At 42.4% G+C, this 60,948-nt stretch overlaps 1 protein-coding gene across 1 annotated transcript; it reads right to left on the reverse strand.

Moving 5' to 3' along the window:
- Positions 1-10,308: 10,308 nt before the first annotated feature.
- cdk9 (cyclin-dependent kinase 9 (CDC2-related kinase)) lies at positions 10,309-60,630 on the reverse strand. Its single transcript, XM_034192332.1, has 8 exons — positions 60,511-60,630; positions 60,294-60,407; positions 53,156-53,237; positions 37,409-37,499; positions 27,017-27,183; positions 16,300-16,471; positions 10,798-10,946; positions 10,309-10,720 (listed from the first exon to the last, which is right to left on the reverse strand). Exons 1-8 carry the CDS (start codon positions 60,564-60,566, stop codon positions 10,355-10,357), a joined length of 1,197 nt encoding a protein of 398 aa, XP_034048223.1. The 5' UTR covers positions 60,567-60,630; the 3' UTR covers positions 10,309-10,354.
- Positions 60,631-60,948: the final 318 nt, after the last annotated feature.

Genomic DNA, 60,948 nt, shown 5'->3' on the forward strand with positions numbered 1-60,948 from the left:
AGAAAGAAACAGTGCATCATGGGAACCCCCCAGCAGTCTACGTCTATAGCAGCATAACTAAAGGATGGTTCAGGGTCACCTGATCCAGCCCTAACTATAAGCTTTAGCAAAAAGGAAAGTTTTAAGCCTAATCTTAAAAGTAGAGAGGGTGTCTGTCTCCCTGATCTGAATTGGGAGCTGGTTCCACAGGAGAGGAGCCTGAAAGCTGAAGGCTCTGCCTCGATTCTACTCTTACAAACCCTAGGAACTACAAGTAAGCCTGCAGTCTGAGAGCGAAGCGCTCTATTGGGGTGATATGGTACTACGAGGTCCCTAAGATAAGATGGGACCTGATTATTCAAAACCTTATAAGTAAGAAGAAGAATTTTAAATTCTATTCTAGAATTAACAGGAAGCCAATGAAGAGAGGCCAATATGGGTGAGATATGCTCTCTCCTTCTAGTCCCCGTCAGCACTCTAGCTGCAGCATTTTGAATTAACTGAAGGCTTTTTAGGGAACTTTTAGGACAACCTGATAATAATGAATTACAATAGTCCAGCCTAGAGGAAATAAATGCATTAATTAGTTTTTCAGCATCACTCTGAGACAAGACCTTTCTGATTTTAGAGATATTGCGTAAATGCAAAAAAGCAGTCCTACATATTTGTTTAATATGCGCTTTGAATGACATATCCTGATCAAAAATGACTCCAAGATTTCTCACAGTATTACTAGAGGTCAGGGTAATGCCATCCAGAGTAAGGATCTGGTTAGACACCATGTTTCTAAGATTTGTGGGGCCAAGTACAATAACTTCAGTTTTATCTGAGTTTAAAAGCAGGAAATTAGAGGTCATCCATGTCTTTATGTCTGTAAGACAATCCTGCAGTTTAGCTAATTGGTGTGTGTCCTCTGGCTTCATGGATAGATAAAGCTGGGTATCATCTGCGTAACAATGAAAATTTAAGCAATACCGTCTAATAATACTACCTAAGGGAAGCATGTATAAAGTGAATAAAATTGGTCCTAGCACAGAACCTTGTGGAACTCCATAATTAACTTTAGTCTGTGAAGAAGATTCCCCATTTACATGAACAAATTGTAATCTATTAGACAAATATGATTCAAACCACCGCAGCGCAGTGCCTTTAATACCTATGGCATGCTCTAATCTCTGTAATAAAATTTTATGGTCAACAGTATCAAAAGCAGCACTGAGGTCTAACAGAACAAGCACAGAGATGAGTCCACTGTCCGAGGCCATAAGAAGATCATTTGTAACCTTCACTAATGCTGTTTCTGTACTATGATGAATTCTAAAACCTGACTGAAACTCTTCAAATAGACCATTCCTCTGCAGATGATCAGTTAGCTGTTTTACAACTACCCTTTCAAGAATTTTTGAGAGAAAAGGAAGGTTGGAGATTGGCCTATAATTAGCTAAGATAGCTGGGTCAAGTGATGGCTTTTTAAGTAATGGTTTAATTACTGCCACCTTAAAAGCCTGTGGTACATAGCCAACTAACAAAGATAGATTGATCATATTTAAGATCGAAGCATTAAATAATGGTAGGGCTTCCTTGAGCAGCCTGGTAGGAATGGGGTCTAATAAACATGTTGATGGTTTGGATGAAGTAACTAATGAAATAACTCAGACAGAACAATCGAGAGAGAAAGAGTCTAACCAAATACCGGCATCACTGAAAGCAGCCAAAGATACGATACGTCTTTGGGATGGTTATGAGTAATTTTTTCTCTAATAGTTAAAATTTTGTTAGCAAAGAAAGTCATGAACTCATTACTAGTTAAAGATAATGGAATACTCAGCTCAATAGAGCTCTGACTCTTTGTCAGCCTGGCTACAGTGCTGAAAAGAAATCTGGGGTTGTTCTTATTTTCTTCAATTAGTGATGAGTAGAAAGATGTCCTAGCTTTACGGAGGGCTTTTTTATAGAGCAACAGACTCTTTTTCCAGGCTAAGTGAAGATCTTCTAAATTAGTGAGACGCCATTTCCTCTCCAACTTACGGGTTATCTGCTTTAAGCTACGAGTTTGAGAGTTATACCATGGAGTCAGACACTTCTGATTTAAAGCTCTCTTTTTTCAGAGGAGCTACAGCATCCAAAGTTGTCTTCAATGAGGATGTAAAACTATTGACGAGATACTCTATCTCCCTTACAGAGTTTAGGTAGCTACTCTGCCTGTGTGTTATATGGCATTAGAGAAACATAAAGAAGGAATCATATCCTTAAACCTAGTTACAGCGCTTTCTGAAAGACTTCTAGTGTAATGAAACTTATTCCCTACTGCTGGGTCGTCCATCAGAGTAAATGTAAATGTTATTAAAAATGATCAGACAGACGGGAGTTTTCAGGGAATACTGTTAAGTCTTCTATTTCCATACCATAAGTCAGAACAAGATCTAAGATATGATTAAAGTGGTGGGTGGACTCATTTACTTTTTGAGCAAGCCAATAGAGTCTAATAATAGATTAAATGCAGTGTTGAGGGCTGTCATTCTCAGCATCTGTGTGGATGTTAAAATCGCCCACTATAATTATCTTATCTGAGCTAAGCACTAAGTCAGACAAAAGGTCTGAAAATTCACAGAGAAACTCACAGTAACGACCAGGTGGACGATAGATAATAACAAATAAAACTGGTTTTTGGGACTTCCAATTTGGATGGACAAGACTAAGAGACAAGCTTTCAAATGAATTAAAGCTCTGTCTGGGTTTTTGATTAATTAATAAGCTGGAATGGAAGATTGCTGCTAATCCTCCGCCCCGGCCTGTGCTACGAGCATTCTGACAGTTAGTGTGACTCGGGGTGTTGACTCATTTAAACTAACATATTCATCCTGCTGTAACCAGGTTTCTGTTAGGCAGAATAAATCAATATGTTGATCAATTATTATATCATTTACCAACAGGGACTTAGAAGAGAGAGACCTAATGTTTAATAGACCACATTTAACTGTTTTAGTCTGTGGTGCAGTTGAAGGTGCTATATTATTTTTTCTTTTTGAATTTTATGCTTAAATAGGTTTTTGCTGGTTATTGGTAGTCTGGGAGCAGGCACCGTCTCTACGGGGATGGGTAATGAGGGATGGCAGGGGGAGAGAAGCTGCAGAGAGGTGTGTAAGACTACAACTCTGCTTCCTGGTCCCAACCCTGGATAGTCACGGTTTGGAGGATTTAAGAAAATTAGCCAGATTTCTAGAAATGAGAGCTGCTCCATCCAAAGTGGGATGGATGCCGTCTCTCCTAACAAGACCAGGTTTTCCCCAGAAGCTTTGCCAATTATCTATGAAGCCCACCTCATTTTTTGGACACCACTCAGACAGCCAGCAATTCAAGGAGAACATGCGGCTAAACATGTCACTCCCGGTCTGATTGGGGAGGGGCCCAGAGAAAACAACAGAGTCCGATAGTGTTTTTGCAAAGTTACACACCGATTTAATGTTAATTTTAGTGACCTCCGATTGGCGTAACCGGGTGTCATTACTGCCGACGTGAATTACAATCTTACCAAATTTACGCTTAGCCTTAACCAGCAGTTTCAAATTTCCTTCAATGTCGCCTGCTCTGGCCCCCGGAAGACAATTGACTATGGTTGCTGGTGTCGCTAACTTCACATTTCTCAAAACAGAGTCGCCAATAACCAGAGTTTGATCCTCGGCGGGTGTGTCATCGAGTGGGGAAAAACGGTTAGAGATGTGAACGGGTTGACGGTGTACACGGGGCTTCTGTTTAGGGCTACGCTTCCTCCTCACAGTCACCCAGTCAGCCTGCTTTCCCGGCTGCTCGGGATCTGCCAGGGGGGAACTAACGGCGGCTAAGCTACCTTGGTCCGCACCGACTACAGGGGCCTGGCTAGCTGTAGAATTTTCCACGGTGCGGAGCCGAGTCTCCAATTCGCCCAGCCTGGCCTCCAAAGCTACGAATAAGCTACACTTATTACAAGTACCATTACTGCTAAAGGAGGCCGAGGAATAACTAAACATTTCACACCCAGAGCAGAAAAGTGCGGGAGAGACAGGAGAAGCCGCCATGCTAAATCGGCTAAGAGCTAGTAGCTACGCTAAGCTAGCGGATTCCTAAAAACACGCAAAGTGAATAATGTGTAAATAATTTAGAGGTGATTCAGCAGAATGAGTGCTTTAGTTAAGGCACGTAAAGATTACACTGGGAAACAAATCGTAATCTAGATAACTAGATCAATCTAACTGCGCAGATTAAACAGCTAACAGATACAGAAAAACACCGCTGTGCTCCGGAACAGGAAGTGATACAATACCGCAGTGAGAGCCAACCACCACCAATTAATGTAAACTGCTATTTGGTCACCAGTATAAATATATGGTAATTTAAAGAATAATGGGGGTTTCTGAAATTCGGGCAAATTTGGTGTCGCCCCCCAAATAGACCCCACCTCCTACGCCTATGGTGAGAGGTCTTCTGACCCACACACAGCCGACGCGTGTGAGTGGCACCTTGTAAATCCAAGTAATTTCTCTCTGTTTATCAGTATTTTGTTTCTGTCTGTTGCCAGCAGCTGCTATAATTGCAGCTCTAATAGTGTATCTTAAAGTTGCTGCAGTTAAAAAGCTCGCAGTTGGATCTCGGTGCTCTTAAATGGGTATCCCGTGTTTTTTAGGACTTTATTACAGCAAAACAGAAAAAAAGGAATACACTGACAACTCTCAGAATCTATAACAAAGAATCAGATGTAATAATGAAGCGATTATGAACCCCCAAAGAAAATACAATCTGCAGTACATCATTTCCTCAATGAGTCAGTGGATTGTATCTGTTATAATGTGACCCGAAGTTTTTACTTTGAAAATTAGTGTGTTTAAAGCGGGACACCTGGATATCCCAGCTAGGAATAATGGAATAGGACTGTGGTTTTATTTTGTGGGTTTTCGTCTCCTAACTGGGGCCATGATTAAGAGAGATGGCCGCGAGCTAGAGGTGAACATTTTCATTAATCAGGAACAAAAGTCGGAGGTTCAAAGATGATCGGATACCGTTGTAATTCCAACCATAAGCGATGACAACTAGCAATCTGGCGGCGTTATTCTCATGACCTGCCGGGAAGCGTCCGGTGCACCAGTTACACCGGGAAGACGGGGGGAGACGGAAGGGCACCATCAAGAGTGGATTAATTTGACTCAAAATGGGAAACCTCACCCAGCCCGGACACGGAAAGGATGAACAGATTGATCGCTCTTTTGCTCCCACCAGCTCCTGTCAGTGTTTATTCTCACTGTTCTTAGTTGGTGGTGCAATCTGTCTGGTTAATTCCAATAACGAAGGAGACCCCGACATTCTAACTAGTTACGCGGCCCTGTGTGGTTGGCATCAGCTTCTTAGAGGGACAAGTGGCGTTCAGCCACACAAGAGAGCAAAAACATGGGTAACTGTGACAGTAGTGAAGAAGAAAGTAGACATGCAAATTCCAGGCGTATTGTTTAAGCCTGCAGCATGCCAGTGCTTGGGTCCCGTGACCATTGACCAAGTACTGTAGCCTCTCCTAGGCATGCACACTTGTAACTGTGAGATGGCTTATTATATAATGACTTTATTCCAGACTTAAGAGTACATAGATATCCCACATATGTAACTGCCCACATATGTACATAGGTTCATATGTGGGCAGTTACAAACTTATACAGTGAAGTTTGTCTGTAACATCCGTAACCAGTGAGTCTTGACAGGGGAGGTGATGGTCTAGTGGTTAAGTGTTGGGCTTGAGGCCAGAGTATCCTCAGTTCAAACCCCAGCCTGACCAGAAAATCACTAAGGGCCCTTGGGCAAGGTCCTTAATCCCCAAGTTAATCCCAGTGTGTAGTGAGCACCTTGCGTGGCACCACCCTGACATCGGTGTGTGTCTGTGTGAATGGGTAAATGTGAGGCATAATTGTAAAGCGCTTTGTGCTTCTGATGGAGATGGAAATGCGCTATATAAATGCAGACCATTTGATCCTGGAACTATATTTTAAGATGGTGTTAAGAAAAGCACGTATGATGGGATTCAAAGACTTGTCTAAACACTACATGAACTGACAAACCAAATTCCTTATTGCAGCCTGACAACACTGTATGTCAAAGACTGTGCCGAGCAGTGCCGGCCCAACCCAATTTGGTGCCCTAGGAAAGATTTTTAACCCTCTTGAGTCCAGGGTATAATTGGCCGTTTTTGACTACTTTTTGTTTTACCTTTATAATTTACCTTTAAAAAGTGTTTACCTGGTCTTGTTTGGTGTCATTTTTTTCAGCACAACCTCACCTGTGACGTTACAGTTTTTCATTCATTCTGACCTACTGTATTAACACAGTGAACCTAAATCACACACAATAAAAATTCCAAGTAGGAAAAAGTTTTTTTGTGTGAAAACCACTAACTTGTTTAATGAACCATTTCATAACTTCAAATGTAAATATAAATTGTAAATTTCAAAAACATATGTACAAATTTAGCAAAAAAAAAACCCCTCCCCTTTCAGATTTTTTTGTGAGAGCATTTGCCCTCCCTCTGGGGCATCCTCATCTGTTCTCCCTGTATGTGCCACATGCCCTGAATTTCATGTTAGCCAGGTCCATGAATAGTTTAGGACTCGTGTAAAAATTGTCTATGTAAATGTGGTACCCAGTACCAAGCGAGGATGGCTGAATCAGGTTCATGACCATATCGTACAACAGCCCGTGCTCACTTGTGGTCACAGTTTTGCCAGTGTAAATAGTGAACTTGAATGTGTAGCCATTACTTGAAACAGCCAACATAAAAAGTTTCATGCCCCATTTTGTTGGCTTGGCCAGGCCTGACTCGAAACAGTTTGTCATGACCTACTGTTCCCTTTCTTTCATCATCTGGATCACTTAGGTGGATGTTCCAGAATATCGATCTAAATCTGTCTCTGAACATTACTTTTGCTGGAAAGGACACAGAAAAAAAATATGATTTTCTTTCCAGTAGTCATGGAGACTTGGCAGTGACATCAATGACATGTATATCGGAAGCCCATAAAATTTGTACAGATCTTCCACTTCAATGTCTGCCCAGTTGTATTTTTTCCTTAATGCCTTGTTTTTTGCAGCAATTTTATTGGTGTTGGTGCAAATTGTTCTAATTGTGTCAGAACAAAAAAAAGTCTTTTGGACTTTGGGTGGAAAGTGTATCAACCTGGATTCCTGGTGTTCTCCGAGGATGAAATCTGCTTACTGCTGGACCAGTGTCTGCATCCTCCTCCGTGTTCCAGCAGTCAGCGCTGGGGCGTCTCTGCTGCGCGTCCGAGCCGAGATCTGGATCTGGAAACAGAAACGCAAGCTCCGATCCTCTGGTCAGACCTCCGTGTACACGTTGGGGGATCCACCTGCTTTGGTTGCTCATCCAGAACAAAAGAGGGATTATCTCTTTCAGCACCAGAATCCTCATTGTCTGTTTCAGACTCTGATGATGCGCTGCACGCTCCATCTTCCTCCAGTTCAATAAACAACTCAAGCGCTTGCTCCACATTCATAAAATGCCTCATTTTTACAAAAAACACCAAACAACAACAAAACACTAACCACATACACTTTTCAACAGTAACAAAAAGAAAAGGCATGCACAACCAGACCCACGTGGCGTGGGTGGGCTGTGATCAAACACAGTGGGGTCAGTGACTTCTGATTGGTGGAAAATTTCAGGAGGCAACCAATGAGGAAGGAGGAGTCATATTTCTTCCCACCGCTGTTGCAGGAGAGAAGGAAATGATCCTTTTTGCTGCGTGTGTGTACATAAACGTGCAGCGAAAAACGACAATATTCATGAAAATGCATGTTGTAAAAAATACAAGTCAAGTTATACTAAGCCTAACAAAATTTAAAAAGTGCTATAAAGGTTGAAGTCTCTACGTTCAAAACACACTTTAAGGGAGCCTCAGAGTGCAGATTGTTACATCCGCTCAATTAGGTCATGTGACTTTTTATGCGAGGGCGCGTCATTCGACTCGAGGGTTAATAGTACCGCCCCCACAGTAAATTCCACATTTATATACACACTCGCAGAAACTAAATCAGTTTTTTTAATTTAATGTCACACAAGTCAATTAAAAACAGTTAAGAACACAGAACAAATTAGAAAGCTTTTTACAGTCTCACACTTGCCCCTTTCACCAGCCAATGATCTTGATGATCACTGTTTATCAAACTGACAGGGAGAAACACCGCTCAAAGCCTCTACAATCAACTATTCCCACCCCAACCAGTTTATTTTGGGTTGTAAGGTCAGTTTAGGCAAACATCACCCAAAATGCCTCAGGAGTCAGGAATTGGCAAACCATGGATGAAGGCACGTTAACACTGATGTAATACAGCGGAAAAAAAAGAATCATATTTTTACTGTACCTCAACTGGTCCCGTTTTTCCTCCCCTGGAGGAACAGTTTGGTCCATTTTGACATTGTTGACTTGTTATTCAAGTAATTAATTGCAACCTGGGCCTTTTTTTTTTTTTTTTTTTTTTAAGAAGGGCTCCGCTTGGGGGGGACGGACTATTTTCATCAAAATAGTTATTTAATAGGCTTTGCTATGTAGATAAATCAATATGGACTTACAGTAGTGTTCAGAATAAAGTCCCTCTGTTAAATAAAAGACGTGCAGAAGAGGTTACAATTTGCCAAAGAACACATCAACTGGCCTAAAGAGAAATGGAGGAATATTTTGTGGACTGATGAGAGTAAAATTGTTCTTTTTGGGTCCAAGGGCCGCAGACAGTTTGAGACAACTCCCCAAACTCTGCTTGGTCTTGTTGGATTTGTGAGAATCTACTGGTACCTTGTTTCCCATGTAACAATAAGAAATATACTCAAAACCTGGATTAATCTTTTTAGTCACATAGCACTACTATTATTCTGAACACTACTGTATTACTTCTATTTTGTCAACTGATTTTTAAATGAACCATAATAGAAATGGGTATTTTCACTTTCTTGTATCATTCATGAATTTTTAACATTTACAATTATATTATGTACTTACAATAAAATTACTAAAACACACTTAAATATATAATCTGCATGTGAACAAGGTACGTTCAAACATTTTGAAGCTGTGTAACAGTTCATTTAATTTTTCTGAGTTTCATCATCATGATAAATTTTCACATTTACACATTTCTTAATGTAGTTCAGGTTATAGTTGATTTTACTGTCCATTCATAACTAGAAGAGCAGAGTGCATTTTTTTTTCCCCTCTTTTCCTTGTGACAACCAGTCACAGCTCTTAGAAGACCAACCTGGCAACAGGGTCAACCCCACCTCCTCACAAAGTTTCTGTCTACTCCTTGCTCAGAGTTCCTCTCAGATACGTCCAGGATCACTCTTAAGCTAAGATTCCTTACCGAGAATTTTTAGGCTAAATTGTGAGGTCTCTGGGAGGACTGAGATGCTTCGTGAATACAGGCCCAGACTTTTAGTGCATCCCAACAGTACTCACTACCCTTGACTTTTTCCACTTTTTTTTTTTTTTTTTTAATAAGGCTGTATGTAACAAGTGTGGAAAAAGTACAGTGCTGTACTTTTGGATGCACTGTAAGGAGAAAAAAAAAAATCTACTTCATAAAGAGGAATTCTGTTTTTGAATACAAATTCCACAAATTAATTAACTTTATAACAATGTGACTCCTTTATTTTTATGTTTTCACTGTTAGCATGTTCAGAAACAAACTTAATCACTTAAAAACAAAGACATTAAAACAGATCAGAGTCTGCAAACTGACAGATGGCTACAGGTCACGTAGACAAAACAAGAACTCTGCATTTCAGTCACATGACTGAGTGAAGGACACCTGCAGGAGTCAGGAGCTTCAGAACAGCAACAAGCAGACAAGCAACCAAACTACATCTGAACCTTTGGGAATGTAAAACACTGCTTTAATGGTCGTCTCTCACTGTGGAACCCAGAATCATCTGCTGGTGTTTCTCCACTGCAGGGACGCGTTCACGATAGGGTCACAGTCAGGGAGACAGGAAAAACTGACGCCTCAGCAAATAAAGCAGACCAACATTCTTACTCACAGTATCTGAGCAAACCAAGTCATAATACGAGTTTTATCCTCGACACAGGGAACAAAAGAGTCGAGATATCACCTCACTCAGTCAACAGTCTCTGCAGAGGAAACATACCCTCGTTCCTGCAGGTGAAGGAGTTAATGGGTCCACAACACTGGTCTCCTTATTGTTTCTCAGTTCAAACAGAAAAAAACTTCTGGAGATCTGCAGGTGTTCTCCTGCAATCCTCAAAGGACAGCAGACTTGTAGCCTTCTTCACGAGGATGCCTAGAGGTCGGGTTCATCAGCTTGCTGTACAGGGCCACACCGGGCAGTTTCCTAAAATACCCGATCGAACTCCGTCTGGCCTGTGGTGGTTGGGTTTCTGTTCTGATTGGGCTGCTGTTGAGGCATGTGGCCTTTCCGCCTGGGCGGGGCCAGATATTCAAACATGGAGGTATTGTGTGCGGACAGCATACTCTTCAGGTCTGATGGCATGGGGTCGGACCAGAAGAAGTCGTGGTTTAGTGCGTCATCGCTGTCTATGCGCTGGGCTGGGTCTAGAACTAGGAGCTTGTCGATCAGGTCCAGAGCGTAGGGGTCTTTGACATAGGCTTTCAGACGATCTTTCACTTTCCTCTTTTGGCCTTTGGGCAGCTCCATTTTCTGGTAAAGCTCATACTTCTTATCCACACCAGGCCAAACCTCGACAAAGAAGAACCCGGGTCAACATTCAGGCAAGGCAGAAGGAATTACATCACCAAACTTGGATCTTTTCTTACCTCCACAGTGATGGAACCACAGAGCTGGCTGATCAGAGTCAGCTGGTGTTGCTCCGTGTTGCCCTGCATGATGGGACTCCTGGTCCACATCTCTGCCATGATGCAGCCAGCTCCCCACAGGTCAATGGGCGGACCATAGTCTCGTTCACCTGCCAATACAGAATCAGAGCAAAGTACAACCTCAAGCCAAAACTGCGCTACAGCAGGGGTCAGCCAAAAACCAGTCCAGTTACTACAGCAGATAAAATATTTAGAGCAGAATCCTGCAAATGATGATACAAGCATCAGATTTGGCACAAATACTCCTTAGACATCCCTCTTCGGGGGGGGGGGACGACGACGATCGGCCACTTGAACTTGCAATAAACAGCCAGGTAGAGAGAGGTCAATTAAAGAATTACATGGAGATCAAATTCAAACATGTTCCAACAGGGTTGGGTATTGGGAACTGATTCTTTTCAGGTATCGTTAAGAAATGATTCAATCCACAGACAGCCATTTTGCTTAACGATTCCCTTACTGGTCCTTCAGAGCGGCCGTTATTTTGGGGGTGTTTGTCGGGAAAATGATCATTTCTCTACGTTGACTACAAACTCTGCAAGGGTCTGTAATCAACCGTTTCTGCAGCACGGCTCTGCTTTGAAGCAATGAAACAGTACTCCCACCCGTTGCTTCATTGGTTACAAAGTATACAAATCTATTCTACATAGCCTCTAAGGAGAGAGAGACAAAGCATACAAAGAATGCAAAACCTGAACATGAAGGTACATAAAAGGGTGGTGGGGGCGGGGTGTAGTCTTGATTCTGGATGTGCTCCCCCAGAAATTTTTTAAAAGAGCAAGTTAAATTCTGCATATTCTAGTGAATTTTAATGGGTTTGAAGCCCTCTGAAACAAAGAAAACTCACTTCAAACTGTCAAGTAAAAATTCTTTGTTTTTGTCACCGGCTGCCTGGCCCCCTTTCCCCTCTGTTGGTTTGTTCTTTCCTGGTGTTTCCGGTGCTCCTCCGGGGCTGCCTGCCTCCCCTCCGTCTCATAGTCTCCCTGGTGCCTCCGCGGGTCTGGAGTTGGGCCGCGGTGCCCGGTGTGTGTGGCCCGCTCCCTGCACCGCGCCTCTCCTCCCGCCGGCCGCTCGGGGTTGGGCCTCACATGTCACACCCTTTTAATGTACTTCACCAGCACAATACATGCACGCACATCATACTGGGGTGTAAGTAGCACATTATAGGGATCACACAGTTCTGCAGCCAGGTGTTGGGTATGGATTGATCTCAATCCGCCACTCCTGCCCTGCCATTTTAATGCACACGCTATATTTCAACACAATTAGTAAACACACTCACTTTTCAGAGTTGGGGTCACAGGCGGTAGTGGGTTTGTAGAGCAGGCTGTGGTGCAGCAGTGTACCGCAGCCTCCCACGGCAGTCTGCCACCTGCTGTCTCCTGCCCTGCTTTTAATGCAACACTATCTTTGCTCACTTAGGGAGTTGTACACAACAAGGGAGTTAACTATAACAATTATGGTGGGGTTGGTAGGTAGGGTGAGTGTGGGATATGGGGTTGGGCCCTGGATGGCTGTGGGGGTCTGGGGCAGGTCTGCCTCGCCGGCTCTGCCGTGGTCTTGGGGCCCTGCTCTGGGACTCATGGGGCCTGGGGTCCTGCAGTTCGCTGGGGGGGGGCGCGGGAGTCTGGCACAGGGGGCGGATGGCAGCGGTTTCCGTGGGGTGGGGTGTTGCCTCGTTCTCGCTTAGGCAGTTCCCGACCTTGGGCTTGGTTCTGGGGTTGGGTGGGTCCCGCCTCTTTCCTAGGGGCCCCGCCCTCGAATGCCGGTGGTCCCTGCCTGCGCTCTGGGTTCAGTTGCGGTGGCACCTTTGCCACCGGTGTCGTGGGCGGGGTGGTGCGGTTCTGGGCCCATGAGTGCTTCCCTCGGGTGTGGGGTTCCGTCGGGGGTGGGGTGTGTGTGTCGTGGGTGCATTCTGGCACCGTCAGGCCGCTCCTTTGTTGGTCTGTCGTGCTGCCCCGGTGGCTCTGGTGGCTGCCCTTCCTGGTCCCTGTGCCCTTCCGCTTCCCTTTTTTGCCTGGTTCCTCCTGGGGCCCTGCGTACTGGGCCCTTTTCCGTTGTCGTTTGCAGTCGGCCGTATGGCTTCTGACGCGCCAGAGTGGTCCATGTCATATGGTAGGGTTCTGTCCTTTTATCTTGGCCCAGCACACCAGCCACAGTAGTGATCGGATATTGAGCTGTGATCTGGGTCTGTGTGTATGGCTGGTCATGTGTTCGTGGCCGACACCACAATTTGGTTTTGGGTGCTCTCAAGGGGATCAAGACTCTGGTGTCCTAGATTAGGGAATGAATGCTCACTAACTAGACAACAGACTGTCGCTGTCACTGCTTGTTCATGTGTGGTGGTTCGTTCCGGCATGTTTTATGTTGGGGACCCGTCTCCTCAATGTCTCACTTCACAGTTATTGCTTTCACCACTTGTCTTTCGTTTTTGTCTGTCTTCGTGTTGCTTTGGTGGTCGGTCCCTCCTGACAGAAGTTGTCAGTCGGCTTTGAGTAGGATCTTGTAGGGTGATTGAGAAGGGCGGATGGGGATCACACACTCACATTTAATCGGTAAAATGCTCTCACTCGTAAAACAAACTAGGGCTGCAACTAACGATTATTTTAGTAATCGATTAATCGGTTGATTATTTTTTTTCAATTAATCATTTTTTATTTTTTGTTTTTTACTTAAATGTGAGCTTTGCCATTGTTTATTGAAGTGAGTTATTATTAAAAGCCCTTTATCACAGAACATCAACCTTTGACCCTGTAACAAAGTTATGATGTCATATTCTCGTCAAAAACATACCTGAAGTAGTGTTTTGTTTTATTTTGCACATACATACATCACCGACACACCACAGACAGACTTCCATCAGGTTTCACCCGATTATGAGCATTTTTAGATGCCTACAGCAACTATCTCAACCACTGACAACATATTACAGCAAGAGTCCACAAAAGTATTTTAAAGGCCTGACTGAAGTGTAACATGTGATCTTTAATAAGTTATTTTCATGAAAAAGACACAAATGTGCAGTTTACTGCATTTTATTTTTTTTCTTGTGTAAAAACACAGCTTAGATGTGGTTTGACCGAAACAAATTGTCATTAAACTTAAATAAAACAGGGATGAAGTGGAGGTTTAAGAGTCACTAGGTGTTCACAGGAAACAGTTATTTCTATATTTATTTTCATTGTTAGTTGGTTTTATCTTTTCTGTTTTGTTTTATCAGATTCTTTTTGTCTGTTTCTCTAAAATTGTATTGTAGCATTATTAGTTATTACTTTTGTTGTTGTTGCTATTATTAATAATAGATAAATAAAATATTACAAATGGTAAATGGACTGCATTTATGTAGCGCTTTTCCATCTGAATCAGATGCTCAAACCGCTTTACAATTATGCCTCACATTCACCCCAATGTCAGGGTGCTGCCATATAAGGCGCTCACTACACACCAGGAGCAATAGGGGATTAAAGGCCTTGCCCAAGTGTCCTTAGTGATTTGAGGAGATTTGGGGATTTGAACCCATGACCTTCTGGACTCAAGCCCAAATGTATTACAATTTGTAATACATTTGACTCTTTTACGACAGCGTTTGTTGTTGTAAATTATTATACAGAAAAAAAAAATGCGGGAGTTCACCCAACCAGTCCACATGTGTTTTGTGGATCTGGAGAAGGCGTTCGACCGTGTCCCTTGGGGCACCCTGTGGGGGGGTGCTCCAGGAGTATGGGGTCCGGGGTCCTTTGCTAAGGGCTATCTGGTCCCTGTACGACCGCAGCAGGAGCTTGGTTCGCATTGCCGGTAGTAAGTCAAACCTTTTTCCAGTGCACGTTGGCCTCCGCCAGGGCTGCCCTTTGTCACCGGTTCTGTTCATTATTTTTATGGACAGAATTTCTAGGCGCAGCCAGGGTGTAGAGGGGGTTTGGGAACCACAGAATCACGTCTCTGCTGTTTGCAGACCATGTGGTTCTGTTGGCTTCATCAAATCAGGACCTTCAGTGTGCACTGGGGCGGTTTGCACCCGAATGTGAAGCGCCCAGGATGAAAATCAGCACCTCCAAATCCGAGGCCATGGTTCTCGGTGGAGTGCCCTTGCCTCAAGTGGAGGAGTTTAAGTATCTCGGGGTCTTGTTCATGAGTGAGGGACGGATGGAATGTGAGATCGATAGACGGATTGGTGCAACATCTGCAGTGATGCAGTCGCTGTATCGGACCGTCGTGGTGAAGAAAGCTGAATAGGGGGGCAAAGCTCTCGATTTACCGATCGATCTATGTTCCGATCCTCACCTATGGTCATGAGATTTGGCTCATGACCAAAAGAACGAGATCGCGAGTACAAGCGGCCGAGCGCTCCCTCAGAGAGGGTGAGGAGCTCGGTCACTCGGGAGGAGCTCGGAGTCGAGCCGCTGCTCCTTCATGTCGAAAGGGGTCAGTTGAGGTGGCTCGGGCATCTTTTCCGGATGCCCCATGGACGCCTCGCTGGAGAGGTGTTCCGGGCACGTCCCATTGGGAGGAGGCCCCGGGGAAGACCCAGGACATGCTGGAGGGACTACAGCTCTCGGCTGGCTTGGCAACGCCTTGGGACTCCCCCGGAGGAGCTGGGGGAGGTGTGTGTGGATCGGGAGGTCTGGGCGGCTTTGCTTGAGCTGCTGCCCCCGCGACCCGACTCCGGATAAAGTGGAAGAAAATGTATGGAAAAAAAAAAAAAAAAGCACACAAACTGTGCTGAGATGCGAGCAGCTTAATGCTAACTTTAATACTCAAAATGCCACAGACATGCTAACGTGTTAGCATCTGTCCCGTTTTTTAAGTTCTAAAATACATCAACTGTTTCAGAAGACCCTAACAGGTCAGTTTAACATAAAAAGGTAAATATTACTCAGACATATGCTCTTAAGGGTTTATGATAATTCTATTATTATTATTATTAATAGATAAAGCGAAATAAAACTAAGAACTGAAGCAGCAGATCAAAGCATTGCTTCATTGATTCAAGGTTCAAAGCAAAGCCACACCCTGCTCTACTTGGGGAAGGTCTGCCAATGTTCCCATAAAGACAGGGAGGAGAAGGACGGTGGCTCATGGCAAGCAGGAAACAGAGCGGAGATTAAAAATTCACACAGTCCCATCCTCCGCGGTGCGGCGCCATCCACGTTGACGTCGCTGCTGCTTTGATTAGCACAGAATGGGATGTTGCTTTGACAATGAGAGTATCATATTTTGGCCCCAAAACACGCATGACACCACGTGCGCGCATGTAAATTTTCCAAATGATAGAAATCCGTCGTGGTGACGGCTTAACTGAAGTCCATGTGGTGTACATTCAGTTGACTGGACATGATTTGGAAAGATAAGGCTGTAACATGACAAAATGTGGAAATAGTGAAGCGCTGTGAATACTTTCCAGATGCACCATATGCTGCAATCAGGAGAGAGGGCGGGGCTTACCGAGCAGCAGCTCTGGCGGTCTGTACCACAGTGTGACCACGCGGTTGGTGTAACGGTTCCCTTGGCTGTTTTTGGCCAGGCTGAATGCTCGAGCCAACCCAAAGTCAGCCAGCTTCAGAACGCCATCCCTGGTGATGAGAACGTTGGCAGCCTTCATGTCTCTGTGAAGGATCTGGTCAAAGAGAAGAACATGGAACACTTGTCACATGATGAGATGCAGCCATGATGAGCTCGCTGTGACTCACAACACATTAAGACTGAGTGACAACATCGCCCCACCCAGGCAGACGACTGAGCAGTGGACAGTGTGTTCTTAGCCTTCTCCAGATGTTGGGGTCCTCATGAATGAGGCAGCTGTGTGCAGGATCATGCACACAGAAACGCACCACATGGACAAAATGTCACAGCCGGCACTCCCTCACAATGCATGTGACACTCCTCACCCAAGTCTCCCTAAGTAACTGCTTCTCTGACACAAAGTCATTCCAAGTCATTACCCAAGAATCCTCTGAAGACACCTGGTACCAAGATATCCATTCATCACCTTGGATCTCTGTTTAGTGTCCAAATCTCACAACCACACAGTTCTGCTGCGTTCATACATCAGCTATAAGCAGCAGATGAGAAACCAGAAGAACTCCACCACCTGACTGTGTGCACGAAGACTGCACACTCTTGTCCTTCATATTGGATAACTTGACTTTTCAGTGCATAGTTTCATGCCAGACCACCTTCAACATTTTGACCATTTTAAGTTTGATTTCTGCACAAATGACAGAATCTCCTAAAAGATCACCTCATCATCACAGGCAGCGTTGCTATTCAGCCAACATCCCAAATCTTACACCCATTCATATAAAACTTAAACTTCTGTAATTACGCTTGCAATTAAAGTGGAACTGATCTCAGATGGAGGCAGTGATTCAACACAAGTGTGGATGACTAAAGGTTAGGGACTGGTATAGAGAACCGGTTGTTAAGAAATGATTTGATCCACTGACATCAATAGCCTTTTTGCTTAACGATTCCCTTATCAGTCCTTCAGAGCAGCCTTTGTTTTTGAGGGTGTCTGTCGGGAAATTGATCATTTCTCTAAGTTGATTACAGACCCTGCAGCAGCTCTGTAATCAACCGTTTCTGCAGCGCGACTTCACTTGAACCAGTGAACCAATGAAGCAGTGCTTCAATCTGCTGGTTCGTTGGCTCCTTGATTCGCTGCTCTTCAGAAGTGGCAACTCTGCTTCTTACCCCTCTCAAAACTGTTAATACGAGGCCTGTCAAAGTATAGGTTCTTTTTATTTTTTTCAAAAACTATATGGATTTCATTCATATGTTTTTACGTCAGACAGGCTTGAACCCTCGTGCGCACGCGTGAGTTTTTCCACGCCTGTCGGTGACGTCATTCGCCTGTGAGCACTCCTTGTGGGAGGAGTCGTCCAGCCCTTCGTCAGAATTCCTTTGTCTGAGAAGTTGCTGAGAGACTAGCGCTTTGTTTGATCAAAATTTTTTCTAAACCTGTGAGGCACATCGAAGTGGACACGGTTCGAAAAATTAAGCTGGTTTTCGGTGAAAATTTTAACGGCTGATGAGAGATTTTGAGGTGATACTGTCGCTTTAAGGACTTCCCACGGAGCGAGACGTCGCGCAGCGGTCCCAGGCGCCGTCGTCAGCCTGTTTCAAGCTGAAAACCTCCACATTTCAGGCTCTATTGATCCAGGACGTCGTGAGAGAACAGAAGTTTCAGAAGAAGTCGGTTTCAGCATTTTATCCAGATATTCCACTGTTAAAGGAGATTTTTTTTAATGAAAGACATGCGTACGGTTCCGCGCGTCGGGACGCAGCCGGCGCGGTGCGGCGGCACAGGAAAAACACCTCCGTGTTGATAATCATTTGTAAAATCCAGGCGGCTTTTGATGGCTTTCAGTGGAGTGAGTATATGAGAAATTGTTTAACGGCTGGGCATGTTCCAACTTGTCCTTAAGGCTTCCAACAGAGGTGTTTTTCCTGTGGCGGAGCGTCGCGGCAGCTGCGAGCAGACGCTGCAATCCGCCCGCACGTCTTTCATTAAAAAAAAAAAAAAATCTCCTTTAACAGTGGAATATCCGGATAAAATGCTGAAACCGACTTCTTCTAAAACTTCTCTGTTCTCTCACGACGTCCTGGATCAATAGAACCCGAAATGTGGAGGTTTTCAGCTTGAAACAGGCTGACGATGGCGCCTGGGACCGCTGCGCGACGTCTCGCTCCGTGGGAAGTCCTTAAAGCGACAGTATCACCTCAAAATCTCTCAGCCGTTAAAATTTTCACCGAAAACCAGCTTAATTTTTCGAACTGTGTCCACTTTGATGTGCCTCACAGGTTTAGAAAAAATTTTGTTCAAACAAAGCGCCAGTCTCTCAGCAACTTCTCAGGCAAAGGAATTCCGACGAGGGGCTGGACGACTCCTCCCACAAGGAGTGCTCACAGGCGAATGACGTCACCGATGGGCGTGGAAAAACTCACGCATGCGCACGAGGGTTCAAGCATGTCTGACGTAAAAACATATGAATGAAATCCATATAGTAAAATAAAAAAGACCTATACTTTATTGACAGACCTCGTATATCGTGAGTCACTTTTGTCTGGATTAAAGTCACTAACTGGGACTCTTGTCTTGTTGCAGTGAAGAAACGAGAATCGTCCTCTGTTCCGTTGGCACAGATCCAAACACTGCACAGCTCTCTGCCGAGACAGAGTTCAACCAGAATTAATAACTGTAAATAAAATGACACCTCTTTCCAAATGATGTAATTCAGACAAACTACAATCGACTAAAATGTTTTTTTTTTCCTCCCAAAATGAGACATCCTATATTTATTCCAACCCCAATTCCAATGAAGTTGGGACGATGTAAAAAATGTAAATAAAAACAGAATACAATGATTTGCAAATCCTCTTCAACCTATATTCAACTGAATACACCACAAAGACAAGACATTTCAAACTGATAAACTTTATTGTTTTTGTGCAAATATTTGCTCATTTTGAAATGGATGCCTGCAACACGTTTCAAAAAAGCTGGGACAGTAGTATGTTTACCACTGTGTTACATCACCTTTCCTTCAAACAACACTCAGTAAGCGTTTGGGAACTGAGGACACTAATTGTTGAAGCTTTGTAGGTGGAATTCTTTCCCATTCTTCCTTGATGTATGACTTCAGTTGTTCAACAGTCCGGGGTCTCCACTGTCGTATTTTGCGCTTCATAATGTGCCACACATTTTCAGTGGGCGACAGGTCTGGACTGCAGTCAGGCTAGTCTAGTACCCGCACTCTTTTACTACGAAGCCACGCTGTTGTAACACGTGCAGAATGTGGCTTGGCATTGCCTTGCTGAAATAAGCAGGGACGTCCCTGAAAAAGACGTTGCTTGGATGGCAGCATGTGTTGCTCCAAAACCTGGATGTACCTTTCAGCACTGATGGTACCATCACAGATGCTGGCTTTTGAACTTTGCACTGGTAACAATCTGGATGGTCTTTTTCCTCTTTTGTCCGGAAGATATGACATCCATGATTTCCAAAAACAATTTTAAACGTGGACTCATCAGACCACAGCACACTTTTCCACTTTGCGTCTGTCCATTTCAAATGAGCTCAGGCCCAGAGAAGGCAGCAGCATTTCTGGATGTTGTTGATGTATGGCTTTCACTTTGCATAGTAGAGTTTTAACTTGCACTAGTCGATGTAGCGACGAACTGTGTTAACTGACAATGGTTTGTTTGAAGTGTTCCTGAGCCCACGTGGTAAGATCCTTTACACAATGATGTCGGTTTTTAATGCAGTGCCGCCTGAGAGATCGAAGGTCACGGGCATTCAATGTTGGTTTTCGGCCTTGCCGCTTACATGTCGAAAGTTCTCCAGATTCTCTGAATCTTCTGATTATATTATGGACTGTAGATGTGAGAATCCCTAAATTCCGTGCAACTGAATGTTGCAAAACATTGTTCTTAAACTGTTGGACTATTTTTTTCACACAGTTGTTCACAAAGTGGTGATTCTCGCCCCATCTTTGCTTGTGAATGGCTGTTCCTTTTATACCCAATTATGACACTGACTTGTTTCCAATTAGATGTTCTTTGAGCATTCATCAACTTCCCCAGTCTTTTGTTGCCCCTTCCCAACTTATGTGAAATGTGTTGCAAGCATCCACTTCAAAATGAGCAAATATATGCATGAAAATAAAAGTTTATCAGTTTGAACATTAAATATCTTGTCTTTTTGGTGTATTTAATTGAATATAGGTTGAAGAGGGTTTGCAAATCATTGTATTCTGTTTTTATTTACATTTTACACAACGTCCCAACTTCGCTGGAATTGGGGTTGAAATGCAAGAGCTCAGCTCAGACATATGGAAAGACATTCATGCCAATAATGTCTGAAAGGAAATGCTTTTGACAAAAACTACAGATTTTCTTTATTTCTATTTATGCCCAGCTCAAGGATCCACCATGTAGAGTTTATGGATCCAGTGACCAATTTCGTATTTGTTTAGTTTAAGACTCAATAAAATGTTGTTGACATAGAAAACCCGTAAAGCCTACTTGTAGTACAGAGAAAAATTCTCAAGAGGTATCGATAAGGGAATTGGATCGATAAGCGGAATCGATAATGACATTGATTTTATCAAAAATCTTATCAATACTAGGGTACTGATAGGATTTCATCAATGTCATTGTCGATTCCGCTTATCGATCCCCTTATCAATACCTTCTGTGAATTTTCTGTGTACTAAAAGTAGGCTTTACAGGTTTTCTATGTCAACAACTTTTTATTGAGTTAAACTAAATAAATATGAAATTGGTAACTGGGTCCTTAAACGCTAGACTTAAATAAAAAAACAAAATCTGTAGTTTTTTTGTCAAAAGCATTTCCTTTCAGACAAAAGGCATGAATGTCACTCCATACCTCTGAGCTGAACTCCGCTGGCTGTGCTGCATGTCAGCATCAATGGAATTCATAAAGAACATGCAGGATGTCTCATTTTGGGAGGAAAAAAATTTTTAGTTGATTGTAATTTCTGGTTTTTATTACAACGTTTGGAAAGAGGTGTCATTTGATTTAAAACAGTCAGTCATTCGCTTTGAAGTTATTCATTCCGGGCGGACTCTAACTTTACTCGGCAGAGAGTGGCACAGCGCTTTTGAGCTGTACGAAGGGAACGGAGGACAATTCTCGTTTCTTGCCTGCAACAAGACAATTGACTTTAATCACAACTAGGTTGGGTATCGAGAACCGGTTCTCGATACTCGAGTATCATTAAATGAGTCAATCCACTAATATCAATAGCCTTTTTGCTTAACGATTCTCTTATCGGCCCTTCAGAGCGGCTGTTTTTGAGGGTGTTTGTCGGGAAAATGATCATTCCTCTATACTGATTACAGACCCTGCAGCAGGTCTGTAATCAACCGTTTCTGCAGCGCGACTCCAGTTTGAAGCATGAATCAATGAAGCAATGCTTCGATCCACTGGCTCGTTGGTTCTTTGATTCGCTGCTCTTCAGAAGCGGTAAGTCCGCTTCTTAACCCCTCTCAAAGCCATTAAAATATCATGAGTCACTTTTGTGTGTATTAAAGTCACGAAAGGGAGCTGATGATTATTAAGTGCCGGCCAATCTACCTGCCTAGGGAATATACTGCTATTCTGCTGGCAGCTATATACATCCCTCCCAGCTCCAACAACAACAGGAGTGAGGCACTGAACGAACTCCACCAGCACATCAGTGAACAGCTGACAGCCCACCCTGATGCCTTCCTCATCCTGGCTGGAGATTTCAACCATGCCAACCCCAAGAGTGTGTTTCCACAACGCCATGGACATGTCAACTTTCACACTAGAGGCACCAATATCTTGGACAATGTTTACACCACACACACAAGGAAGCCTACAAAGCTTCCTTCCTCCCCCACCTTGCGACCTCCAACCACTCTACTCTTATGCTAATGCCTGCATACAGACCGCTGGTTAAAGCCACAAAACCAGCCAAAAAGGTGATCCGGGTGTGGCCAGAGGGGGCATCAGAAGTGCTCCAAGACTGTTTTTCCACTACTGACTGGAGCATGTTCAGACAGGCAGCCACCTACAACAACACCACAGACCGTCACTGCCTACATGAGGAAGTGCATGGATGACGTCACGGTCTCCAGAACCATCACCATTCGGGCCAATCAGAAACCTTGGCTGACAGGGGAAGTCCACAGGCTCCCGAAGGCTCGAAACGCTGCCTTCAGAGCTGGGGACAAGTTGGGCCTAAGGACAGCCAGGGCCAACCTGTTATGAGGAACCAGAGGCTAAGAGACAGTACTCCAGGAGAACCGCTGTCCGCTTCAAGGACAGCAGAGACTCCAGGAATCTATGGTTAGGTATTCAGACCATCACAGACTATAAGCTCACCCCAAAGACCTGCAACAACTCCCCCTCTCTGCTAAATCAGCTGAACAACTTCTTCGCTCGCTTTGAGGCAGACAACATTCCAGCATAGAAGATCCCACCGCCTTGTGACGTCCAGGTGCTGTCACTACTTTTGGACAGCGTGAGGCGAACGCTCAGAAGGATCAACGCAAGGAAAGCCCCTGGGCCCAATGATATTCCTGGTCGGGTCCTGACTGTGCTGAGAAGCTCACGGATGTCTTCACGGACATCTTCAACATCTCGCTGAGACAAACTGTTGTCCAGACGTGCCTCAAAGCCACCACCATCATCCCAGTCCTGAAGAAGTCGTCTCCCTCCTCCTACAATGACTACTGCCTGGTCGCACTCACTCCCATCATTATGAAGTGCTTTGAGTGGCTAGTCATGGACCACATCAAATGTGAACCCCCCCCCCCCCCCCCCCCCGCACTGGACCCCTACCGGTTTGCATATCGGTCCAACTGCTGTCCACTGCCCTCCACTCAGCCCTAACTCACCTGGAGACCAAGGACTCACACGTCATAATGCTGTTCATCGACTTCAGCTCAGCATTCAATACAATCATTCCCCAGCAGCTCATCCACAAACTAGTCCAGCTGGGACTCAACACCTCCCTGTGCAACTGGCTGCTGGACTATCTGACGGGGAGACCACGGGCAGTTCGGGTCGGCAGCAACACCTCCAGCACCATCACGCTGAACACAGGAGCCCCCCAAGGATGTGTGCTGAGCCCCCTCCTCTTTACTCTGCTGACCCACGACTGCACACCTACATCCAGTTCCAACCTCTGTCAAGTTCGCAGACGACAACTGTGGTGGGTTTCAACAACAACAACGATGAGACAAGCTACAGGAGTGAGGTGAGCCTCTTGGCCACGTGGTGCACGGACAACAATCTCCACCTGAACATGGAGAAGACAAAGGAGATTGTCATGGACATCAGGAGAGAGCCCACTCAGCATGCTCCACTAACCATCAATGGCACTGAAGTGGAGTGGGTGAGCAGTACAAAGTTCCCGGGTGTACACATCTCCCAAGACCTGTCCTGGAACATCAACACCACATCTCTGACCAAAAAAGCCATCGAGCTTATTTTTAAAGTTTGTAAATATCACTTTCTTTCCCCCTAGTTTTGTTCCTATATATGAAAAAAAATGTCAAAATATCAGCTTCTTTGGTGAACATTTACTGGTAGCTCAACTGCATTGAAGTTTTCCAGAAATCAGTTTATACAAGCTTTTCATACGGAATTGATAATGTACAAATGTAATATTTACACTGCAGTATTCTGTAAACTGCTGAACACTGTGACCCATAACTTCATCACATATCAAAGGCAAAAAGTTGCTGACATCAGAAATGATGCAACACAGAGTCTGAGACATGTATATCGTATGTTTGTTTTAACATGTAGTAAGCCATCCATCCATTTTCTTCCGCTTTATCTGGAGTCGGGTCGCGGGGGCAGCAGCTCAAGCAAAGCCGCCCAGACCTCCCGATCTACACACACCTCCTCCGGGGGAACCCCAAGGCGTTCCCAAGCCAGCCGAGAGATGTAGTCCCTCCAGCGTGTCCTGGGTCTTCCCCGGGGCCTCCTCCCAATGGGACGTGCCCGGAACACCTCTCCAGCAAGGCGTCCAGGGGGCATCCGGAAAAGACTGACTGCAGTAGCAAAACAATACATGTACTATTAACTCTTGTTCACGGTTATTAGTTTGGTTGTGGTTTTTAATGTTCAGTACATATAGTGAGACATGGCAGCAACAACTAGATCTCAAACACAAGTCTATCTTATTGACAGTACTGTGACTGAATTAACTGGCAGCAAACTGCCGTCTCTGCGCATGGCTCTTGGTTTCTTTTTACATCATGTGGATATGCGCAAAACTATCAGACAGTCATCAGCTGCTATAGTAGAAGAGATAGCAAAATTTTGGCACAAAGCAAGAATACCAATAATTGATGTATGAAACTGTCAAACTAAATTAGAACGATTATTTGAAGAATGGCGTTTGCTTAAAAAGAATAAAGGCAGGAAGTCTGCTCGCTGGCTCTCAAAGGTCATTTACAGCCTGAAGATCTGGATGTTTCGAGGCCAGTTTCGTCTCACAAAGAAAGAGGAGAAGGGTCTACAAGATGTGTGCATGTTTGCGGCATGTGTATACCTGAAGGCTTGGACTATGGCTCCTCTAGCAGGAAGTGCACCTTATAGTGACTTTCTACTGCTGAAATCATTTCTTGCTTATGCTGAAATCAATCCAGCGATATCAAAGGCTGCGTCGCTCAAGTTATCCAATCACTTATGGTACCTGTCACCTCAGCTAGTTGGATTAGCCTTTGACAGCAGGGTAACTTCAGCAACCATGAGACAGATGGCAAATGCCATAAAATGTGAGGCGGTTCAGCAGGACCATACCAAACGTGTAACTGTGGACCTGCAAACATTCATGGAAAAGAATTTTGAAGATTTCTTCTCGAAAAAGTCCATGACCTTGTTTGAACAGATGGAAATACCACATGTATTTCTGACTGCGGACCCAGACTTGTGGGAGTCACAGGAGGACTACCAGCAAGCAGCAGAGACAGTTTGTGCCTTGAGTGTGGTGAATGACCATGCAGAGCGTGGGGTGGCTCTCATTCAAGAACTCAGTGGTCTTATAACCAAAGATGAGTCACAGCTTCAGTTTTTATTGCAAATGGTTGAGCAGCACAGGCGGGCTTATCCTGACAGCAAGAAAGAGACACTGACAAGACTGCCAAGTCCATCTGTGTAGATTTTTACAGTGTGGATTCTGCAAAAAGACTCTTAATGTTACTATTGTAGTATTGTCCTGAACTGTTGTAGATGTGAACTATAGTGTTTAGTGTTTACTTGTAATTAAAAAAATATTTGAGTTGAAATATTATAATTGCCATACAAGGTAACTGGCTGTTAACCTTAAATTTTTGTATTATAAAAATATCTTGCGTTTTTTAAATATCAGAATAATTTGCTATTTTTGAGGCCACTGGGCTACCTCTAAATATAACAGTAAGAGGCTGAAACTTTTTTCCAATGTTTTTAGATAAGGAGAAAAACGTTTAGAGAGTAAGACTTCAGAAAATCACAATTTTAATTTTTTTGGCCATTTAAGCTCCACCCTACCTAACAGCAATACAGAATTAAAAACAGAAGTAAAAGAATAAAACAGATAAAATAAAAACTATTCATAAGAAAGAAAATAAAAATAGGTTTTAAGTCAACTCAAAAATGTCTGTGGACTCCGACTGCCTCACGGTTGCAGGAAGACCGTTCCACAGAACGGGTGCACGATAAGAAAAAGCTCTTTGACCCACTGACACAGAAAACCTGTAAAGCCTACTTTTAGTACACAAAAAAAAATTCACAAGAGTTCAATCAATCAATCAATCAATCAATTTTTTTTTTTTTATATAGCGCCAAATCACAACAAACAGTTGCCCCAAGGCGCCTTAAATTGTAAGGCAAGGCCATACAATAATTATGTAAAACCCCAACGGTCAAAACGACCCCCTGTGAGCAAGCACTTGGCTACAGTGGGAAGGAAAAACTCCCTTTTAACAGGAAGAAACCTCCAGCAGAACCAGGCTCAGGGAGGGGCAGTCTTCTGCTGGGACTGGTTGGGGCTGAGGGAGAGAACCAGGAAAAAGACATGCTGTGGAGGGGAGCAGAGATCGATCACTAATGATTAAATGCAGAGTGGTGCATACAGAGCAAAAAGAGAAAGAAACAGTGCATCATGGGAACCCCCCAGCAGTCTACGTCTATAGCAGCATAACTAAGGGATGGTTCAGGGTCACCTGATCCAGCCCTAACTATAAGCTTTAGCAAAAAGGAAAGTTTTAAGCCTAATCTTAAAAGTAGAGAGGGTGTCTGCCTCCCTGATCTGAATTGGGAGCTGGTTCCACAGGAGAGGAGCCTGAAAGCTGAAGGCTCTGCCTCGCATTCTACTCTTACAAACCCTAGGAACTACAAGCAAGCCTGCAGTCTGAGAGCGAAGCACTCTATTGGGGTGATATGGTACTACGAGGTCCCTAAGATAAGATGGGACCTGATTATTCAAAACCTTATAAGTAAGAAGAAGAATTTTAAATTCTATTCTAGAATTAACAGGAAGCCAATGAAGAGAGGCCAATATGGGTGAGATATGCTCTCTCCTTCTAGTCCCCATGGATTCTGTTGTGAAAAGCAGATGCAAAGTTCAATGTTCTGTAAAAACTAAATGCAGCAGAAGAGTTGAGTCAGTCTGACCTTGTTTCTGTGAATGTAGTAGAGTCCATTCAGCAGCATCTGCATGACCTTCTTGATCTCTGCCAGAGTGAACTTGACATTGGCGTTGCTCAGCAGTCCAGCCAGGTCGTGCTCACAGAAGTCGAACACCAGATAGATGCTGCCTTTGTACCTGTTGAACTGAGTCGCTGGAAGAAACGAAGCACCAACTTAATATAGTCGCTGCAAACACCACGCACTCCGTTCATAGATCAGCTGACCTGGCCACTGAAGAACAGCCACCTCCCACATCCACTGCTGCAAAAACCTTTACATTTTAAATCTCTCATGGCATTAAAATAATAAGAATTCCAACTTCTTTATATTAACATCTCAAATTATGCCCTTTAAACTCACAGGGAACATCTCATAAAATAAAAATATCAAAGTGAAAAACCCAAATGCCTATACATGACTCCATTATTATGACAAAATCATTACCTTTGAAGCCAGTTTTATTTATAGCCAGGCAGGGGGTGGATACGTCAATATTTTCAAGTCACAGAATGTGTCTAATGCCGCATTCACACCGGGTGCGACGTGAGCGACAGCAGCAACAGGTTGCCATGTAATCCCTATGAAAGGACACGTGGCGCCAAGCCACGCAGTGCAACGCAAATGAAGCGATTGGCACGTTTGTGGCGCAATATTGCGTTGCGTCACGTTGCCCTCCTCCCCACGCTGAAAAATCTGAACTTTTTTGTCTTGTCGCGCCGTGATGACCAATCAGGGACTGAATATGTAGTGACGTTGAGATGTCTGAAGTTTGACTGAGTTGGATGTGAACATGTCCTGTCTCTGGTAGCCAGCCTGTGAGCAGGACGTATGTCCCTTTTGTCCTTTATTTCACAATTATGACAGTTTGGGGGAAGAGCGAGCAGCAGCTCCACAGCAGGGGGAGCGGGTTTCCCCCGCCCCACGTGCGAGCGAATTGTCCGTGAAGATTATTTTATTTATTAACTACACAGATGTATAATAAAACAAATGGTGACTGGTTTCTAAACAATTATTTTGGGGAAGAGTGAGGAGCAGCCCCACAGCAGGCAGTGGAGGGTTTTTTTTGTTTTTTTTAATTGTTTACATGTGCGTGCGTGAACGGGACAGGAGGTCCTCAAACTGGATCCTGCAGAGGTGGAAGGACCGCTGAAAGCGGCTGTCATCCAGATGTAGCTCCTGCAGCAAATAATGATACTTCCTGAATTGGGAACGTCTCAAGATGTTTGTCCGCTTTCCACAACAACTCGCTCCGTGTGATCAAAAGGTCCATCATGTTAACTTCACTGACAACCAGAGCCGGCGAGCGGAATGGAAGCTCCTCCTATTTGATAACACACTGGGGTGAATTTTCGCAGCGAAAGCAGAGCGACACACCGGGCGATGGTGGCACGCCTGTCGCCACGTGACCGACGTGAATTTGTGGCATCTGGTCACGCCCAGTGTGAACGTGCCATTAGATTTCATTAACACAAAAACGCAGGCTTGTGCAAATTTCAGAATTTAATTCAGTGTCTCCCAAATTCCAATTCAATTCCATGAATTGGAATTGAGCTTGCAAACAGGAAGCAGAATTGCAATTCAAATTCAAATTGAAGGAAGTAGAATTGACATTCCAATTGATCATTTTGGTCAATTCCAGAATCATGCTTTTCATACATCACTGTTTTACATACTTCATACAAATATTACTATGAATATCATGTACACATAATTTAATTAGTGCAAAAGTTTCTAATCAACAATTAAGAATAAAAGCATCATCTTAACCCTCTAGGGGCCGAGGGCATTTTTTTTGGACAGTTCACTCGCCTGACATAAATGTTTTATTATTGCTGTGGACACCAGGAAACCACTGAGCCACCAGCAAGTACTGCAATACTCCAAACTGTGCCACCATCAAGGCAACTTGAAATTTCAAATGGCATCTACAAGTTAAGAGATTTGTTATTTGACAGCCATGGCATTAATGTTGGGATAATAACTCAAAAACTAATGTCTTAAAAATTACTCACTTCTTGGATATTCTATCTCATCATCATCAGACTAATTAAACCCACATGAGCTTTCCCCAAGTCTGAACCTTCTTATTCAACCTTGGCACATCTCTTCACAGCAAATCACTCTTGTAGGCAGAATCTGAGCATTGTGGTTGATTTCAATCTTTTGATTCTGTAAAGCTTCTTTGTGACAGTCTCTGTTAAAAGCGCTATATACATAAAATTTAACTGAGTTTATTACTCAAAGGCCTCCCACATTCAAATCAACATCATGTGACGTCCGTATAATTAAGCAACTGGTTAGACTACAGCAGAGAATCCAGTAGTCTTGACTAGGGATGTCCCGATCCGATCACGTGGTTTCAGACTAGATCGAAATTGGACGTTGCATCCCGATCAGGAATCGGATATAGATTTTATCCTCATTATTTTGATCAGCGCTATTTCAGGCTCATTATTGCAGATTAATGGGCCTTTCACATGTCGGAAGCGTCAGAGGAGTGAGACGTTGCTTTTTAGAGGTATCAGAAGTGTCACTTTAGCTCTGCTTTTGACGTGACGCTTCTGACGGGAGCACGCACTGCCGCTTGTCGGCAGGCTGACGCGGTCAAAGTTCAACCCAATCTTTTTTTTTTTTAATTGAACAAAAGAAAAAAACATAAGTTCAACCGGCCAGAGGTGGGGGGAGTTACGCGTGCAAAGTTTCTTTCGCAGAACTGCTGTTTGTGTTTACGCGCTCAGCCTGACGCCTCGATGGATGACAAGAGGATGATGGACACTTTCCCACCGAATCTCTTGCTCACTCATCCTTCCGTGCGCAGCAGGACCCGGTGCTGACCAAGTCCTCAGGACGCCGATCTGTCATCTGATTAACAAAAAGAAAAAAAACAAATTGTCCTGTGATCGTTTGTCTGCAAAACGGAGCGAGAGATGGCGTTGTGCATACGAGCGACGTGCACACTCATCACATTTAGGAGCGCGTCTTAAAGAGCTTCCGTCTTCATTCACGTTCACTGCGCTGCTCTGAAGTTGTTGAACACTGATAAAGCATCAGAGGTACACTGAGGACTGTCAGGACACAAACGTAAGTTGTTTTTTTTTTTCCTTTTACTTTTCAAGTTGACTTTTGAACTTTTGACGCTCTGAGCTGTGACGCAGCTTCGCGCTGTCCAATAGGAACGACGCGTCGGGCCAAAACACGGAAGACTAGTGGCAGAAACCACTGATCTGTACAAATGGTAAATGGACTGCATTTATATAGCACTTTTCCATTTGCATCAGACACTCAAAGCGCTTTACAATTAGACATCACATTCACCCCTATGTCAGGGTGCTGCCATACAAGGTGCTCACTACACACCGGGAGCAACAGGGGATTAAAGACCTTGCCCAAGGGCCCTTAGTGATTTTCCAGTCAGGCGGGATTTGAACCACAGATCAGTGCAGAAACCACATGTCTGAAGAAAAATCTTTGGAAATGTTTTTTGTTTGATACCTCAAAATTTCTGATTACTGTTTAAAAAAAGTTTAGAACACTTGTAATTAAAATAGCTAAATCAATAAATGGTTCTTGAGAAACCTTTAAACTAAATAATTTCTTGTTTAACATAAGGAACCTCTGACATTTATTTTTAGACAAATAACATGGAAATTTGTACATTTTTTAAGTCTGGTAGATTATTACTTGATTGTTCAAGCTACCTCAAGGAGAAGTGCACTGTTTAAGTGATAAATAAAATAAGGTGATTAAAATGAAATTATTATATATTTAGCATTTGTTCATTGTTCATTCAGTTTTTTAAAGTATCGGATCGGGACTCGGTATCGGCAGATACTCAAAATCAGATGACTCGGAATCGGATCAGGGCCAAAAAAACCTGATCGGGACATCCCTAGTCTTGACCAACAGTGCTCGGGAGCAGTGTTGCCAAAGTAACTTTGAAAAGGTACTTTAGTTACTTCATACAGTTACTCCATTGGCAGCTGTGGACAACATGTCAGCAGCTGCCGAATGTAACTAATAAAGTAACTAGTAATCTACCTTGGATATTTTTAAGATTGAGTCATCAGGAAAGTAACTATTAGTTACTTTCCTGATTTGGCAAATACAATGGATAAGTCAAATAAGTTATGCAGCTGTCACACTATGACAATTTATTCAGCATATGCTGACAGCCCCGTTTTCACCATGTGGTCTGGGTAAATGGACTGCATTTATACAGCACTTTACCATCTGCTGACTCTCCAAGAAAGAGGGATAATTAGCCAAAAAAAAAAAAAGTCAGCGACCACTATTTATCACATGTACGTGGATAGACTTACAATGATGAATACTTTGTGTTGTTAACTGGGACAGTCGCTCAGCTACACTAGTGAGAACCCAGAGATGGCTACAACTGACCTACTGTGGTGACCCGTAACAGGACCAGCCAAAAGAGGAAGAAGATTATTATTATTAGTAGTAGTAGTAAGTAATAGTAGCAGCATGAAAAATGTCTTCAAAACTGAACCTTTAATCAAGAGGTGTTGTGGAGGGCACGTCCTCCCCACAACACCCTCTCCCTCTCCAGATGCACCCCTGGTTTACAGTCTGAGCAGGAACAATCAAGAGTCTGTGTATGTATGTGGAAAACCTGAACTGACAGAGGTAAGAAGTAGCGATGTACCGATACCACTTTTTTTCCAGACCGAGTAAAAGTACATACATTTTGGTACTCGTCGATACAGAGTACCGATAAGAATACTTAATGATACCATTACAGTTTTATGATGACTTTGAAAACATGAAGATTCAGTAAGGTATGTCTTCTATAATATATTCCAGTTCTAAAGGTAGAACTATATTAGTGTATACTAAGGTATATCTATAAAAGGAAGAGTAGAATAGAGTAGAGCCACTTAGGTGCCTGGTCTTGAGAACCAGGGATGGTAGGTTGAAAAGCTTTTTTTTTTTATCCCATTGGAACTCTCCCTACCCACCCAAGCGGCTCAAGAAAATGTTTTACTCAGCAGTTGTTCCTTACTTTTTGACTTTAACTGCTACCAATATCATTAGCTTTGTTTTATTTACAAGCAATTCACTTACGTCATGTAGCTTCACTTTTGACTACAACAAATTGTGCTTTAACATTAACTGTGTGTATCTTAAACATGACACTGCCAGACATCTCACTGAAATGTAACCTGTGGACTTCAGGACTACAAAAACATACAACACCATTAACTGAACTGAAACTGTCCATCAATAACTATGTCTGAGGACTAAAAGCCTTTTTTGAAAATGTGAGGGCAGATTTTTTTTGATGAAAAGAAGCTTCACTGTGTTATCAGCTCTTTTTTTAATCTACAATGTGAAACACTGAGCTAAACAGTTTTTAACTGTGCACACTATGTTTTAAACTTTTAATTAAATATGTACTAAAACTCTTGTGAATATATTCTCTGGGTTTATAGACGTTATTGTGTTTGCATTTGTTAAATTCCACGCATCTTAAATGTAGCAGACATGGATCATCTGGAATTTTGTTTTGGCAAGTTTTCACGGTCTCTACTGCCATCTACTGGCCAGTAGTGTTCATGGCAGTATTTGTCCTGAAGCTGGGCAGACACTGTATGATACTTTTAATCACTGTACTCTGTTCCAGTTCAAACTGTACCACAGAACCACACGGTGTAAAATTCACAGCGCACAATTATGTTCTCACACACCTTGTACGTTCAAAAACCACACACCAGACTTGTGTTTCCAGAAGCAAAACATAAGCTTTTTTTTCAAACTTAATTTACAAAAACTCAGTTATCTGTAACTTCCGATACATTTTTGGGTGGTTTATCGTTTTATCTTTATCAAAGATAACTTAAGTTATCTGATAATCTGTTATCGAAGTAAATGTTTTGGTTATCTGTGCCCACCACTGCCGGTAACCTACACAAATACAAACCATAAATGTTTCCCCCTCCCAAAGGTGGAACATACAACCCCAATTCCATTGAAAGTTGGGATGTTGTGTAAAATGTAAATAAAAACAGAATACAATGATTTGGAAATCCTCTTCAACCTATATTCAATTGAACACACTACAAAGACAAGATATTTAATATTCAAACTGATAAACTTTGTTTTTGTGGAAATATTTGCTCATTTTGAAATGGATGCCTGCTAGAGATGGGATTTATGGCTCTTTGGGGGGATCTGGATCTTTATGGCTCGTTCCTTTCAAAGAGCCGTTCAAAAAACTGGCTCATATGGCTTTTTTTTTTTTTTTTTTAGTATTTTAGGCTTAATTATCAATTTCCGCCATGTGCGCATTCATGGTGGTGCATGCTGCAGCGTGCATGCGCACTTTGCCATTACAATGCATTCTGGTTAGAAATTCCTAGCGCCATTTGTGACATAAATTAATAATTAAGCCTAAAAATATTGAGAGCGAGAGAGAAATGAGCCATCTCAATGTCACTTTTCAAATTTGCTCCTCCATTCTGTGTCTCCCTACCTTTTCTGCCAGCAGTGGACAACATGAATCCTTGGGGAGAACAGCACGCTCAGGCAAAAGACTGGTGTTGACTGACTGAAATCTCATTCCAAACGAGAAGAGAACAGGGAATAGAAACCTGACATTAAACCAAACCTGTTGTTGCTTAAAGTAGCCAGTAGATGGCGTTAACGCATTGTAAATAACCAAGGAAACCCATACTGAGAAACACAAAAATGATTGAAAGGTCATTAAGACCAACACCATTTGTTTTTGTTCTTTCCATATATTTTTTGATTTTGAAGGTTTTTGTATTGCACATGTTCTTTTTTCTATTCACTTTAAATCTGATATCACAGCCATTATCCACCATTATCTGAGTTTGAATTATTTGGAAATACTGATTATAACCCCATTATAATAATATGTTGAAAAGAATTTTGGTCTGAATTCATTGTAAATATTCCACTAGGTGGTACAACATCCCTCTGCCTAGACATCAATACTGTGGATTTACCTTGTACATAGATGTATATGTGAAGGCACATGCTGCCTGTTCCCCTCCCCCCGTAGCTGCTCTTTTCTAACCGCAACTGGATGTTCCTGGGAGCTGTGTGAAACAAACACGCATGAAAAAAAAAATGGACAAAAAGAATGGCTCCCGCGCTGCCGCAACTCGGCTCCCTTCGTTCATATTAAAGAGCCATTCAAAAGAATTTGCTCGTTCGCAAACGTCACAACACGTTTCAAAAAAGCTGTGATGTAACACAGTGTTATGTTTACCACTGTGTTACATCACCTTTCCTTCTAACAACACTCAATAAGCGTTTGGGAACTGAGGAACCTAATTGTTGAAGCTTTGTACGTGAAATTCTTTCCCATTCTTCCTTGAAGTACGACTTCAGTTGTTCAACAGTCCGGGGTCTCCGTTGTCGTATTTTGCGCTTCATAATGCGCTACACATTTTCAATGAGCGACTGGTCTGGACTGCAGGCAGGCCAGTCTAGTACCTGCACTCTTTTACTACAAAGCCACGCTGTTGTAACACATGCAGAATGTGGCTTGGCATTGTCTTGCTGAAATACGCAGGGACGTCCCCAAAAAAGACGTTGCTTGGATGGCAGCATGTGTTGCTCCAAAACCTGGATGTAGCTTTCAGCACTGATGGTGCCATCACAGATGTGTAAGTTGCACTAACACACCCCCATACCATCACAGACGCTGGTAACAATCTCGATGGTCTTTTTCCTCTTTTGTCCAGAGGACAAGACATCCATGATTTCCAAAAACAAAATGTGGACTCGTCAGACCACAGCACACTTTTCCACTTTGCGTCTGTCCATTTCAAATGAGCTTGGGCCCAGAGAAGGCGGCAGCGTTTCTGGATGTTGATGTATGGCTTTTACTTTGCATGGTAGAATTTAACTGGCACTTGTAGATGTAGTGACGACTGTGTTAACTGACAATGGTTTTTCTGAAGTGTTCCTGAGCCCACGCGGTAAGATCCTTTACACAATGATGTCAGTTTTTAATGCAGCGCAGCCTGAGGGATCAAAGGTCACGGGCATTCAGTGTTGGTTTTCGGCCTTGCCGTGTACATGTAGAAAGTTCTCCAGATTCTCTGAATTTTCTGATTATATTAAGGACTGTAGATGATGAATTCATAAATTCCTTGCAATTAAATGTTGAGAAACATTCTTCTTAAACTGTTGGACTATTTTTTCACGCAGTTGTTCACAAAGTGGTGATCCTAGCCCCATCTTTGCTTGTGAACGGCTGAGCCTTTTAGATATGCTCCTTTTATACCCAATCATTACACTCACCCGTTTCCAATTAACCTGTTCACCTGTGGAATGTTCCAAACAGGCGTTTTTTGAGCATTCATCAACTTTCCCAGTCTTTTGTTGCACCTGTCCCAGCTTTTCTGAAATGTGTTGTAGGCATCGATTTCAAAATGAGCAAATATTTGCACAAAATTAATAAAGTTTATCAGTTTGAACATGAAATATCTTGACTTTGTGGTGTATTCAGGTTTTAGAGGATTTGCAAGTCATTGTATTCTGTTTTTATTTACAATTCACACAACGTCCCAACTTGGGGTTGGAATTGGGGTTGTAATATTGATAAGCACAGCGTGCGTGCACACCCACACACTGTGGGTGGGTGTGCCGCGCATTTCCATGACACACTGAGGCAAACTGAGTAATTTTAGCTTTATTTTTTTATTTGTGTATAATGGGATCATGTCCTCACGTTTAGACAGAACAGCCTGAAGCCTGTGCTAACTGAGCCATTAACGAGGAGCAGTGACTCCTTGCACAAATCGAAGCGTGTGGAGGTTCTAAAAACAGCGCCACAGACATTCCGTTGCAGACTAAGGCGGTCTGCCAACGGTCTGAACACCCACACCAAGAGTTGAAACTCACCACCTGATAGACAATCTCCGTGAACTGTGATCTGAGTTCTGATGGAGGAACTAACGCAAAGTACCGAAGTCACAGAGGAACTTTTTTCAGTCACACGAGGAATTAAAGTACTTTTAGATGCTATGTTCCAAACTCAGGAGGCTTTGTGTGGATTATTCATCAGGATCATATGATGATGAATTCCGTAAACAGGTAAGATTTTTTTTTTTTATTTACTGTGTGTGTGTGTGTGTGTGTGCGAATATACTCCGCATGATGGACAGCGGCTTTTAGACAATTAATGGGCAGCATTGATGGACGTATTTGACTTATGACGAAATTACATGAAAGCCTGTAAAAACCCATAAATTAGCTGCATTATTGTTAAAGCCGCAGCATTCAAAATGTATGAATAAAGTAGCGTTTATAGTCCAGAAATTTCAGAGCGTGAAAATCCCACAGAGAGGTTGACATCATGCTGTCGTGAAGTGGTATCGGGTCACAGAGTATCAGATACATTTTATGATTACAAGTATGAGTAAATGAATACGGGATCAGAATGATACTGGTATCAGGATCAGCGCATCCCTAGTTAGAAGTTTTTATGTGCGTATTTTGCATCATTTTATCATTAGGAGATTTTAGCTGTATTATGGGTGGAAAAAAAGCGTTTGTTGTTAATGCATTATGGATCTACAGCTGTGTTTTTAGTTTAACCACAGCGAGGACACTCAGGGCAGAGTTTGAAAGAAAAGACAAGATATGATTGTAAAACTCTGCCCTCTGCCCGTTCTGTCATAAAAAAAAAACAAACAAAAGCAAAATTGTTTTTTGAACATTCTGAAAGCGGTAATTTTATACGTTGTGCTCAGCTTTGATTTTTTTTTTCCCCTAATCAGGACAGCGCAAAACCTGTCTTTTGCAGCCCAATTGACAGAAATCCATTGCGACGGTGGAGAATTTTAGTGCCTGTATATAAAGAACATAAGGAAAGGCCTACTTTTATTACATTTTAAATTATATATTCTGATGCAACACTGATTCATAAATTTTTTTCCCCTTTTATTTAGAACCTTTGCTCAAAGGTTTAATAAAGCATGTTTAAAAAAAGAGAGACTGATGTCTAAGTATCCAATAGTTACTGAAGTTTAATTTAAACTTAGTAACACTTTTTAACTGTGAATTTTCTTCAAATACAACTTCAGATTTCAATATCAATGAATCAAAAACTAAATTGAAGATAAAAATACACACGTCAGAATTTAAACTGGAAAGTGCCACCCTCTCCCTGAAGGAGACCACACCTCAAAAAGGCAAGATGGTTTCATCACTGCCTAAACTGCAGAGCAACAAAGAGCACCAGAGGAGGAAACAACATTTAATCTGTAAAAGAAACAGTTAATTGTTATGAGCACAGCCACCTGTGGAAACTAAGTCAAAATATTTTGTTTCATCACAAAGGACTAATAAGTTTGTAAAGCAGAGTCTAAGTGTAGTACCAACCTTTAGTCCTGCAGATTTCGATCAGATTGACCACGTTCTCATGTTTGAGCAGCTGAAGGATCTTGATCTCTCTCAGAGCTGTGATTGGGAACTGAAACAACAAAACACCAGAGACTTCTAAATATGTAATCATATGGTCACACATGAAAGTTGAATGACTGGTTTATCTTATAAAAAGGCCAAGAGTTTGAAATCTGCCATTTAATTACACATTAAACTGCATCATTAGCAGCATTCCAGTCAAATGTGGTAAAGGTCACACTGGGAATACCTGCTGGGAACCAAAGTATTCCAGTTCAGCCAAACGTGCCTCATTTTGTGACCGTGTACACAGCGCTGGGTAAACTGACTACACACTCTTTACAACTTGTGTCAATCTGCTCAATTATGATTAACATACACACACACACACGTTTTCCAGGGTTCTCTCCAAAAATTTTTAGTATAGCGGTGCTGTCAGCAACTACCACCCAAAGCAAAGCGCCACGCGGGGTCCTATCCGACCTTGCGTCCTAATCTCACTGTTTCGCTGTTGTGAATCTCACGCCGTCTCGTGGTCCGTGAATCACGCGAGAGGTCGGTTTCAGCAGAGTTCCAGTTCAGGGCAAAGTGTAAACAAACCAATAAGACAACATCGAGGCACAACAGAAGTTCATCACAGGTGCTACAACGCGTCATCACAACTGCCTGTGAACTCGCTGAATCAACACCATCCACATCCTCGCTTTGCCATTGTTTACATGCGTTGTGAGATGCAGGAAGTCTGGGAAATGTTAAAATACCGAATTCCTAAGACAAAAATAAAAATCTTAAAGTACCTGTGAGACTCTGTGCTGAATTGTTTATTAGTGAAATTAATCTAATGTTTGTTTCACTGACACACTGTATACATGTTATGAATGTGCAATAAACTTCTTTGGAAGAAAAAGAAAAAAACATACAGGAAGACCATTTAAAATGTGGGTGATTTCAGACTTTTTTTTTAAAGACACATTACCCCTGCATAATTTTCAATTTGAAAACTTTGAATTCCCAAGTCACAATCATCAGGCTGGGGGCATTGACCTCAAAGTGAAATTCTCACCTTGTCCCCTTTGACACTCCTCTATAAATAAAAAAGTAAATAAATAAAACAAAAACTTGCGCCTTCCTTCTTGCAAGAAGAATGGAAAAATAACCCCCCAAATTATGTTTTAGATCTAAACAAAATAAGCCACAAACAAGTACATGTCAGAGTATGTCTCGGTACCTCATTTCCATGTTATTTAACGTCCAAATTTAGCAACACAAATTATTTTACAAGTCTGTCTGTGCACATGAGGTAATAAATAGTGGTCACTGACATATTTTATTGCCAATTATCCAGAGTCAACAGGTGCATTTCCTGAAAACGTCTTACTTGGCGTTCAGCTCCGTCACTGGAAATTTCTGAAGTGTATCCACATTTACAAGGTACTCTGCACTGGAAACATCTCGGCGTGTGATGCACAATTTAGGAAAAGCAAAACATCCTGATGGCCGACAGAGCAAAATGAACGCTGCTACGTCCGATAAAGCTTCTGAGCTTTCATTCAATAGTACTGGCTCGGGTTTACACAGGATACACAGAGAGGAGGCGACACACTTCACCCTGAAACACTTAACTTTTTTAGAATCTGTGAAGATTTTGGATCCTAATGTGCAGTGACCTGCTGTTTGTGTCACAAGATGCTATTTTACTGCCGCTGTGAACGCGCAAATGGAATGTCTCGATAATGGAGTTTTCATCTAACGTGCCAGAGTTGTGAGAAAACTTTGTGAGGACCTCTGTGACAACTGCTAGTGATCATGTGTGATCCGTGCGTTACATAATCTTTGGTGGACTTCACATACAATCCCTGGCAAAAATTATGGAATCACCGGCCTCAGAGGATGTTCATTCAGTTGTTTAATTTTGTAGAAAAAAAAAAGCAGATCACAGACATGACACAAAACTAAAGTCATTTCAAATGGCAACTTTCTGGCTTTAAGAAACACTATAAGAAATCAAGAAAAAAAAGATTGTGGCAGTCAGTAACGGTTACTTTTTTAGACCAAGCAGAGGAAAAAAATATGGAATCACTCAATTCTGAGGAAAAAATTATGGAATCACCCTGTAAATTTTCATCCCCCAAATTAACACCTGCATCAAATCAGATCTGCTCGTTGACATTGACCCTATGCCATGACATTGACCCTATGTGTCTTTTTGCAAGGAATGTTTTTGCAGTTTTTGCTCTATGGCAAGATGCATTATCATCTTGAAAAATGATTTCATCATCCCCAAACATCCTTTCAATTGTCTAAAATATCAACAAACTTGTGCATTTATTGATGATGTAATGACAGCCATCTCCCCAGTGCCTTTACCTGACATGCAGCCCCATATCATAAATGACTGTGGAAATTTACATGTTCTCTTCAGGCAGTCATCTTTATAAATCCCATTGGAACGGCACCAAACAAAAGTTCCAGCATCATCACCTTGCCCAATGCAGATTCGAGATTCATCACTGAATATGACTTTCATCCAGTCATCCACAGTCCACAACTGCTTTTCCTTAGGCCATTGTAACCTTGTTTTTTTCTGTTTAGGTGTTAATGATGCCTTTCGTTTAGCTTTTCTGTATGTAAATCCCATTTCCTTTAGGCGGTTTCTTACAGTTCGGTCACAGACGTTGACTCCAGTTTCCTCCCATTCGTTCATTTGTTTTGTTGTACATTTTTCGATTTTTGAGACATATTGCTTTAAGTTTTCTGTCTTGACGCTTTGATGTCTTCCTTGGTCTACCAGTATGTTTGCCTTTAACAACCTTCCCATGTTTGTATTTGGTCCAGAGTTTAGACACAGCTGACTGTGAACAACCAACATCTTTTGCAACATTGCGTGATGATTTACTCTCTTAAGAGATTGATAATCCTCTCCTTTGTTTCAATTGACAGCTCTCGTGTTGGAGCCATGATTCATGTCAGTCCACTTGGTGCAACAGCTCTCCAAGGTGTGATCACTCCTTTTTAGATGCAGACTAACGAGCAGATCTGATATGATGCAGGTGTTAGTTTTGGGGATGAAAATTTACAGGGTGATTCCATAATTTTTTCCTCAGAATTGAGTGATTCCATAATTTTTTCCTCTGCTTGGTCTAAAAAAGTAACCATTACTGACTGCCACAATCTTTTTTTCTTGATTTCTTATAGTGTTTCTTAAAGCCAGAAAGTTGCCATTTGAAATGACTTTAGTTTTGTGTCATGTCTGTGATCTGCTTTTTTTCTACAAAATTAAACAACTGAGTGAACATCCTCCGAGGCTGGTGATTCCATAATTTTTGCCAGGGGTTGTATTTAATCTTGGAAATCATTCTCCAAGTGCGTAAGTGTCCTGTTCAGGCTTTTTTTCCCCCCTTTTGTGTTTTATTCTCCTCAGTGGAGCTGGTAGGCTTTATTTTTATTTTACTTTGAGAGTCTAGCTTGATGTGTGTGCCTGTAATGGAGCAGCACGCACTGTGTCACGCACTACACACCTCAGCTGTTTTTCAGGCTGTCAGACAGTCTGATCTGTCTGACCACACAGACTTCTTAGATTTTTTACAGTTCAATTGATGACGACATTTATAAGCATACACAAAGCCTCCACCAGACTGTTTCTAACAGGCTGCATTCATGATTAATGGATGTGCACAAAGTTTTCTCATAGTGGAAAGCAGCTGTTGCTTTTATCGTGACTGCTTCAAAATGAAGTTACCACTTAAAACCCAGCCATAACATGACATCACACGTGTGAATTTTACAATTAATCTGCAGCTCCATTTGTAATATTAGCAGCTACATCCCATTCAAGCATGCGCTGGGACGTTTTTTTCTCAAAGTTACAGTAGAGTTCAGATTAATAGTAGTGCTATGTGACTAAAAAGATTAATCTAGGTTTTGAGTATTTCTTATTGTTACATGGGAAACAAGGTACCAGTAGATTCAGTAGATTCTCACAAATCCAACAAGACCAAGCATTCATGATATGCACACTCTTAAGGCTATGAAATTGTGCTATTAGTAAAAAAAAGAAAAAAGAAAAGGGGGTGTTCACAATAATAGTAGTGTGGCATTCAGTCAGTGAGTTTGTCAATTTTGTGGAACAAACAGGTGTGAATCAGGTGTCCCTATTTAAGGATGAAGCCAGCACCTATTGAACATGCTTTTCTCTTTGAAAGCCTGAGGAAAATGGGATGTTCAAGACATTGTTCAGAAGAACAGCGTAGTTTGATTAAAAAGTTGATTGGAGAGGGGAAAACATACGCAGGTGCAAAAAAAATAATAGGCTGTTCATCTACAATGCTCTCCAATGCTTTAAGATGGACAAAAAATCCAGAGACGTGTGGAAGTAAACAGAAAACAACCATCAAAATGGATAGAAGAATAACCAGAATGGCAAAGGCTCACCCATTGATCAGCTCCAGGATGATCAAAGAGAGTCTGGAGTTACCCGTAAGTGCTGTGACAGAAGACGCCTGGGTGAAGCTAATTTATTTGCAAGAATCCCCTGAAAAGTCCCTCTGTTAAATAAAAGACATGTGCAGAAGAGGTTACAATTTGCCAAAGAAAACATCAACTGGCCTAAAGAGAAATGGAGGAATATTTTGTGGACTGATGAGAGTAAAATAGCTCTTTTTGGGTCCAAGGGCCACAGACAGTTTGTGAGATGACCCCCAAACTCTGAATTCAAGCCACAGTTCACAGTGAAGACAGTGAAGCACGGTGGTGCAAGCATCATGATATGGGCATGTTTCTCCTACTATGGTGTTGGGCCTATATATCGCATACCAGGTAACATGGATCAGTTTGGATATGTCAAAATACTTGAAGAGGTCATGTTGCCTTATGCTGAAGAGGACATGCCCTTTCAACAAGACAATGACCCCAAGCACACTAGTAAACAAGCAAAATCTTGGTTCCAAACCAACCAAGTTAATGTTTTGGAGTGGCCTGCCCAATCCCTGGACCTAAATCCAATTGAGAACTTGTGGGGTGACATCAAAAAAAGCTGTTTCTGAAGCAAAACCAAGAAATGTGAATGAACTGTGGAATGTTGTTAAAGAATCTTGGAGTGGAATAACAGCTGAAAGGTGCCACAAGTTGGTTGACTCCATGCCTCGCATATGTGAAGAAATCATGTAAAACTGTGGTTATACAACTAAATACTAGTTTAGTGATTCACAGGATTGCTAAAAAGCAGTTTGAACATAATAGTTTTGAGTTTGTAGCTTCAACAGCAGATGCTACTATTATTGTGAACACCCCCTTTTCTACTGTTTTTTTTTTTTTTACTAATAGCCCAATTTCATAGCCTTAAGAGTGTGCATATCATGAATGCTTGGTCTTGTTGGATTTGTGAAAATCTACTGGTACCTTGTTTCCCATGTAACAATAAGAAATATACTCAAAACTTGGATTAATCTTTTTAGTCACATAATCTATTATTCTGAACACTACTGTATGTAAACGCCGTCGTAAACACTCAAATGTTATATTTTGGTGTGACGTTGTTTCAAGGATAGGAAAATTTAAATAATGCACGCCGCTATCCAGCACAAAAATCTCAAAGAATGAAAATATGTTTCAGTACCTCATTTCCGTTCTGCAGTTTTCTTCATAAACCCCCAATCTGGTTGACCCCATGGCAGACAGTGTCGACATAGTCAGTTGTGCAACGGTCTCAACCCCTGTGGTGCACAGCGCCAGCATGCACCACAGGGGTTGAGACGGACCGGCAATAGCAGCGCCTACACATTGGGATGTTTTCTGGCTCCTCCTCCCTGGCTACAAGGGCTGTGGTCCCCACCAAGACAAAGCAAAAAATGCAGAGATCGTCCTCTGATCACCGGACTTTGCATAACGCTTGCGTTTTGTCATGGTTTGTGTCGTCTGGATGCAAACAGGATAAAAAGAGCTGAAGTTGTTTATGTGAAATTTCCCCACAAAAATGGGTTTGCACAGGGTCAGTCTCCCACCAAGTCTCGCACCAAAACATAACGAGATGACGCCACAGTATAGTGGTTCTGCAACTGCAGCAATACGGCATGGCAAAATTATTCGATTGCCTGGGGAAAACCCAGTTTCCATTTTCTTCACCAAAACAAGTGAATGACAGAAATGAATACTCTCCCCATCCTTCCATCCACTTTCAGTCTCCCTGCCTGGGCGTGGTTGACAACCCCTCTGAGGAGTTGGGTTCTGCTCAAGGTTTCTCCCTGTGCTTGCTCTTTTGAGAATGTAGGGTCTTTAGATGCAGAAGCCATCTGGACCAGCTCTGCGTTTAAGATGAGTTCAGCTGATGTTTGTGACTAAAGGTGGGCGGTACACCAGTGAGATAGTGCACCACCAATATGAATTTTGCAATCGAGTCAAGACAGAACATACCATTTTTAGTACTCCAATGAAAAATAACAGATTAAACAATGACACATAATGCAAAATATCCATTAATTTTGAGATCAAACATTTTGTTTTGTGATATTTGTCATGCTTGGAGTGCATTTTTAGCGTGTGTGGTGTACAACCCCTGGCAATAATTATGGAATCACTGGCCTCGGAGGATGTTCATTCAGTTGTTTAATTTTGTAGAAAACAAGCAGATCACAGACGTGACACAAAACTAAAGTCATTTCAAATGGTAAGTTTCTGGCTTTAAGAAACTATAAGAAATCAGGAAAAAAAAATTGTGGCAGTCAGTAACGGTTACTTTTTTAGACCAAGCAGAGGGGGAAAAAAAAATAAAAAATATGGACTTACTCAATTCTGAGGAATAAATTATGGAATCACCCTGTAAATTTTCATGCCCAAAACTAACACCTGCATCAAATCAGATCTGCTCGTTAGTCTGCATCTAAAAAGGAGTGATCACACCTTGGAGAGCTGTTGCACCAAGTGGACTGACATGAATCATGGCTCCAACAGGAGAGATCTCAACTGAAACAAAGGAGAGGATTATCAAACTCTTAAGAGGGTAAATCATCACGCAATGTTGCAAAAGATGTTGGTTGTTCACAGTCAGCTGTGTCTAAACTCTGGACCAAATGCAAACAACATGGGAAGGTTGTTAAAGGCAAACATACTGGTAGACCAAGGAAGACATCAAAGCATCAAGATAGAAAACTTAAAACAATGTCTAAAAAAAAAAAATTGAAAATGCAAAACAAAACAAATGAGGAACGAATGGGAGGAAACTGGAGTCAACGTCTGTGACCAAACTAAGAAATCGCCTAAAGAAAAGGGGATTGACATACAGAAAAGCTAAACGAAAGCCATCATTAACAACTAAATAGAAAATAGAAGGTTACAATGGGCTAAGGAAAAGCAATCGTGGACTGTGGATGAAAGTCATATTCAGTGATGAATCTCGAATCCGCATTGGGCAAGGTGATGATGCTGGAACTTTTGTTTGGTGCTGTTCCAGTGAGATGTATAAAGATGACTGCCTGAAGAGAACATGTAAATTTCCACAGTCATTGATGATATGGGGCTGCATGTCAGGTAAAGGCACTGGGGAGATGGCTGTCATTACATCATCAATAAATGCACAGGTTTATGTTACACTTTTCTTATCCCATCAACTGAAAGGATGTTTGGGGATGATGAAATCATTTTTCAAGATGATAATGCATGTTGCCATAGAGCGACAACATCCATCCATCCATTTTCTTCCACTTTATCCGGAGTGGGGTCGCGGGGGCAGCAGCTCTAGCAAAGCCGCCCAGACCTCCCGATCCGCATACACCTCCCCCAGCTGCTCCAGGGGAACCCCAAGACGTTCCCAAGCCAGCTGAGAGATGTAGTCCCTCCAGCGTGTCCTGGGTCTTCCCCGGGGCCTCCTCCCAGTGGGACATGCCCGGAACACCTCTCCAGCGAGGCGTCCAGGGGGCATCCGGAAAAGATGCCCGAGCCACCTCAACTGACTCCTTTCGACGTGGAGGAGCAGCGGCTCGACTCCGAGCTCCTCCCGAGTGACTGAGCACCTCACCCTATCTCTAAGGGAGCGCCCAGCCACCCTGCGGAGGAAACTCATCTCGGCCGCTTGTACTCGCGATCTCGTTCTTTCGGTCATGAGCCAAATCTCATGACCATAGGTGAGGATCGGAACGTAGATCAATCGGTAAATCGAGAGCTTTGCCCCCCTACTCAGCTCTCTCTTCACCACAACAGTCCAATACAGCGACCGCATCACTGCAGATGCTGCACCGATCCGTCTATCGATCTCACGCTCCATCCGTCCCTCACTCGTGAACAAGACCCCGAGATACTTAAACTCCTCCACTTGAGGCAAGGACACTCCACCGACCTGAAGAGGGCAAAGCACCTTTTTCCGGTCGAGAACCATGGCCTCGGATTTGGAGGTGCTGATTTTCATCCCGGACGCTTCACACTCGGCTGCAAACCACCCCAGTGCACGCTGAAGGTCCCGATTTGACGAAGCCAACAGAACCACATCATCTGCAAAAACAGCAGAGACGAGATTCTGTGGTTTCCAAACCAGACCCCCTCTACACCCTGGCTGCGCCTACAAATTCTGTCCATAAAAATAATGAACAGAACCGGTGACAAAGGGCAGCTCTGGTGACCAACGTGCACTGGAAACAGGTTTGACTTACTACCGGCAATGCGAACCAAGCTCCTGCTGCGGTCGTACAGGGACCGGATAGCCCTTAGCAAAGGACCCCGGACCCCGTACTCCCAGAGCACTCGCCACAGGTTGCCCCGAGGGACACGGTCAAACGCCTTCTCCAGATACACAAAACACATGTGGACTGGTTGGGCAAACTCCCGTGAACCCTCGAGCACCCGATGGAGCATGTAGAGCTGGTCCAGTGTGCCGTGACCAGGACGAAAACCACACTGCTCCTCCTGAATCCGAGGTTCAACCATCGGTCAATCAATCAATCAATTTTTTTTATATAGCGCCAAATCACAACAAACAGTTGCCCCAAGGCGCTTTATATTGTAAGGCAAGGCCATACAATAATTATGTAAAACCCCAACGGTCAAAACGACCCCCTGTGAGCAAGCACTTGGCTACAGTGGGAAGGAAAAACTCCCTTTTAACAGGAAGAAACCTCCAGCAGAACCAGGCTCAGGGAGGGGCAGTCTTCTGCTGGGACTGGTTGGGGCTGAGGGAGAGAACCAGGAAAAAGACATGCTGTGGAGGGGAGCAGAGATCGATCACTAATGATTAAATGCAGAGTGGTGCATACAGAGCAAAAAGAGAAAGAAACAGTGCATCATGGGAACCCCCCAGCAGTCTACGTCTATAGCAGCATAACTAAGGGATGGTTCAGGGTCACCTGATCCAGCCCTAACTATAAGCTTTAGCATAAAGGAAAGTTTTAAGTCTAATCTTAAAAGTAGAGAGGGTGTCTGTCTCCCTGATCTGAATTGGGAGCTGGTTCCACAGGAGAGGAGCCTGAAAGCTGAAGGCTCTGCCTCCCATTCTACTCTTACAAACCCTAGGAACTACAAGTAAGCCTGCAGTCTGAGAGCGAAGCGCTCTATTGGGGTGATATGGTACTATGAGGTCCCTAAGATAAGATGGGACCTGATTATTCAAAACCTTATAAGTAAGAAGAAGAATTTTAAATTCTATTCTAGAATTAACAGGAAGCCAATGAAGAGAGGCCAATATGGGTGAGATATGCTCTCTCCTTCTAGTCCCCGTCAGTACTCTAGCTGCAGCATTTTGAATTAACTGAAGGCTTTTCAGGGAACTTTTAGGACAACCTGATAATAATGAATTACAATAGTCCAGCCTAGATGAAATAAATGCATGAATTAGTTTTTCAGCATCACTCTGAGACAAGACCTTTCTGATTTTAGAGATATTGCGTAAATGCAAAAAAGCAGTCCTACATATTTGTTTAATATATGCTTTGAATGACATATCCTGATCAAAAATGACTCCAAGATTTCTCACAGTATTACTAGAGGTCAGGGTAATGCCATCCAGAGTAAGGATCTGGTTAGACACCATGTTTCTAAGATTTGTGGGGCCAAGTACAATAACTTTAGTTTCATCTGAGTTTAAAAGCAGGAAATTAGAGGTCATCCATGTCTTTATGTCTGTAAGACAATCCTGCAGTTTAGCTAATTGGTGTGTGTCCTCTGGCTTCATGGATAGATAAAGCTGGGTATCATCTGCGTAACAATGAAAATTTAAGCAATACCGTCTAATAATACTGCCTAAGGGAAGCATGTATAAAGTGAATAAAATTGGTCCTAGCACAGAACCTTGTGGAACTCCATAATTAACTTTAGTCTGTGAAGAAGATTTCCCATTTACATGAACAAATTGTAATCTATTAGACAAATATGATTCAAACCACCGCAGCGCAGTGCCTTTAATACCTATGGTCGAATTCTCCTCTCCAGTACTCTGGAATAGACCTTACCGGGGAGGCTGAGGAGTGTGACCCCCCTATAGTTGGAACACACCCCCCTACCCCCCTTCTTAAACAGAGGGACCACCACCCTGGTCTGCCAATCCAGAGGCACTATCCCCGATTGCCACGCGATGTTGCAGAGGCGTGTCAGCCAAGACAGCCCCACAGCATCCAGAGACTTAAGGTACTCAGGACGGATTTCATCCACCCCAGAAGCCTTGCCACTGAGGAGCTTTCTAACCACCTCGGTGACTTCGGCCTGGGTAATGGATGAGTCCGCCTCTGAGTCCCCAGTCTCTGCTTCCTCTTCGGAAGACGTGACGATGGGATTGAGGAGATCCTCGAAGTACTCCTTCCACCGCCCGACAACATCCCCAGTCAGGGTCAACAGCTGCATCCACCTCCTGAGGCGTCGGACGGTTTGCCAGAATCTCGAGGCCGACCGATAGTCCTCCTCCATAGCCTCCCCGAACTCCTCCCAGACCCGAGTTTTTACCTCTGCGACTGCACAGGCTGCGGCACGCTTGGCCTGCCGGTACCTGTCAGCTGCCTCTGGGGTCCCACCTACCAACAAAGATAAGTAGGACTCCAACTGTGAAAACATTCCTTGCAAAAAGACACATAGGGTCAATGTCATGGCCTGCAAATAATCCGGATCTTAATCCAATTGAAAATCTTTGGTGGAAGTTGAAGAAAATGGTCCATGACAAGGTTCCAACCTGCAAAGCTGATCTGGCAACAGCAAGCAGAGAAATTTGGAGCCAGACTGATGAAGAGTACTGTTTGTCACTCATTAAGTCCATGCCTCAGAGACTAAAAGCTGTTATAAAAGCCAGAGGTGGTGCAACAAAATACTAGTGATGTGTTGGGGCGTTCTTTTGTTTTTCATGATTCCATAATTTTTTCCTCAGAATTGAGTGATTCCATATTTTTTCCCCTCTGCTTGGTCTAAAAAAGTAACCGTTACTGACTGCCACAATTGTTTTTCCTGATTTCTTATAGTGTTTCTTAAAGCCAGAAAGTTGCCATTTCAAATGACTTTATTGTGTCATGTCTGTGATCTGCTTTTTTCCTACAAAATCAAACTGAATGAACATCCTCTGAGGGCGGTGATTCCATAATTATTGCCAGGGGTTGTAGTTATTTCATTTATTGATCTATTTTTTGCACCAAAATAATGAGGCGCCTTGGACCAACACTTTTTCTCGTTTTTGTTTTGAACTGCATGAAGACGATCAAAGCGCAGAGCGTGTCAGTCTGATCAAACCTTGATCAGTCTGATGATGATGATGTGGACGTTAATGTTCTGGATGAACGACAGCAGGTGGATCCACCGACATGGCCACAGATCTGCAGTGGATTGGATCGTGCACTTCTCTCTCCAGCTTCTTCAGGACTCAGGCGCTGCAGAGCTTCACCACAGCACTGTGTCCGGGAACATAGAGCAAGGTGCAGACACACATTGCCCCAGCAGTGAGCATTCTCCAAGCACGGAGAACACAGTCCAGGTAGAGACTCCCATACCCCCAGTGTCCAAAACACCTTTTGCTATTTTTTTGTTTGTACTAACACCAATAAAAAAAAACCTAGAAAAACAAGGAATTAGGGATAAATACACAAGGACAATGAGGTGGAATAACTGTACAAATCCAGGGGGCTTCTGGTGGGCATTGGACAGGAATTGTTTTTCTGAGTGGCACATATCTGTGTGGCATCTTATTGCATGTAAATAGTGCATTTTAATGTGAATTGTTGTATATAACTGTTTATGCTATATGTTTTTGAAATTTACAATTTATATTTGCAGTTTACAAATTATATTTGCTTTCAAAGTTATAAAAATGGTTTATTAAACATAGTGCTGATTTGCACAGTTAAAAGAAAAAAAAACACTTTGATTCGAATTTTAGGTTTGAATTTAGGGTCACTGTTTTAATGCAGTATGAATGAAAGAAAAACTGGAAAGTCATACAGGTGAGATGCTGAAAAAAGGTAAGCTGTTTTTTTAAGGTAAATTATGAAGGTAAGAGCAAAAGTAGTCAAAATTTCCCAATTATAACCAAGACTCCAGAGGGTTAAAACCCATAACCCATTCTAAAGTAATTTAGACATCACACAACAGTCTTCCATATGCCATATTTCCTGTGCCTGCCTTTTTTGGATTCAGTGTCTAAAACCTAGTTGGTTTCTTTTCCTTCACTTTACAATATTCTGATTAAATTTACTGCATCGCCTCTTCTGATTTGAGGCCTTAAGGTGCGTTTACACATAACCAACACGCGTTACGAATGTCATTTTTTGTCATTCGTGACATATTCCTGACATTCTTAATGTGACTTAACGCATCTGACTAGGTTTCTTAATAGTGCGTGTTGGTGCGTGATATTCGCATGTTTTTGCCTGTCAAAAAATCTTCCACGAATGTCACACACCATTCTCATTTCGTCTCACGTCGTGGTGGTCGCAACTGAGCGTAGTGATCCATCTTGATGAGTATTGATCCTTAATAGAATGTGACAACATTTGTAGTGGTTCCTGTGACAGTTCTTGGAGCCCAAACTGTCAAGCGTTATTATGAAGTGACACGGAAACTGTCAAGTTTTGACACGACTTGTAACGTGGAGTCACATTTCACTGCACGCCACGACGAATCAGTTTTCTGTCACGTGCGCACAATTAAACTCTGCTCCAAATGTCGTTCCACAGTTCCTGCTGAAGCTCCTCAGGACACTCCTGCAGGTGTTCCACCTGCTGTTGTAACCGATGAGCGGGAGAACGAGTCTGAGTCAAAGGAACCAGAGGAGCGAGAGGAGACTCACGTGCAGCCAGACATCTCTGCACCTCCTCCAGTCCGGCGGAGGAAGAAGCGAGCGTACAATTAAACCCTGCTGCACCGCATTCAGTTTGACTGCTGACACCAAGTCGGCTAAAAGTCTAATTTCAGTGCTCTTCAGTGCGCTCCTGCAGGTGTTCCACCTGCTGCATGTGCCTGTTTGGGAAAACGCGTGAGAAGAGAGCCGCATGATGCCACACATCTGGCTCTGTCCTCCTCCTCCTCCTCTCTGCACCACTCCATGGCATAGAGCCCAACTATGCATGCAGTCACAAAGTTCTTCTGAAAAACTGGAGCGATCTGAATTCGGTTGGATGAATATGGGTGTGTGTGTGGAGACAATTCACCCCATTCACAACGTGACAGAACTTAACGATGCATTGTTACGCACAATAGCGCGGAACACTATTCTTGACCGTCCGTAATGGTTCCTGATAATTCTCCAGCAACACGTGCCATTAATCGTAACGTGTGGTAACAGGTTGCAGCAGTTCCTGAGGACACCTGACGCCTCTGCCCCGAATCATCACATTCGTGATCAGCGGCCAAGAATGTGTACTTCGTGGCATTCGTGACTTGTCGACGTTATGTGTAAAAGCAGCATTAGCAGAGAGATGGTGAGGCGTGTCAGCTACGTGCATGACCAACGGACACCCTCTCCCCATGTGGGGAGAGGAGGGAGGAGCAGAGAGGGCAGTCAAAGGTAAAGGAGCGATCCATCAAGGCCGACCCTCTGTATGAGCGTGCGCCTTGAGTTCATGAAAGTAATAAGAACCTGCACCTCTAAAAAACAGCCCAGGTTAAACCTTTGCTCAGAAAAAGATTAAAGGGCTCATACAGTGCAAAACCAGTAATAAAGTGTCCATAATGACCAAAAAGTGAAAGATATTGTGATATTCCTTTTAGGTCACATCACCCACCTCTATAACCTACAGGGGTCAACGTTAAGGTTTCTCCAGGCAAACTGGTCAAAGATCCCATTGACACTGATCAAGAACTGCAGCGAGTCACCTATCAGAAACCAGATGGTGACAAGGGAGTAGATTTTCACTCCTGTCCCATCCCACTCCTGGTAAAATTACTTCACTCCCATCCCGCTCCCATTCAGAATGGCGCCCGCTCCTGTACGCTCCCATTTTTTTTCCCTTCTTTTAGTTTTTAGGAAATACACCAAATTTGATTTGATCTTCTCCCAATTCTTTTTGAAATTACTTTGTGTTCTGCAGTATGATTTTAAAAGATATGGCAACAGGAACAGTTAATCTGTGCTAATATAGGGAGGCAAAAAAAAAAAAACTTAATTAAAAGGCACAAAACATAAATAATGCATGACCTGTGGTCTTATAGTTTTTCAGTGGAGGACCAGCTGCTAAGTCCCTGTTTCCAGCTCTTTTGGAGGTCAGTGACAGCAAAAAATAAAATAATGATAAAAAAGAAAAAACAGGTCACACCATGCCTACCTTAGTTGAATAAACCCAAACATAACATATAAAGTTGCAGTTCACCAATTTACTGAACAACTGTTTCCCTTCAAACAGTGGCATTACGTTTGTTTTAAATTGCTAAAACAACAACAAACTGTGCCAAGCAAGAGAGAACTGCCCTCAATGAACAAAAGTGGAAAACAGGCATCATTACCTTCACAATTCACATACTGTACTGAGTTTTGGAAAAAGAAAAAAAAAGTGCATATGATGCAAATAAAAAAAAACAAAACAAAAAAAAAAAAACACAACGGCCTTACCAGTCTACCTTCTCACTCTTCAGCACACTTGAGTACTTGTCTGTTTTCAAGAAAACACTGCCCAGAATCTAATTCGGGCTACTAACTACGTTCAACAAACATCGAACACGTTCTTACCATAAATATTGCTATGTAGGAAAAAAAGTGCTTCTATATTTTTTGGACTGAGGGTGGCGCACCTCTCCTCATGTTTTACAAGCAGCATACAGCGTGTTAACTGTCACACTCGACTCTCCTGAAGTTCAGTAATATTTGCAGCTTCCCTGCCAATTCTGTGAGCTTCATAGTTAAGTCGTTATTACTGACTTTGCGTTGCAAATTACTTTTTAACACACTGGTTTCTCCGTTGGTGTCTGCTCTTCTTTGAATTTCAGCGGAAAGCAGTGGCTGGAAACACTGTTGGCTTCTGGGCCGTGTAGTTTTTTTGACTTGCGTTACAGTCAAGGCTTACTGAAAGAAAACTACAGAATGGCAGCACCTGTCTTTTGTTGTTGTGTTTTTTTGTCCTATTAGTTGGTCCCCGGTCCCGTCTGCTCCCGTTAACTTTTTATCCTGTACCGTCCCAATCACATGATAAATAGTAAAGGTGACTCTCATCCTGTGGAAATCCCAAGGGAATCCCGTGACCCGTGGGATTCCCAAAAAAATGTCAGCCTCTATCAGAAATGTCCTAACGAATATTAACTGCATATCCCAACACGTACATGTGGCACCGGGAACACTGAACTTACTCCTTCTTTCTCATTTTCCATCAGAACTTTTTTCAGTGCAACCTTCTTCCCAGTCTGTTTGTGCTTCGCCTTGAAAACTTCCCTGTGAATGACAGAAACAGGAGCAGTCAGTCAGTGAGGAAGCACTTTAAAAATCCTCAAATCACTGCATCGTCAGCTCCTCTAAAATTTATTTGGGTTCTGATTAGGGGTGTCACGGCACACAGAAGACAATTTGGTTCACAATTGTGGTTAGGCGTCATGGTACGGTATGAGTTTGGTTTTTACATACAGCAGCTTTAATCAGTGAGAAGCATGAGAGCTGCTGATTGCCACAAACAGACAAAATGCAAATATAAACTTTTTTCATTAACCATTTAGAAATTGTATTCAATCTTGGGACTTCTGCTTACGCCTAATGGAGTGAACAACACGCCGCGGCAGCTCTGCTTGATAATAACCAATAAAAACACTTTGTAAGAGCAGACAAAGTTTGCAGACAAAATTTGACATGACAACCAAAAAAGAAACTTGTAAATACACTGAGAAGACCATACAACCAACTCCGACTCCTCCGGCTAGCACCTCGGCTAATGCTAAGCCCAACACGACACCAGAAGCTAGCAGCATGGAGGATCCCAAACAGTTGCCTGTTTGGGATCTGCCCTAACGGTACGTACTTTACAAGAAGAGCTGAGAAGCCTCCGAGAGGGAATATCGGCTGATATGAATGCACAAGTGAACAAAATGAAAATGGAGCTTCAAGAGGAAACAGCCGTACTCCGTCAAGAAACCAAAGCCGACACTGCCGCACTCAAATCAGAACTTTCTCAACAAATACAAACACTAGGTGAAGCGCACTCAGAGACCATTAACACACAGCTAGAAATGGAGAAGGCACTTAATGATTAGAGTGACAGAGTGGTCGTACTGGAGAAGGCTCTTGAAACGCTGTCTAAACAACACAAAAAGACTTGGGAAAAGTGCGTGCAAATTGAAAACCAGAGTCGTAGATGCAACCTCCGCATTACTGGGCTGGCTGAAGGAATTGAACGAGACAACCCTACACGCTTCATGGTACATTTTCTACAACAAGTACTTGGGGCCGACAACTTCAGCACTCCCCCGGTAATAGATCAAGCACACCGGACAGGCCCCCAAGAGCACAGACAGGGTGACCGGCCCCGCGTGATGCTGGCCCGTATGCATTACTACGTGGAGAAAGAAAAGATTTTAAAGCTATCCAGGGAGAAAGGCAAGCTTTCATACAATGGTAACACGGTGCACATTTTTCCCGATATCACCCCGGAGGTGGGCCGAGCATCATTCAACCAAGTGAAGGCAAAACTACGTGTGGCAGGAATTCCATACAGCCTGTTCTACCCCGCAAGGCTGGCGATAACTGTGAAGGGATCCAGGCATATGTTTACCGAACCACAGGAGGTGGAGAAGTTTGTTCGCAACATCACACCAGCAATAAGCAGTGATCTGGACATGCAGTAGGATGAAGAACAGCGATGCACGGATGGAGTTGAGTGATGCACTGTTTACACGCACTGATAAGGCTCGACACTATTTTCTCATTCTGCTTTGATGAAGCCAAGGTACTCTTTACTTTTATTTATAACCAACAGGTATAAATACTGTTAACGAGTCAATTTTGTTTTATTTTTATTTTTTTTCTTACTGTATTAATATTAATACAACCTAAAATCTGTGGTAATACTGAAAGGAATGATAATAGTTATGATAATAGAACAATTATTATCATCATTATTATTGGTAACAGTGAAAGAAAGAAGGAAAAAGGAAAGAAAAGAAAAAAGAAAGAAAAGAAAGGAGAGGGAAGGAAGGAAGGGGGAAAAAAAAAAAGCCATAGCCTGTTCTACAAAGTCAAACTCAATTTATTAGCAGGCAGGAGGTCAAGGAGTTAGTTTCCTCTCAAGTCAGGAGGCACTTTGTTTACACAAAATGCAAGTAATGTGTCTTAGGCTCGTGAAAAGACAGGGAGGGTTTTGTTAGGTGTTTTTGTGTGTTAGGTTTGTGTTACCCCTCCCCACTCCCTCCTTCCCCCTTGGTGGAGCCGGTTTACATTTTTTTTTTTTTAAATAGGACTAATAATGACAAGTTTGTGCACTAACAGGATTAATATCATATCCTGGAACTGTAAAGGTTTAAATGGGACAGTGAAACGGGGCAATATTCTTTCTCATCTTGAAAAATTAGGCAGAGATATTGGATTTCTTCAGGAGACACACCTCAAAGACAGAAACCACAACAAACTGCGCAGAAGATGGGTAGGGCAAATATACCACTCTTATTTTAATGTCAAAAGTAGAGGCGCTGCTATAATTATTAAAAACTCACTACCATTTATGGTGGATAATACCAGACACTACAGGCAGATATATCATTGTGACAGGGAAACTATATAATGATCTAAACTCTCTAATCAGTATATATGCCCCTAATACTGATGATTTTCAATTTATGTCATCGTTCCTTTCAGCAATACCTAATATTAACACACACAAGCTCATTATTGCTGGGGACTTGGTCCTTCAATCGCAAGATAGATCATCACAGAGAGCAGTGCCCCTTTCAAAATCTGCAAAAGCTGTTCTTTCCTTCATGAGCACTTATAAGATAGTAGAACCTTGGAGAGCTTTATTCCCTAACAGACGTGAATTCTCATACTTCTCACCAGTCCACCATACTTACTCTTGGATCGATTTCTTTTTGATTGATCAAGGCATATTACCAAAAGTCCATAGTTGTGAATATAAAACTATTGTCCTATCAGATCACAGCCCCGTAGCCTTACAAATTGCAATCGGACAGTCTACAAGAAAAATATGGAGATTCAATAATGTAGTACTGTCTGACCAGACCGGTAAGAATGAGATTCAAAAGCAATTAGAGCTGTTCCACTCTTCCAACGATACACCTGCAGTATCTAGAGGTATATTATGGGAGACTCAAAAAGCTTATTTACGCGGCCATCTTATATCGTGGTGCAGTTTCATTAATAAGAAAAAGCGAGAGAAAGAAACTACTATCATAGACAAAATTGGTAAAATAGACAAATTGTATGTAATTTCTCCTTCGCCTGACTTACGAGGTCTATTAGAAAAGTATCCGACCTTATTATTTTTTTCAAAAACCATATGGATTTGAATGACGTGTGATTACATCAGACATGCTTGAACCCTCGTGGGCATGCGCGAGTTTTTTCACGCCTGTCGGTTACGTCATTCGCCTGTGGGCAGTCTTTGAGTGAGGAGTCGCCCACCCTCTCGTCGATTTTTTTCATTGTTTAGGAATGGCTCAGAGACTGCTGCTTTGTTTGTTCAAATTTTTTTCAAAACTGTAAGGCACAACTGAGTGGACACCATTCGATAAATTCAGCTGGTTTTCAGTAAAAATTTTAAAGGCAGATGAGAGATTTTGGTCTGGTAGTGTCGCCGTAAGGACAGCCCACGGCGCCTGACAGAGATCTGTGCTTCGAGGCGGCAGCGTCTCACCGTTTCAAGTTCAAAACTTCCACATTTCAGGCTCTGTTGACCCAGTAAGTCCTCAGAGAACAGAGAACTTTCAGAAGAAGTCGGCATGAGGAGTTTATTCGGACATTCCATTGTTAATGGACATTTTGTAATGAAAGAACTTGCGGGCAGAGTCGCATGTCGGGCCGGTCCCGACCGCGGGGGGTCGCGACAGGAAAAACACCTCCGTTGGAAACCTTAACCTTAAACTTAATCTACTGTACAGTTCAGAAACAACTGCTTACACAATTGAGGCACAATTATTATGAACATGGAGAAAAAGTTGGCTGACTCCTAGCATCCCAAATAAAGGTACAAGAGGCATCAAGGTCAATCTCTGAAATTAGGACTGGTCTGGGACAAGTTGTAACAGATCCAAAGGAGATAAACGAGGTGTTTACACAGTTTTATTCTACACTTTATAAGTCTGAATCAAAAGGTGACTGAATTACTTGACAATTATTTTAAAGATTGAATATCCCACAAATTAAATCGGACCATAAAGCCATTTTGGAAAAACCTGCAACACTGGAAGAGATAAAACAGGCAATACTTAAAATGCAGAATTCAAAGTCCCCTGGACCAGACGTTTATACAATGGAGTTCTACAAAGCCTTTATAGATAAAATAGCTCCGGTATTATTGGCGGTCTTTCATGAAGCACTAGAGAGAGGTTCACTACCTCCGTCATTCTACGAAGCCAGTATTTCTCTAATACACAAGCCTGGTAAGGATCCTTTAGAACCTGGCTCATATAGACCCATAAGCTTATTAAACTTTGATTATAAGATATTAGCAAAAATATTGGCAACACGCCTAAAAAAATATACTTCCCACAGTGGTGTCTTTGGATCAGACTGGCTTCATGAGAGACCGGCATCTGTTCTTTAATATAAGGAGGTTATTGAATATAATTTACACTAATGAACAAAAAAAAAAAAAAAAAACTGTCAGGATGCAGAGAAGGCCTTTGACAGGGTCGAGTGGGATTTCCTATTCTCAACCCTGTCAAGGTTTGGATTTGGCCCCATATTTGTTGCTTTGATTAAATTATCATATGTTAATCCCAAAGCATCGGTCAGAACAAATAATATACATTCAAGTTACTTCTCCTTAGGTCGTTCTACTAGACAGGGCTGTCCCTTATCTCCTTTATTATTCGCGATTGTTATCAAGCCCCTGGCCATTAAATTGAGAACAAATACAAATTTTTCGGGTATCATTAGAGGTGGAATTGAACATAAGGTATCACTGTATGCTGATGACCTATTGCTATGTGTCAAATGCAAAGGACTCCCTGCCAATTATAATGTCAATATTGAAGGTATTCGGCATAATTGAGGATATAAAACAAATTTCCTCAAAAGTACTCTTTTCCCAGTAGGATCCAGGATTGGTCCACCTGACCCCTCTCTATATCCCTTTACAGTCACCAATAGATTTAAATATTTGGGTATTCAAGTGACACAGCAGTTTTCTGGTCTTTTTAAACATAATTATCTCTGAACAAACAAAACAGGACTTGGATAGGTGGACTAATCTTCCAATTTCTCTGGCAGGGAGGCTTAACATTATAAAAATGAATGTGTTGCCAAAGTTTTTATTTCTGTTTCAATGTATACCTTACTTTATTACCAAAGCATTCTTCTCTAAACTAGAGAACTTAATCTCACAATTCATTTGGAACAAAAAGACCCCCGTATTAAAAAAAATCATTTTTACAAAGACCTAAAGGGCTCAGGGGAATGGGTCTTCCTTGCCTCAGATTTTATTATTGGTCTTGAAATTTAAGAATTATGTCTTTGTGGTGTAATGCTGGGGAGGCTGACTGGGTTAAGATAGGAGATGAGTACTCGACCATCTTTTTTACAGGCAATTCTTTATGCTTCTGTTAAAGCGACCATCCCCAAAATTAAGAATCTTGTAGTTTCCCACTCAAGAAAAATTCTCCACCAAATCAAAAAACATTTCAAGTGGAAAGACATTTCACTGTTGGCTCCGATCATGCATAATCATGAATTTACTCCAGCTCTGTCAGGAGTCTCCTTCAATCAGTGGATTAAGGCTGGAATAAATTCTATACAAGATTTTTTTATTCAAAATACTTTTGCCACATTTAATCAACTTTGTGAAAAATATAAAATACCAAAAACAGATTTTTCGAATACTTAATAATAAATAATAATAAAAATAAGTAATAATTTGTAGTTTTGTGAAATCAGTGCTCCCATCTTTTCCATATCAGCCTCCTGAGTATGAATTGAATACAGTATTCCTGAAAGAACCTTTGAAAAAAGGTTCAATTTCAAAAATATGTAACATTTTGTTTGATATTGAAAATATGTCCACATTGGACGATTTAAAGGAAAAGTGGCAACAAGACACTGGAATTACCATCACTGACTCTCAATGGACCAAGGCTCAAGACAATGTTCACTCGTCCTCAATCTGCGCCCGACACGGCCTGATTCAATTCAAGATTCTACACAGGTTACATTACTCCAAGGTGCGACTTTCCAAGCTGTTTCCTGGTGTAAATGCAACATGTGATCGTTGTGGACAAGAACAAGCCTCACTTGCTCATACCTTTTGGGGATGTCCAAATATATCCACATATTGGGTAAAAATATTTACCATGTTATCAGAAATCTGTCAAATACAAATTTGTCTAGATCCTGTACTTGCGCTGTTTGGTGTACCCTCACCCACTCTTGGTCTTTTGAATAAACACAAAACATTTATCAAATTTATAACTTTGCTGGTCAGAAGGCTAATTCTATTGAATTGGAAACAAAAGAATCCTCCAACCTATTACAATCTACTATTGGATGTTATGAAACATGTTCAATTAGAAAGGATCAAGTTTGAGCTAAGAGGGAAACTAAACACTTCACTTAATTTGGGATGCTTTTCTGAAATATTTTGGGAAAAAGACAGGGGAAATCCTAGTGCAAGATAACATTAAGAAAACAAAATATAGTAATAACATGTAATGAGAAAAATAAAGTAACAAGGTAACAAAAGTAATCTGGCTCCACCACCCCCTTCCCGAAATCCCCATATACCACCTTTAACTTTTTAGTTTGCTTTTATCACCAATAGCATATACAGCAATGTTGATTGGATAATGGCAATATTGATTTGATACTCTCTACCTTGGTGTTATTTTTTCAGAACAGTTCAATTCATTTTTTATGTACACCTTGTATTATTTCTGTTGTCATTGTCAACACTGTAAGATGACATCTTTTGTATTGGCTGTGAAATTACTGAAAATGAACAAACAATATATATATATATATATATATATATATATATATATATATATATATATAAAAATTGTATTCAATCTCTTAACATTCACGTTGGGAACAACGTTGTTTTGTTACCTCTGCTGACGAAACTAGAGGAGGTTGTTTTCGCCCCAGCTGGTTTGTAAACAGCCTGGAGCCCACAATTTTTATGTAGGATGGTAAAACAAATGACGAGTTTAGACTACACACCACGTGATGTGGTTTTGCTTTTCAGACCTTCCCAAGATGGCGAACAAAAATGTCCCGAAAAGGAGCTTACGGTCCGCTGTTCACAAACACGGCAAACTCCCGGCGTTTACTCACCCAAAGGTACCTTGCCCTATTTTGGCCAGTTTTTCATATTTGGAGAACTCGTCGCAGAAAGGAAACTCAACTCCGTCGTAGTATTTCGACATGATCGCGGCCTCCCGGTCAGGCCTAAACACAAGACATTGAAATAGCCATTAAAACCGAAGCACAGCGAACACGGATGAAGACAAGCCCATCACAAAACAAGCAATTTCAACAAGTGAAGTCTTACTTTTCAGCGCCGCCAGCATTAACTGTTTTCTCTCGCTGCATCTTCGTAGCGCTCATCGAACCACGTTCTACTTCGACGGCTGATTTTCGGAGATCAGTGGGCTGATCCCACACTGATGTGTTTATATTACTGGATCGCTCATTGGGCCACACACTCTGCGCAATCCGCTGAAGCAATCTGGCGGCCATCTTGCCACTCCCAACTTATACAGACCGCACACAGACAGCTTATTAGAACATTAACAATCTCAAGTAATAACTGATCTGATTCTCTCATTTAGTTATTTTTGTTCTTCGAATAATGTAAGATTTATCCCCCCTAATCCATGCCTGTCATGATTAGCTTTCTTCCCTTCTATTCTCACTCATATATCTGGGACAAATAATTCTAAAAATTATCATTCTGTAATAAAAGTTTATACAAGTGTTGTGGAATCAT

This window comes from Thalassophryne amazonica, chromosome 17, assembly GCF_902500255.1.
Source record: "Thalassophryne amazonica chromosome 17, fThaAma1.1, whole genome shotgun sequence".
Taxonomy (NCBI): domain Eukaryota; kingdom Metazoa; phylum Chordata; class Actinopteri; order Batrachoidiformes; family Batrachoididae; genus Thalassophryne; species Thalassophryne amazonica.

What these genes read in the sequence shown, in the direction of transcription:
- cdk9 (XM_034192332.1), bottom strand. Translation starts at nt 60,566, where the DNA reads ATGAGCGCTACGAAGATGCAGCGAGAGAAAACAGTTAATGCTGGCGGC. An exon ending in AATGCTGGCGGCGCTGAAAA is followed by an intron (nt 60,408 to 60,510) that starts GTAAGACTTCAC and finishes TCTTGTGTTTAG; the next exon opens with GCCTGACCGGGAGGCCGCGA. An exon ending in CGAAATCTGCAGGACTAAAG is followed by an intron (nt 27,184 to 37,408) that starts GTTGGTACTACA and finishes CGTTTCTTCCAG; the next exon opens with CGACTCAGTTCAACAGGTAC.